At 35.8% G+C, this 72,089-nt stretch overlaps 2 protein-coding genes and 1 non-coding gene across 3 annotated transcripts; 2 read left to right on the top strand and 1 right to left on the bottom strand.

Moving 5' to 3' along the window:
* Positions 1-28,075: 28,075 nt before the first annotated feature.
* LOC127077528 (small nucleolar RNA R71) lies at positions 28,076-28,177 on the top strand. Its single transcript, XR_007787326.1, has one exon. It is a non-coding gene; the product is annotated as a small nucleolar RNA R71 (small nucleolar RNA).
* Positions 28,178-39,352: 11,175 nt separating this feature from the next.
* LOC127073969 (L-type lectin-domain containing receptor kinase S.1) lies at positions 39,353-41,851 on the top strand. Its single transcript, XM_051015218.1, has one exon. It carries the CDS (start codon positions 39,592-39,594, stop codon positions 41,569-41,571), a length of 1,980 nt encoding a protein of 659 aa, XP_050871175.1. The 5' UTR covers positions 39,353-39,591; the 3' UTR covers positions 41,572-41,851.
* Positions 41,852-41,934: 83 nt separating this feature from the next.
* Positions 41,935-43,527, bottom strand: LOC127073970 (ferric reduction oxidase 8, mitochondrial). The gene is made up of 3 exons (XM_051015219.1): positions 43,360-43,527; positions 43,107-43,272; positions 41,935-43,018 (listed from the first exon to the last, which is right to left on the bottom strand). Exons 1-3 carry the CDS (start codon positions 43,385-43,387, stop codon positions 42,781-42,783), a joined length of 432 nt encoding a protein of 143 aa, XP_050871176.1. The 5' UTR covers positions 43,388-43,527; the 3' UTR covers positions 41,935-42,780.
* Positions 43,528-72,089: the final 28,562 nt, after the last annotated feature.

The raw sequence follows: 72,089 nt of genomic DNA, 5'->3' as shown, positions 1-72,089 counted from the left end.
CGCTATGAGAAACACACATGCAAACTTGGACCATATGCCAAACATCTCAACCTTTCTGTTACCGAAGAAGGATCTGAAGAGCGCTTCAAATAAATATGATCCTTCAACCATTGTATGAAACTTTGATTGTGCTCTATAACTATCCAATTTTCATTTCTGTTCGGATTTAACCTTCGGAGTACATCCTTGTGCATTTCAACATATGGCTCAACCTCATTATTATTGTGCAGAACATACAAATGAACTTGATCCCGTTCATCCCTTGATATTGTCACAATTTTATTCCCAATTAATTTTTTACCTTCCATTTTGTCGAAAATCTGAGCTCTAGGGAGTCCAATCGATTGAATGTTAGACAAATATTCAGTACAAAACTCAACAGCTTCTTCAACAATGTATCGTTCAACAATACAACCCTCTGGTCGACTTCGGGATTTCACGTACCCTTTTAATATTTTCATATACCGTTCAGCAGGGTACATCCATCTCATATAAGCTGGTCCACACAACTGTGTCTCTTTCCCATTTTTAACATGTCCTCCCTTGCTTTAAGGCCATCCTTAGACTTGCCTTTTATATTGAGTAATGTACCGATAACACTTTCAAATACGTTTTTTTCAATATGCATAACATCGAGAAAATGTCTCACGTACAAAGACTTCCAATATGGCAATTCAAAAAATATCGACCTTTTCTTCCACCCACCTTTCACAATCTTATGTGCAAAAGGCTTGCCAAACTCAGTACGCACATCTTTCACCTTTTCAAAAACTTGTTCACCTGACAATGCGGGTGGAGCTCTACGATGTTCGGTGTCTCCATTGAATGCTTTTCTCCACCCACGGTAGTGATGTTTAGAATGTAAGAATCTACGATGACCGAGAAACACATTCTTCTGGCAAAGTTCCAATCGAATCGTATCGGTTCCGTCTTCACAAACAGGACACGCACGTTGACCTTTAATGCTATACCCAGATAGATTCCCGTATGCTGGAAAATCATTAATTGTGCCAAACAACATCGCCCTCAAATTGAAACTTTCTTTCCTATATCCATCATAAACCTCCACACCATTCTCCCACAAAATCTTTAAATCTTCGATCAGAGGTGTCAAGTATACGTCTATGTCATTCCCTGGTTGTTTAGGCCCAGAGATTAACATAGATAACATCATGTACTTACGCTTCATACATAGCCACGGAGGTAGGTTATAAATCATAAGAATCACAGGCCATGTGGTATGTGAGATACTTTGAAGACCATGTGGGTTCATTCCATCAGTAGATAATGCCAATCGAAGGTTTCTTGCTTCTGATCCAAACTCAGGATAATCATTATCAATCTTCGACCACTGTGGTGAATCAGCCGGATGCCGATACATTCCATCAATAATTCTTTCATCTGCATGCCAAGTAAGATGTCTTGCATCGGTTTCACTACGAAACATGCGCCTAAATCTCGGAATTATCGGAAAATACCATAAGACTTTTGCGGGAGATAATCTTTTCTTATATCGAGACAAACCGCATTTAGGGCACTCAGTTAACATTGCATATTCGTTACGAAACAAAATGCAATCGTTAGGACAAGCATGTATCTTATCATAGCTCATGCCAATAGAGCACAACATTTTTTTTGCCTCATAGGTTCGATTAGGAAGAACATTATCATCCGGTAGCATTTCTCTCATAAGGGCCAACAACTCTGTGAAACTTTTATCCGACCATCCATTGCCCGCCTTTAAGTTGTACAACTTTAATACCGCAGAAAGTCTTGAGAATTTAGTGCAACCTTTGTACAACGGTTTCTCTGCATCGCTTACCATCCTCTCAAACAATTCAGGACAATCATGAAGATCTTCTTCCAATGCTTCTACAATCTCTTCAACTCGATCACAATCGTATGTTTCCGTGTCTTTGTCGTATGAAGCATAGGTCGTATTACTTTTTCCACTCGATTCAACATTCTCGTTAATTTTCTCACCATGAAATATCCAACACTGATAACTTTGATCAATTCCATGCCTCAGCAAATGCGATTTCAATCCATGTGCGTCGACCTTACCAATATAACAACAACGCAAGCAAGGACAATGCATTCGTCTGGGGTTTTCAGCGTGTTGAACAGCATACTTAACGAATTCCAAAACCCCACTCTCGTGCTCTTTGGTCATTCGATCGGCACAGATCCATGTTTTATCCATGGTTTTCCTACTTATTAAAGTAAACAATTAATCCAGACGAAAATACATAACTAAGGTAGTATCTTTGAATATCCTAACAATTATAAAGTTCAATAACGTATCCGATACGCCAATATACCAACTTTAATTCACCTCATCACTTTCATTTTTTATATTACAAGAATCAAACTTTTTCTATTACAATATACCTATAAGTATACCTATAACTATATTAGAGTTCGTTCAATCATTTTATGGGAGAAATCTTGTTCCTTTAGAATGAAAGTGAGATGAACAACACTTTCACAGTTAAAAAGAAAAAAAACTACCTATTCAATCTTCAAGTATAATCACTAAGGAAACATGAAGTTTGAACAATATTGAACATCTAAATCCAAGCCTAGTCATGACAGCCCCAAGCAAGTATAAAGAAAATCAAATTGCATACACATATACATACACAATTCAATATACATACATACACAAACTAACAACTCCCAAATCACCAACTATCATTAAACATTGCATTTGTAACACCAGCAACTAACCGATTAGCATACCATTTTCAACAAACAGTTAACCATAAGTATCATAATTATAAATTTCAATGAAGAAACATGTACACCAAAGCATTAGTACATAGCATTACATGGCAAACTTCGTGCACATTAACATAACATACTTTTACTTCTATGACAGTTGCAGACCAAATTTACATAACAAGACCAAGCAATACATATTTTTCAACCAGCATACATCAATTCACGTGCAATCCATTAACACCATTTCAAAAGGGGGCATGAATGCATTGCTAACAATCATTTCCTACAGTAACAACCCTATTAATCATCTTAACAATGGCAGTTGTGGTGGATAGTAAAAATTTGATCAAGATTGCAACAGGGCAATGGACAAACCACAAGCATTGAGTGTAGATTCAAACAGGGCAGCCATATGCTAACACCAACCCATACACATACGTTCAGCCATGGATCTAATTGCACACATACAAGGCTATAATAAACAACAACGGGTCCATTCAAGCAGAGCAATTAACATAGGCAAAACATACAAGTGCAACAAGTATAAAAGAAAGAAACTATTGCAGTAACAATCCAAGTTATTTGAACTCATGGCATTACAATCAAACAAGCACATTTTTAACACCAACATTTCAGTTCAAGCCAAAGTCAAACAAGCAGGCGTTGTGGCATTGCATAACTAGTAAGCTAGCTAACTAACAGAATAGCTCAGTTAGCATCATTGACAAATCCAAGAACACTCCAACATTCTAACTTCATTCTATGACAGAAATCCCACTGAGTTCATTAATTTTTCTTACTTCATTGACAAATCCAAGAACACTCCAACATTCTAACTTCATTCAACTTCAAAAGATGGAAGAAGAGGAAGAGCATTAGAGCAGAACGTACCGTATTCAAGTTATCTCCTTGCGCTGCAACCTTCGATTGTTTGGGTGACGGCGGAGGTTCGGAGGTGAGAGGCGAGTGCGGCGGTCGACTTTTTCGGTGACGGCGGAGGGACCCTCGAAGGCGGAAAATAGGGTTTTCGGAAAATAGGGTGATATGGGGATGTCGTGTTTTGGAGTGTCTGCGTGATGTTGTGTGAGTTGAGAAGAAGGTTACGGCTGATGGAGATTGAGGGGAAGAGGAAATGGCGTAAGTTTTTGAGGTGAGTGAAGAAGAGGGAAAACAAAGAACAGAGAACGAAAGCGCTTTTGTGGTCTGAAATTTTATTTTAATAAGACCTTAGACAGCGCTTTTGTGGAAAGCGCTTTCTAAGGTATGCCTAAGACAGCGCTTTCCAAAAGCGCTTTCTAAACCCCCCTTAGACAGCGCTTTTGGTTTTAATTTTTTTTTTAATTTAAAGACTTTAGACAGCGCTTTACCAAAAGCGCTGTCTAAAGTCTATATTTAAAAGCGTTTTCTAAAAGCGCTGTCTAAGGGGGGGTCTTAGACAGCGCTTTTAGAAAGCGCTGTCTAAGACCCCCCCTTAGATAGCGCTTTTATTATTTTCTTGGAACATTTTCCGTGTTTGTTTTTAATTTTAACCTTAGACAGCGCTTTCTTTTAAAAGCGCTGTCTAAGATGCGCTGTTAAAAGTCATTTTTGGCGTAGTGATTGAGTGAGAATCAAAGAGAAGAAAATTTCTAGAAAATACCTTCAATGTTGTGCAGAACTTGCTCTTCCTTGCTTTAATTCTTGTTTGATCTTGCTCTAATGACTTGCAGAGGTGGATTAGGAATGGAAATAAGCTTTTGATCCTGGAGTTTTTGAATCTCCAAACAGTGAGATTCAAACTCAATTTTCAAGTGAAAATTATTAGGTTTTCCTTTGAATTGTGAGGGTTTGAAGAGAGGGGGAAAAGCTGGCGCGCAAGGATCCTTTCAGATGAGCTCAGAGGGTCCATATTTATAGCATTTGGAAGTGTTATTTGCACACTTGAATTTTCTTCCAAATTTGGCAATGTAATGCACAAGCTTTCATGGGCGTGTACAGGCCCATGAAGCAATCCGATTAGGTCCAAATGCATCTGAAATGAGGTTGGAATGAAGCTTGAATGGCAAGGCAATGTTATGTGATCATTTGAACTTTGATTTCCACCAATGATGCAGGCCTGTTAAAACCATGTGCAGCCCTAGCAAACTTGGTCCAAAATGAATGAATTAGGACTCTTTGGAAATCTTAGATCAAGAGGAACAACTCTTATGTTGAACACTTTTCCATTTGGAACTTGGATCGAGGTGAATTTTGAGGTGGAAGTTTGGAAATTTCAACATGTTGAAAAAACTTCTAAGTGTCAAGCCATATACCTCAATGTTCCACCTTACTAAACTTTTTATGTGTGCTCCAAATGAGAAAAGTGTCTTCATCAAAGTTGTAGCTCTTTCAAATACCTTTAAAATGGTCACCAATGTGACATCATTTGGATTTAGAATGAGAGTTATGCATTTTTTGAAGTTGAGGAAAATCACTTGTTCAATGGTATTGGTCCAAAATGACCTATAATGTATACTCATATCACATGCTCATAAAAGTTGATTTAGATTTCACTCCAAACATCAAAGTTGAAGTAGACATCTTGAATTTGATTGTTTAACTTGGAAATCTTTCATCTCATAAATATTTAGCAAGTTACGGCCTTGGGAAGTTGACTTTCAAATTGGGGTTTAGACAAAATGACCTATAATGTTTCAACATAGAAAATAACTTTCCAAGCAAAATTAGCTCTAGACTTTAACACCAAAATTGTTTGGAATGTCATTTAGAGTATGTTGCTCTTAGAGTCATTTTCATATGGGGAAAATTGTAGGAGATAAGGTCTAGGGAGACCTAGTTTTGATCAGATGAATTTATCTAGCCAACCACCATCAACCAACTTGCTAACTTGCAATTCTATTGACTTTTTAGGCTCATGGTAGATCACATATGCATAAGATGATGAATTTTTGAGTTCCCCTTGAGAAATTTGATCAATTGGTGAGGAAGCTTGTTGAAGAAGTTACTCAGGATACCCAGACAAACTAGGGTTTCCAAGGCAAACCAACTCCAAACTCTTGAAGAATGCTTGATCAAAATAACATGTAGAGATGATTGGGACTCAAATATGATGATTAGAGCTCTTGTGGATCATTCCTTGGTTGTGCTCTTAGCAATGAGGGTCTTAAACCCTAGATGTGAACTTGATAGATCAAGGTGATCACGCCCTTCCTACAAAAGATTTAGGAAAATGCAAAGACATATTTTTGGTATTTTGGTTAGTAAAATGATAAATATATAAGTATGATACAATCACATGGTGCTTAGTGGTCTCTCCCAAAACAAACCCAATGAAAGAGGGGTAAGGAGGATGCCAAGGTATGATCCCAATGCTAATGCATATGATGAGATTGCATGAGGGATCTTAGGGTCAAAATTGGGGTCTTACACAGTGTAAAGAGAGTTCATGTGGATTGATGTAGTATAGAATTTGATTAGGTTCAATTTGGTCTACAATGGGAGAATAAGATAGGATGCCTGAAGGCAGAAGCTCTGCTTAAGTGATAGGGAAAATCCCACTTCCAAGGTCATCTTCTAAGAGTTACCCACTATGATGCTAACAATGAGTAAACATAGCTAAAACATATTTGTTGGGGGTTAGTTGTAGTCATTATATTCATGTAGTAAATAGGTCATAGCATTATATGTAATTCTACTAATGCTTTAATACTAATGACTCTTTAATCTTAATGCTTGTTTTAGCTTTGCTACTTAAAACATGTTTTCATGGTGTGACATGACATCGAAAGGTGTTTGTATTTACTAGATCATAGATAACCATCTATTAAATACTAGCGCCTAGAGATAGGGTTATGTTCAATATCTGCAGGTAATGTAGTATGAATCAATGTGGAGCCTTGCTGATTTGTAACACTGGAACTTAATGTTATGTGTTGGTTAATAGTCTTATATATCGACTATTAAGATAATGTAGTGATATCACAATGTTGAAACTGATAGGAGATACGAATAATATCAACGTATGGTAATATAAATAGCTGAGTAGAGGAGCATATTATTGATCTATAGGTGTGCATGATAAATACATAATGACAAAATCTACCACTAGCAAGCATTATTACTGTTAACACATAAATCTGCATATTACTTTCTTTTATTTATTCTTATGTTATTTACTTTCACACATCATAATAAATACACAATCTTTCAATTAGATAAAATATTAAAAATTGTTGAACTGTCTTTGAAACCACCAATCTCTATGGATATGGTAATTGTAAAACTTACTTTTTCTGCAAACATAACTCTCTCTAGTGACATCTCTCTAACTCTATCTCTTTTATTTTCTTTATTGCTTTATTTATTTTATGCTGCTTTTTATCTTTGAATTTTTTAATACTAACACAATTCTATCCTTTAGTATTAAAATATTAAAATTAATTATGAATTTTAAATACCACAACTCACCTCCCCCTTTTATACTTGAATTCACTTGTCCAACATTATCGTTCCTGGTGTGAACCGAATATATTGTCAACTCTGAAAATAACTAAAACTTTGGTGATTAAAGATCCATATAGGAGTTATGTTGTTCGGGTTTGTTTACAATGGATCGTGTGAAGAAGCATCCCTTCAAACCAATTTGTTTGAAATTATTGAGTTTGCAACCACAGAGGGACTACATTTTCCATAATAATGACATCAAGGTTGTGTTACCTTGACATGAGTATCCTCATAATCAGGTAGTGCGCAACACAAATATTTTTTTTCAGATAGCTCGCCTTGATGGGAAGTTTCCAATCCTCCACGGGATTCATATAAAAGGAGATGATGATAGTGGATAGTGTGAACTTCTTAAGCTTTATTGGTCCCTCATAGATATAGGATACCCTACAGAAGGGCAAATCAAATATTCTTATTATAGTGTGATATTTTTATAGGGTCCCGGGGAGGGGTAGCTTATGAGGAAGGCCAATAAGAGGATGAGAGATGAGGCGACAAAAGGCGCTCGAAGAATCCATTGGTCGCCCAAAATGGTCCATGAAGCCGCCCGAGTCTTAGTAACCGCCCATTCGATTGGGCTTAGTCTATCCAAACGCTTTCCCACTTGTCTCGTGGATGTGGAAGATGATGTGTCCCATTATAATGAACTAGGAGAATGGGCCAAAAGGGGGATGATTCCTTCCTCTTTATGATCTAGTAGGGGGGAGGTAACTTGCCTTAACCCTAGGCCTAAGATCATTTATAAATACTCTTTTTACTAAGGGAGAGAGGAAGACTATAATTTATACACATCCTCTACTACCTAAAAGAGCAACACACTTCCTGTAACCATAACACACAGTTACTTTAATCGTCCGACTACAATCAAGCAACGCCGACCACCAATAGGGAATCTCACCTCACGTGAGTTGGTCCCATAAAAAACCTCAAAAACTACCGCACAAAAATTCTCGCCTCCATGAGAAAGCCCTCATCATCAAAACGTGTTATACACCTACTAAGTCCTCTGAGTCTCCCTGCCTTTACATGGGTAACACACACACACCCGTACTTCTTGACCAGTACAATGGCGTCCTCTGTGGGGCCCTAGTAAAACTAACATAGGCCACATCCCTTTTTTAATCATTATCACCTTTCATGCCATACCCTCAACTCCTACACCTAGAAATTTTCGGACATGGTCAATAGGAGAGCTCCCGCTACTACAAATAACATTTCTTATGACAAAGCTTAAACTTCAAACAATAAAAAATCGAGGATATAGGTCTATAGACTCTTTCCCAAATAACGCTTTTTATGACAAAGCTTAATTATTTTTTAGTTTTTATTAGTATTTGCCTCGGTTACATGATCCAACTGAGAGGTAATATATTTTGCATCAACAATTTCAAATTACTATTTTCAAAAGCTCATTTTAATTTTTTATTTTATATATTCAAATCCCTTGATTTTCATCAAAAACCAACGTGATATATATTTTAAGTGAGTTCTCAAAATTTGGCGCTATTGTGTGTTTTATATTTTATATTTTTAATTAACACTTTCACGTCGATTTTTATATGACGTGTCACATATTTTGCATGAAATACTTCAGACTACTATCAAAGATCTAACAACATTTCATCACTCTCATATTTCAACAAAAAAAAACATAGGCGATTGTCATCGTCACTCTCACCAAAACTCTTCCAACAGATATTCTTCAAAACTCGAATATCATTTTTATTCCAAACGAAACTCATTTGAGGTACGTTTGTTCATTTTGTTTTTCACTAAAACGTTAGTTAGAATGTTTCTAAGTGTTGTTTGATTCACTGAAATAGTTTCTCTTGATCATTTTGAGGTTTATTTAGATAGTCATGGTCGATTCGACAAGCACCTCCCATACCACATCTACTATAACCTCTGTTAATACACAATGTAAAAGAAAAACTAGAGGTGCCACAATGTATACCAAGGTGAAAAAATCACCCGAAAGTGGTCTTCGCTACCCAGTTCATTTGATATAAGAATCGACGGGACTTATGGTGAACATGCTGAGGATTTTATGGGTTACATTGTGTTACAAGATAGAAGTAAAGTGACTATTTTGATAGATAGTTGACACAAAGTTGACGAGGACTTGAAAGACGCCATTTGGGATGATGTTAAGGTATTTTATGATTTTTGTACAAGTATATATGATCATTTATTTATTTTTTATTTAATGCTAATAACAATTGTATTGCATAAACATATGAGGTGTTTGATGTTAGTCCATATGATAGTATGGTGAAAAGGAAGTTACTTACATATGCTAGTGACTGTTGGAGGAGATTTAAGACACATCTCACCCATGATTATATTAAACATCCAAAAGATATCACCCTAAATATAAGCCTCCATACTTGATGTATTCATTTATTTATCAGGATATTTGGGAGAAATTTGTAAAGTCTCACACCACTCCTGAATTCTTGACAAAGATACAAAACGGAAAGGAAAATCGAGCTAGAAATATCTATCCACATAGATTCACTACGCCAAAAACTGGAATAGACAGCGCCCCTTAGAGGGCGCTTTATTACAAAAGCGCACTCTAAAGTGAAGAGAAAAAATAAGGAGCGAACAACTGGAATAGACAGCGCACTTTAGAGGGCGCTTTTGTAATAAAGCGCCCTCTAAGGTGAAGCGAAAAAATAAGGAGGAGATAGAGGGACAACAATACAGGGCGCTTTTTAGAAAGCGCCCTCTAAGGTTACCCTTAGAGGGCGCTTTTAAAAAAGCGCTCTATAAGTTCATGTGCATTTCCAGTTTATAAAGCGCTTTTGGAAAGCCTTAGAGAGCGCTTTTAGAAGTGCCCTCTTAGGCCCCCTTTAGAGGGCGCTTTTGTAACAAAGCGCCCTCTAAAGTGAAGCCAAAAAAAAATGGAGGGACAACAATAGAGGGCGCTTTTGTGAAAGCGCCCTCTAAGGTTACCCTTAGAGGGCGCTTTTGAAAAAGCGCTCTCTAAGTCCATGTACATTTCCAGTTTATAAAGCGCTTCTGGAAAGCCTTAGAGAGCGCTTTCATAAGCGCCCTCTTAGGCCCCCTTTAGAGGGCGCTTTTTTTCCACAAGCGCCCTCTAATGTCTCCTTTAGTAAACATTAAAATTATAACATACTGCGCGTTTTGTTATTTCACTATCTGTTATTAGCGTTCTTTTTCACGTTAGGGTTCTGAGGCGTTTTCCTTCCACCTCTGTTAGATCTACATGCGCGTTTCCTCCTTCTACCAATCAAAGGTACACGCTTTTCCCAATTACTGTTTTATGTTATTGCTTTGTTTTAGCTTTGCCCAATTTCTGTTTTACCTTATTACTGCGCGTTTCCTCCTTCTACGTTTGTTTCGACCATGATAGCGGATGCACTAGGAAATTGACGGTTGGTTTTTAGTGACCATGATTGCGGATGCAATGGGTTATACGACCTATGAACATCTGATTTTGTGTCAACACCAGTATCATTAGAAACCTAGGTCCAAATGTGTTTGAACTCTTCTGAAATTGTTTTTTATTTATTCTAATTAGTAATGGATAATACATGGATGTCTTCCAATCGGTTGTCGAGAGAGTACGAGAATGGGGTATCAGAATTCGTTAAGTTTGCCGTTGCGCATGCCGAAGACCCCAGTAGAATGATATGTCCTTGCTTGGGTTGTTGTTATGGGAAACGGGTTGACGCAGTTCAGTTGACATCGTATCTAATGAGGCATGGAATTGATCGAAGTTATACATGTTGGAATTTGCATGGTGAGAAAAGTAACGAGAATGTTGAACCGGGGGATAGTACGACCTATGCCTCAAACTATAGTGGCGCAGATACATACGATTGTGATCGAGTTGAAGAGATTGCAGAAGCACTTGAAGGAGATCTTAAGGATTGTCCCGAAATGTTTGAGAGGTTGGTAAGTGATGCAGAGAAACCTTTGTATGATGGTTGCACTAAATTCACAAGATTGTCTGCGGTATTAAAGTTGTACAACTTAAAGGCGGGCAATGGGTGGTCGGATAAAAGTTTCACAGAGTTATTAGCCCTTTTGAAAGATATGCTTCCTGAGGATAATGTTCTTCCCAATCGAACATATGAGACCAAAAAGATGTTGTGCTCTATTGGCATGAGCTATGATAAGATACATGCATGTCCAAACGATTGCGTTTTGTTTCGAAATGAGTATGCATCGTTAAATGAGTGTCCTAAATGCGGTGTCTCGCGATATAAGAACAAGTTGTCTCCAGCAAAGGTCTTGTGGTATTTTCCTGTTATTCCGAGATTTAGACGCATGTTTCGTAGTGAAACCGATTCAAGACACTTGACCTGGCATGCAGATGAAAGAATTATAGATGGAAAGTATCGACATCCGGCAGATTCACCACAGTGGTTGAAAATTGATAATGATTATCCTGAATTTGGAGAAGAATCAAGAAACCTTCGCTTGGCATTATCTACTGATGGAATGAACCCACACGGTATCCAGAGTATCTCACACAGTACATGGCCTGTGATTATTATGATTTATAACCTACCTCCATGGCTATGTATGAAGCGTAAGTACATGATGTTGTCTATGTTGATTTCTGGACCTAAACAACCAGGGAATGACATAGACGTGTACTTGAAGCCCTTAATCGAAGATTTAAAGATTTTGTGGGAGACCGGTGTGGAGGTTTATGATGGATATAGGAAAGAAAGTTTCAACTTGAGGGCGATGTTGTTTGGCACAATTAATGATTTTCCAGCATACGGAAATCTATCAGGGTATAGCATAAAAGGTCAATGTGCGTGTCCTGTTTGTGAAGATAAAACAGATTGGAAGCGCTTGGAGTTTGGTCAGAAGAATGTCTTTCTCGGTCATCGGAGATTCTTAAATTCAAATCATCACTACCGTGGATGGAGAAAGGCGTTCAATGGAGAGACAGAACAAGGCAGAGCTCCACCTATATTGACGGGTGATCAAATTTTTGAAAAGGTGAAAGATTTGGATACTCAGTTTGGCAAGCCTTTTGCCCACACACTTGTCAAAAGTGGGTGGAAGAAGAGGTCAGTTTTTTTTGAATTGCCGTATTGGAAGTCCTTGTATGTGAGACATTTTCTTGATGTTATGCATATTGAAAAAAATGTATTTGAAAGTGTTATTGGCACGTTACTCAATATACAAGGAAAGTCTAAGGATGGCCTTAAGGCAAGAAAGGACTTGATAGCGATGGGAATAAGAACTGAATTAGGACCCTTGAAGAAAGGAAAACGAACATATCTACCGCCTGCTGCTTATACTCTATCTAGAAAGGAGAAAAAAACATTGTGTAAGTTTCTAAGTGAAGTTAAAGTTCCAGAAGGATACTCTTCAGATATTAGAAGACTTGTGTCTATGAAAGACCTCAAGTTAAAGAGTTTAAAGACCCATGATTGCCATGTTATAATGGAACATTTTCTCCCAATAGGTATACGTTCTATTCTTCCAGAAAAAGTAAGAAGCTCTATAACTAAGTTGTGTTCTTTCTTCAAGTCAATTTGCAGTAAGGTGATCAATCCTGCGATCTTACCAATGTTGCAAAAAGAAATCGTTATTACTTTGTGTGAGCTTGAAATGTTTTTTCCTCCATCATTTTTTGACATAATGGTACATCTAGTTGTTCATCTTGTGAAAGAGACACAATTGTGTGGACCAGCTTATATGAGATGGATGTACCCTGTTGAACGTTATATGAAAATATTAAAAGGGTACGTGAAGAATCGAAGTCGACCAGAAGGTTGTATGGTTGAAAGATACATTGTTGAAGAAGCGATTGAGTTTTGTACTGAATATTTGTCTAATGTTCAGTCAATCGGACTCCCCAAGTCTCAGCTTGTCGAAAAGAAAGAAGGAAAAAATCTAATTGGAAATAAAATCGTGGCAGTATCAAGGGTCGAACGGGATCAAGTGCATTTGTATGTTCTGCACAATGAGAATGAGGTTGAGCCGTATGTTGAAATTCACAAGGATGTTCTCCGAGGTTTAAATCCCAATAGAAATGAAAATTGGATAGTACGAGAGCACAATCGATGTTTTATACCTTGGTTTAAGGATCATATTTATTCAAAGTATTATTCAGATCCCGCTTCAATAACAGAAAGGTTGAGATGCTTAGCATATGGTCCAAGTTTCCATGTTTTTTCTTATAGGGCATACGCGATTAATGGATACACATTTTATACCAAAGAACAAGATGATAAAAGTACTATGCAGAATAGTGGTGTCACCGTGGTAGCTGAAGCAATGCACATATCAAGTGTGAAGGACTTAAACCCCAAATTTGCAAATCTGTCGTATTTTGGTGTTATCGAGCGCATTTGGGTGTTTGATTATGAGAAGTTTCAGATTCCTATATTTGGTTGCAAGTGGGTTGAAAATAATAATGGCATTCGAATGGATAAGTCAGGATTTTTGCAAGTGGATCTTAATAGGGTGGGATACAAAGATGAGTCTTTTATTCTAGCCTCTCAAGCTAGACAAGTGTTCTATGTCAATGATCCGAAAAGTACGAAATGGTCTATAGTTCTTTTTTCCAACAAAGTAATTGATGAAAACACTGGAGATCAAGGTGATATTGATGTTGAGATTGAATCGTTTACCAGAAATGATCAAGATGAGAATATTATATCAAATGATTCATATATTAGAAATGATCATAATGAGGGTATTTGGATCAATCCAACCGTCCGTGTTGTTAAGAGACATGTAGAACATATTCCAACCAAGAAAAGAAAGAGAACTTAGTGAAAAAGGTACAGGTCAAATGATTTTAATTGTTTTCTTTATTACAGGTAAAATGACTTTTATGATTTTAATTGTTTTTACATTTGTCATCTGATTTTAATTGTTTTCTTTTTTACAGGTAAAATGATGATGCTGGATATTTGTTTAGATGGAGATGCTCTATTGTCGTCAAGCCTCATTCGCGTAGATGATGATGCTGGATATTTGAAAGTATCCCTCTACGACAATGGAACATGTCCATCTAAACATATATCAATTCTATCTTCAAAAGATAAGGGTTCAATGTTGGCAAGTTACATTGGTTTCCTTGTTCGACAACATATTCCGATTACATGTGATAATTGGAGAAGTCCGGACTTGAAGGTTGGCAAAGAAAAAATATGGTCGGAGATACAGGTACTTACCATATATTGTTATATGTTTTTTGTTGCATCAACTTTGCAGCCCTGTATTGTAGGCAGAATTTAGGACTTCTCAAAGTTGATTTCTTGTTACTTTGTCGTTCATAAAATACACCACTAAATTCTATGCGTTTAATTTTTAATTTTTTTTCATCAGGTTTGTGTCTCAATAGAGGATGGGTATCTACCTAAAGTTACTTTTGTAGTGGTCCAAAAGAGACATCACACCCGTCTCTTTCCTGTCAACCCCAAAGAGACCGATAGAAGTGGAAATATTATGCCAGGTTTTTTCAATATATTTCTCAACGCAGCTGGTATATATTATCATTTGAATTTATCACTTTTTGCTGATTTTGTTGTTCTAAATTGTCAAAGGAACCGTGGTAGACACCAGCATTTGTCACCCTAGGGAATTTGATTTTTACCTTAACAGCCATGCAGGAATTCAGGTAATATTAGCTATGTCATTTAACTTTATGCCGTTGTTTACTATTTGTTGCTCAATCGCCTTTTGACAGTTCTGTGTTATTTGCATTTGGACGTGTTCTTTTTGCAGGGGACTACTTATGCTGCCATCTGTTGTTTTGGTTGAGCCTTATTTTGTATGGATGTGCGATAGAACTACTAGACAGCTTTTGGATATACAGAACATGTTTGCCACCATGGGTGGATGGGCGTTTTTGTTTAGTATTGGTTAGAACTACTAGACAGCTTTTGGATACAGTGGTCACTGGGTGTTGGTTGCTATGTTTTATTCTCTTAATTGTAGTACTTTGAGAATATGTTGTTGTATATTGTTGATCAAAGAATCATATATTAATGTTGTATATATGGAGGATTAATGTTGTATATAAATGGATTCATGTTGTATATATCAATGGATTAATGGTGTATAACATTGGATTAAAGGATGAAATCAATATGAATTTTACACTTTTGCAGCATGCGAACAGGTTACCAATTAAATATATATCCACTGTTTTTCAAACAAATTTTTTTAAAATAACTAACACTTTAGAGGGCGCTTTGTCCAGAAAGCGCCCTCTAAACACTTTACATTGACAACTTTAGAGGGCGCTTTTTCCTGAAAGCGCCCTCTAAACACTTTACATTGACAACTTTAGAGGGCGCTTTTTCCTGAAAGCGCCCTCTAAACACTTTACATTGTCAACTTTAGAGGGCGCTTCTTCCTGAAAGCGCCCTCTAAACACTTTACATTGACAACTTTAGAGGGCGCTTTTTCCTGAAAGCGCCCTCTAAACACTTTACATTGTCAACTTTAGAGGGCGCTTTTTCCTGAAAGCGCCCTCTAAGGTGTCCCTTTATGGACCACTCCAGAGGGCGCTTTTTTCTTAAAGCGCACTATAATGTGGCCACTTTAGACAGCGCTTTCTCCAGGAGAACAAAGCGCTGTCTTTACCTATGCCAGCGCCAGATTAGAGGGCGCTTAAAAGCGTTGTTATAGGCCAAAATAAGCGCCCTCTTTTCCCTTATTTGGCGTAGTGATTGTCTCATGAAGGATTTCAAAAACTTGAAAATAAGATGATTAAATAAAAAAGAAAACAAAGGTAACTAGAGCAGAGAGACTTTATAAGCCTTGACCGTACTCTATCCCCACCATCATGCCATGAGAAATGGAAGAGGGAACATCGAAGAAAAGACAGTGAATTCACATTAGATGTTACGCGCGAAATGGCTCAAAAGATTGTAAGTAGATACTTTTTTCACAATATTTATTTTGGTTAAATCAATTTGGTAAAAATGAAATTTAATGTGTTGTAGGATGGTCTGGTTGGACAAACCAAAGTCGGTGTTTTTGCTTTATAAAATCGTCGTGACATCTTGGTAGAAGCAATTGGAACCGAGGAGCATCCTGGGTGTGTCTATGATCTTGGAAGAGGCGTTGACTTCAAGTTATATTTTGGACCATATAAATCATCTAGAGAAGAAAACCGTGGGAGAAAGATTGAAGGGATTGCTAATGTTAAGTTGGGGGAGGAAAAAGAGATGTGGAATGAAGAGCGAAGCATGTTGGAGGAGGAGTGGGAGAGGTAGAAAAAGAAACGGGAGAACATCTGGTGGAAGAGAGGGATAGTTTGTTACAGAATATGCGGGAGAGTGTCCAGAAGGAGCAACAAGAGTGAGAGAGTTAGGTCGAGGAGGAGCGAAAGAGGATGGTCGAGGAAGATCTTGAGAAGATGTCTGAGAAGTGTACCTACAACGTGCTTCAGGTATAAGTTGTATGTTGTTGTTATTATTGTGTGCATATTTTAAATTTGAAATATATTTATGTTGTTTTTATGATGCATAAATTAAATTTGTTGGTTCTACTCAACCACACAAATTCAAATTAGTTAGAAATTCAAGAGAATGTAGTTGAGAAAGTTATGGTGGTACAAGCACTAAAGAAAGTTTTTCTGCCAACTAGTGCAGTATTGAAACCAAACCATAAAAACCATATAACATTGAGAGACTATCAATGATATTCGAAAGTATTCCAGACCCATGCTTGGGTATTACATTAAGTCATGATCCAAGTCAGTTATTCGTACTTTCTAAGGATTCTATTTATGAATTTTTGAAGGGAGATGACTACCTAGAATATTCCGTATTACAAATTTGGTGCTCGTAAGTATAGTTTTTATGTTGATTTCTATTTATATTCATACGTTCTTGTACTTTAACATAAAGATTTGACTCTTGCAGGTTCATGAATGAGTTATGTGTTGAAAGGAATATAAATAAGTATTGTTTCTTAGATCCATCGTTGCTTGGTCTTACTCGCGGTTCAACAGGAAACAATATCTTTGTCTACGTACAAGAAAAGTTGAAAGAGAACAAAGAATGTTATTTGACCCCGTTTTAATGCGAGTAAGCATATATTAATTTGTGTTTTCATTTATAAATCAGCTTTATACATATTATTAATTAAACTGAATGTTTATGCAGTGAACAATGACAATTAATTGCTATATGTCTGAGGAAAAATGTTATAGTTGTGTTTTACTCGTTTCGGAGTTGTGGTTTAACGCTTTGAATGAGTAAGTGATATTATTTTTAATACTTAAATTTTAACTTTAGATGTAAATAGTGTTTATTCATGTTTAATTTTAACCGACATGTGTAGAGCGATTGAGGGACATAATACAATCAAACGAATTTTACTTGGTAAAAAGCCAAACTTTTATACCCAAAAGTATATTACTTGTGTTTTTTGAATTATATTATTTGTGTGTATTAGTGATATGAATATATGAAAATTATTTGTAGTGACGAAAACAACCCAACGACTATTCTTGTGGATACTCTGTTATGAGATATATCCTCCATATTTTATTCGTAAGCATTACAAATGGATGGATGGAGCGTCATATATATATATATATATATATATATATATATATATATATATATAAAAGTTAATGTTGTTCTAATTATAGAAATTTAACGACAGAACACTATACTTAAAAGAAGATATAGATGACATCCGATCATGTTGAGCCGGTGCATTCTTATCTTTTTTTGAATCTCGACGACAATAGTTTTTCTTTGTTGTTATAATCTTAATTTGTATATGTACAAAGATTTTGTCATTTTTATGTGTGAATATATAAATGTGTGTATTATGTCTTAATGAGAAGAATGTAAATTTGTACATTTGTTTTCAAAACAATTATAATTTGTTATTCTGTGTTTACAAGATTTAAAATGATATGATATATTCTAATTCTGTCACATATTTTTTAGTTTCTGTTTAAAATAAGATTTAAAACAGTATAAATTTAGTATTCTGTTTTTATAAGATTTATAATTATATGATACATGCTAGTAAAAATAAGATTTAAAATAAATTATATATGAGAATAAATAAGATTTAATCTTTCCGTTATTACTTAAAATTGAGGTAAAAATATACATTATTACCTCGGATTTTAAATAAAATCGAGAGCTATACGGCGCGCGCAACAAAGTTTGAAAAATAAAAATATATTTTTATTAGGGATCAAAACAATAATCATTTATCTTTTAATCTCCATTTTTAAAAACCGGAAGAGAAACTGACTTGTAATCATTCCACCTTTTGTTACCTCGCATATGTAATTGAGTTAAAAGTCATTTTGCATTCCACCTTTTGTTACCTCGCATATGTAATTGAGTTAAAAGTCATTTTGCGAACGTAAGATATATTATTTGTAGTATTTTCATACCCTACACCAGAGGATACCAAAGGTAGCCGTGTTTCCGATACCCTACCATAGATACGTGCCGTCATGGACGAATTCATAATCAAACACTCCTCCCAAAATCTCAAGTTCAATGGAAGAAATTTGCATAATCTTCTGTGAAGTCATGAGGTGCTACTCTTTATTCGGTTGAATATATCCATTTTCAATTGAATTATAATGTGTGTTCATCTTTGATTATATTGGATTAAAGTATATTGGATAGTAGTATATACAGGACAGTGAAATAGCCATACACGTAATACTTTTAATTAGAATGGTAACTCAGAGTACTCGCCGACTCAGGGCGGGTCAAACCAGCTCGCGAGACCAATCATCTCAGTGAGTAAACGTAAGAAATTCACCCCTCTATTCCGGCAGCCAATTTCTGTTTATTCTTAATTATTTAACTCCGTCATAGCTATAACTAATCAATCAGTTCTTTTGCCTTCTATTTTATTCTAAAATACGAGATTTCAGGACCAACTGTTATAACTTTAGAAAGATTTCAGGAAATTTGTTGAAAGCTGTGGGCAATGCTACTATATTTAACTCTTTCAAAATTATTGTATGATGCAAGCAAACACCCCGTGCAATTATACCCACATCCAATGGTCACTGTAATCTTTTGGCATTCATTATTTTTTGGGTTATTTAGAAAAATAAATATATTCTCAATATAACACATGACCGTTGTAAATCATACTTCTTAGCTTGCTAACGCATTCTCCTAGATTATGAATACATGTTATTATTAAGTATCAGTGATGTTTTGAGTAACTAAATTCACATCTTATTTATTATTTCTCATCTTTTGGCGAGCTAACTGGCAAGCGGACTCTGACGAGTTAATTTGGCGGACAAAGTTTATCATATAGTCGCCCATAAAGAGGTGAAATATGTCAACTACATCATGAGTATTAAAATGTGAGTCAGTTAAGATAATCTTGAAAACATGTACTTATATAACGAGATCACCGATAAGACTAACAACTTGGACATATGTAACTCTATCTTTTAGTTAATTACTTTTATTGTTGAATAAGGTGAATTAATATCTCTGTCGTTTGTAACTTCTTTAAAGAACTCTTTAAGACTTACTTTGAATAATGAGCGTCGCTCATTTCCCCTGCGTGGGTAGGAGACGTCCCCTCTCTTTCAAACTTGTAAAAATTATGCATGATATACGCGAAACGCTAGAAGAATATATACGCTATGGAAGAGAATGACTTTCGTTGAAAGATCTCGACCACCATTCGAGGTGATTGCAGATGTTGGACTTCAACAAAAAGATCTTTGTCGCTTATCAAGGCAATACGAATACGATGGACTTCCACGAGAAGATCTTTGCCGCCTCTCAAGGTAATACAAATATGTTGGACTTCCGCAGGAAGATCCTTGTCGTCTCTCAAGATTATACAAATATGTTGGACTTCAAGACGAAGATCCTTGCCACCTCTCAAGAAAATATGAATACGCTAGACTTCCACAGGAAGATTCTTGCGGTCTCTCAAGGTAATATGAATACAAAGGCTGGACTTCCACAAGAAGATCCTTGCCGTCACTTAAGACAATACGAATATACACTACAAGAAAAATGTGTTTAAGTGTCGGGGTAAACTGCTTTGACTTTTTTTGCATACTCCGACTCAGAAACTTCCATTGGCATGTCGGGGATCTCAGTAGCCTTGACCATTAAACATTCGAGTGATTCAACATAATTTGTATCTTTGATTTGCAGAGGGCCAGAATCCACCTAATTGGGGCTTTATCCTTATTATCAAACTTTAGTCTTCCCTCATTCAACGCTCCTTGTACCAAATCCCTGAAAAAGACACAATGAGAAGTCTTATGACCTAGAAAATTATGAAACTTGCAAAATCCTTTTTTTTCATTGCTCAAAAGGTGTCAGTTTTAGTCCCTTATGACTATGATTTAGCCAGCATCAACTAAATAGTAAAAACTCTCGTCGCATTTAGTTACGTTGAAGGTGTACGTTTTGGTGAGAAATTTGTTGTTTTTAGGTTCAACTGGATTCTTTCCGTCGGATGGTTTCAAAAATTTACAAACATAGGGAGGTTGTGGCTTTAGTTCTACCATGTTTACGTCGTTCTCTTCAATCTCCTCATATCCTATGTCAGATTCCTAGTCTCTCACATCTGTCTCTATATAGGCAGCCTTCTCTTTTTTATGGAACTTAGTCTTTCTGGCCTTCTCGACCTTTAGGCGTTCGACCTATCAAACCTATAAGCCAACTGGGTCATATCTCTTAGATATTGGGTATCTAGTTTCTTTTTAATAGAATAGTCTAGACCCCCATCGGTCATTCCGATCAATTCATGTTTAGACACTTGGGTAAAACACCTTGCCTTCAACAACCTGAACCTATTTAGGTAGTCATTAACTGACTCAGGATCTTTGTGCATGACACTAGCCAACTATTCATGGAACACTCTCTCCAACTGATTCTAATTATGTATGGAATGAGGAGGAAATATTGTGAACCATGTAAAGACATTTTTTGTTGGGGAATTTGGGAAAAATATCATTTTTAAATTCTCATTATTTGTTATGTCATCTGCTTCAGTTTGGTATCGAGCAGTATGTTCGAAATTTGACTCACATGTGTCTCCTAGAAACTTGGTGAATTTAGGGACTTTACAGGCCCTAGGGAGTTCAACTTGCATCACATATTTGGACAAAGGAGACACAAAATTTGGCCTATGTAGTCCTACACTAAGGTCATTCTAGGCTAGGATATTTTTTACCACGTGGGCTATATTATTTTCCCCCTTAGGTTATCTTGTTGAACATTCCTAACTACCTCCTCAACATCTTGGTTCCTATCTACCATAACTATTCTTGGGTTAACTTGACCTATATACTCTTCTCCTCCCCCACGCATAAGGGGGGTCGATAGGTCAAAGACCCTCTTGATGTTGCCCTTAATTAACAGGGGTGAACCCATTGTCAAGTATCCCTATTGGCCTGGCTTGCACAATTTGAGGAGTCAGTTGTGCTTGGGCGTGAGAGGTGCTGAAAAAATCGACTATTCAACCCATTTGATTGGCTAGTAATTGGTAACTTTTTTTAGCGTTCTAAATTAGAGGGTTGAACATTGTACCAATTTAATGAGTAAGCATGTTAACCATCTCGTGGTTACTTTCATCCATCGGTTGTCTTATGGACAACAAGGAATTCATTATTAGGGCATACGTATTTGGGAGGGCAAACCCAGTCCCTCCAGATTAAATTATTCGGCCAGGGTTGCTAATGACAGACCTTGACGCCACATATTGATTTAAAGGATATGATATCATTGCATTATTAGATGCATACGTTGACATGTTACTCTATAATCCTATCATCATCATAGTTGGCATACCATAAGTGAGATCCCCATAAACTAGAGGCATTATAAAACTTGGAATATAAGAAGACCTAGGATCCCCTATAGCAGGGTGTGTGGGCCTGAGAGTAGTTGAAATGCTTGTTGCCACAGGCAATGAAACCACCACTCTTGGCATCTATGTTGCACTTGTTACTACGGTAAGGATAGTTTCATTGGTCCCTGTGGGATTTGTATTCTTTGTCATTCCAATTGTCGATGTGGTAGGGTGTTCAGTATCTGGAACATTATTTTGGGGGAGTGACGTATTCTTAGGGAGAACCATTTTGACTAGAGTTCTACCACTCCTCAAGCGCATAAAAGTCTAGATGCAGAAAACATTATTCAGCACGAGAAAACTCTCAATAAACAAACAAAAATACAACACTTTTTTTCAAAGGAGATAATTCAAAAGTTTGAACAAATATGTCCCACTGGGCGTGGCAATTTGTTTATCGATGTTTTTCTGGTAAACAATCACTTAGTTTTAAATTTATTGCTTGAAGGACCAAACTAGTAAATCCTAGGGCATGTTGTGCTAAATTTCTGGAAAAAGGAAGTGTGCATTAATGTTGTCGGATATTTGAGTTGAATGCTGACTACTTTGGAAAAATTATTAAGTTTGAAAGGAAGTGTGTCAATGATTTTGACTAATTCAAAATAGCAACTTGAATGATAATAAAACGAGTAAATGTAGATGAAATGAAAAGAAAATTTTATTTTCATAAGTAAAAGTTGGTAGGCAAGTATATTTTCTTCAGAGACTTATTTCCCTCTTATGTATGGATACTTTGAGTTTGTATTGAAGTTTACAATGATTTTGCGCCCCAAATCCTAACACAAGAATCCCTATTTATAGTACTACGAAACTAATTATCTTTAATGTTCAACTGTCTCACATTTGACACGTCACCTCTACATGCTTTGCCTGCCTTCGATTGATCTTCACGTGTCTTTGGTGTTTAGATGAGACCAAAACACAATTATTTTGTTTGATTTTGAATTTTATTTGGTCAAACCTCCTCTTATTTGTCGAATTTGGTGAATAACAAAACTTTTGGAAATTTTACTAAGTACTAGACCAAATCCTTCATATGTCGAACATCGATGGTTGATTTACAGTAATCAAAAGTAAGTATATTATATTATATCTACTAGGACTGGTGTGATATCAATGTCGTTCAACTTTTGTATGATTTTAAGTAGAAGTTTACAAGATGTTTGATGGTTTCTAGTTACAAAATGTAAATATATAAATGATAGATAACATTTCAGAGATATGAGAGATTTCCGGGATTGGATTTCATCCACCGATTGAATAAGTCTTTTACTGATCAGTTATACAAAATCTAGATATTCATCAATATCATCATGTATCGCTAACAAACAGAGTTTATGTCTAAACTTATTATGAGAGTTCGACCTTATTGTTTAATCTACAATTTCTCCGCCTATTAACCAATAAGGAGCATTAAGAATTGGTACTTGTGATGGATGCTAAACCTAAATCTATGTCTAGCATTTAGAATCTAACAGATGATTATATCATATCAATATTCGAACCGTATTTCTCAATATCAATTCCAATCTATAAACTTAAACATTGAAACAAAGATAACATCGATATTAATTTATAAATAGATTGTATATAACACAATGATCAATAAACATACATACTGTTACTGTGAACTACATCAAATCCCAATAAGAAATGGATTTAGCTACTCATGGTAGCTTGGTATAAAATGGACGACCGGAGATGAACATGCATCAAATGTGATTTCCCGCCAATTGATGTGTATCCAACTTCTGATCTTCAAGAATCACCATTCCCTATTATTTACTTTGTTTCTCTCTCTCTCTCTTCTCTCTCTCTCTCTCTCTCTCTCCCAAATTGTCTCTAATCAATTCCCCCTCTCTGGTTACAACTGATGCCCTTTTACAGTGTTTATATGTTGCTGATCTCGCCTGGCGAGCTAGGTTTCTTCAAGTTGAAGTTCCTGCCATCTCATCCATTAAACTGCCTTGTCTTGCCTGGCGAGCATTTTGCTCTCCCAACGAGCTTCCTCGCTGCTTCCTCGCTGGGCGAGAATAAAAACTTTCCTTTCTGGAAATTTTCTAAGTTATGTCTCTTTCTACTCGCATGGTGACGATGAAGCTTCTTTTCTATGAAATCTTCTCGTCTGGGCCTCGCTTTTGGTTCACTAGGAGAGGCCGCCTTGCTCTAGCTCCTTGCTCTCCTGACGAGCTCAATAAGATGCCTCTTCGTACTTTGTTTCAAATACATTGTTTGAGTTCCATAATCTACACAAAAGTAAACCAAATACGAGTAAACATGCACAAACATAATTCTATTAAGAAAATTGGATTTATATGTTAGAAACTTACAAACCAAGTTAAATAAATGCCTTTTTCATTATGACATATTACCATATTTTGGGCACTTATCAAACTATCCCCAACTTAGAACTTTGTTTGTCCTTAAGTCAAAGCCTTAAAGAACAATTGAAATCAAAAGTTTCTATACCAAGTTCTACCTGATCAACCAAAATTTTAAGAGAGATAACCAAGGTGTATGGTTCAATTCAAAATTGCACATCCATGTTTTTATGCTCGTCACTTTGCTAGGATCAAAATATAATTATGAAACAAGTTTTCAACACAAAATTCATGTCAAACAATCCAAATTGATAACCATGTCAATCATGAATCACACCTAACACGCTTTTTATATATGGGAAAATCATGTGGGATTTAAACTCTCATCTGATAATCTTGCTAACATCTAGATCAAATTATTCATTCCTCTAAACAAATCATTCTAATATGTAGAAACATAGATCACTTAAGTCTTTACATGATTTTAATATGGCTTGGGTACCAAGGAAGGGTCATATATGTGGATAATGAAAAAAAGTGGTTTTTCTTTTTAGAAGCGTATTCACAAGATTTGATACTTTTCAATAAGTTATTCATCCAAAAACCTACTTATACCCTCATTGAACACATTCTTTTTGGTATTATTTCTCTTTCTTCATTCACCTTTTTCCTTTTTCATTAATCATCTTTCTTTTTCTCACATCATTTCAATTTTTTCATTTTTATATTTTTCTGTTTTTGAAGGACTTTTCCCTTTTCTCCCCAACTTGAACAAAACCTTACTCTTGCTTTGAATTCTCTTTAATTATTGGCAAAGGATATCAATCAATGTTTAACTCAAGAAAACTTTTAGAATATATCATGGATGAACTTTATGATTTTGAATAAAAGAGAATAAATTCACTAAGTGGTTTACTTAGTTAATTTTTCAATTCATAGATGATAGATTCATTTCATTTGGCTCAAAAGGGGTTTTCAAATTTTCACTCATTCACAAGGAAAAATAGGGTTGCATTTGGTTAGATGGTTTTTCTCAATTTCAAAGAAGTGCGTTGATCATTTCTATGCTTCCACAAATATCAAAATAAATGCAAGATTAAGCATGAATTAAACGAGTTAAAACATGAAATTACCAGTCTCCTGAGCATATGGTAAATAATGAAAAGCTACCTCACATTTAATGTTGGTTCTAAAGTAATTCATGCATGAGACATGTTCTTGCAAAAGAGTGTATGAACCGGCTTTATGAAAATTACCAGTTTCATATTCACATTATGTCCATAGAAAGCAATAAACATGTACCTTGGCTTTTTCAATTCTTTCAAGTTTGTATCATTACCATTACATTTGTTGTTAATTCATGTCAACTTGGACATTTCCATTCTTTTCCTTCTTTAAACCATTTAGAGGACATGTGTTTGAACACAACCAACAGAGGCTGAATATATGACATTTTCAAAAATCCATATTACTAAAAAAAAACACAAAATACTAAAGGGGATTAAATGACATGAATGTCTCTATTGCTGACTCTACTACTCTCACTAGGTTAGAAAAGGGCTCGCTAGGCGAGCTTAGTAGAATGCAGTGTTCCATAAAAATCTTTGTTGGGCATCCTTCATGCAATTTACCTCACTTGTGACATTTATCAATAAATGACAACTTATATAATTATAAAATTGGGTTGCCTCCCAATAAGCGTTTGTTTAACGTCATTAGCTCGACGCCTTTTTTCAAGTGAACTGAAGGTGGTCTTTGTGATATGATCTAATCATCTCCATCACCATCATGTGGATTTTTCTTGTTCTGTCTCTTTATTGGTGTGGCCCTCTTGACAGCATCATGAATGGCTTTCTTGCAAGTTTTTCCTTTCTCACAAATTCTTCTGATTCCTTTGTTTTTCTTTGGGAATGTGTTTATATCCATTTCCTCTTTTAGTATGAAAGCTTCCAGTTGTGTTTCAGGATATGTTATATAGTCACCAATATTATCCTCTTCCATTGCTTTGTCAAGAGCATCCATTTGACAACATATTACTTTGATGGTTGAATGCTTGCTTTCTTCAAACAAACAAACTTGATTTCTTCATCTTGCACTCTTACTTTCATCACTCCCTCATCCACATCTATCATAATTTTTTCCGTTTTCATGAATGGTCGACCAAAAATTAGATGAACATCATCGTGTGTCTCAATATCCATCACCACAAAATCTATAAGGAATAAAATTTTATCAACTTTAACTAATACATCCTTAGCTATCTCTGATGGTCAGGTAATGGATTTGTCTGCTAGTTGGCGTTTCATCTTTGTGTTTTTTATATCAAGATCGACAATCCGTTTTATCACTAATAATGGTATCTAATTTATGATGGAACCTAGATTAATCAATGTCTTGCCTACATTTACATTTCCTACAGTAATAGGTAATGTAACTTGTCCTGGATCCGTTTCTTTTTGTTGAAGGTTTTTCTGTATGATGGCACTGCAGCTAGCATCTACTTGGATTGTATCTTTATCTGTGCACCTCTGATTTTTCGTAAGAATTTCCTTCATGAATTTGGACTAAGTCAGCATCTGTTCTAAGGCTTTAGAAAATGGCATGTTTATTTGTAGTCTTTTGAAAATATCCAGAAACCTGCCAAACTGCCTCTCATTGACTTTCTTGGTGGGGGCATGAGGGTACGGTAAGTTTTGTACTGGCGGAATCAACATTTTTCCTTTCATTTTCTAATTCTTTGTATTCCGCTCCTTATCCACTTTTTCTTTTTTGTATTTTTGTTCATTTTCAACTAAAACTACCTCATTATTTTTCTTTTCTACTTCTTGCTTAATTTCTTTTCTTCCTTCCCCTTGATCTTCTTTTGATTCAACAACACATCTTTCTTTTTCAGAATTCTCATCAACTCCTGTTTCAATCACTTTCCCACTCCTGATTATGATTGAATTACAGCGCCCCTTTGGATTAGTTTGAGTATTGGCGGTGAATGCTGCCCCTTGTTGGTCAGTCAGTTGTTTTGCAATCTGTCCTATTTGTGTTTTAAGATTTTTGATCGATGCATCCGTATTATTTTGATTTGAAATGGAAACTTGCATAAACTAGTTCAATGTATCTTCCAACTTTGAAGTTATGTCTGGTTGAGGAGGATTCTAAGGATGCTGATTAAAATTTTGATATGGAGTTTGCCTATTTGAGGTCCCACATCCTGGCTCTAACCTTGGCCATAGTCTGCGTTGTTTCCACGTGGATATCCTTGGTTGCCTTGGTATGATGCTTGCCTTTGTTGTTAGTTTCCTAGATAATTTACTTCTTTGTTAACTAGAGGGCAAAAACCGGTTAGATGATCACATGTGCAAAGTTCATAAAAAGCTACATGTTGAGGTTTACTCGATGTTCCATGCATCTTTTTGAGTTGTTGTGGGAGCTTTGATAATTGATTGGTTAAGTCTTCCCCTGTTTGATTGAGAAGCTTGTTTTGCGCTAAGATTACGTCATCTGCTCATAGCTTAAGAATTCCAGGTTTCCTTTGTGTCGTACCTCTGTTATATTAAATCTGGTGATCATTGAGAGTTATACGGTAAATGATAGAGACTACATCCTCTACACTTTGGGGCGATAAGGAACCACCAATAGTTGCATCAAACATAATCTTTGGTTACGGCTGAATTCCATTGCGAAAGATGTGGATTTGTGTGAGATCATCAAAGCCATGATTTGGACACTTATGCAACATGGATTTGTAGCGCTCCCATGCTTCACAGATTATTTCTATTGAAATTTTTGTGAATGCAGAAATAACTGTCTTTTCATCCAAGAATCTATTATGTGGAAAGAATTGGTTCATAAAATTTTCCTGTAAGACATCCCAGTTGGTCATGACTTGAGTTGGTTGGTCCAGATACCAATACTTTCCTTTACCGATCAGGGAATATGGAATAATCTCATGAAAACTGCTTCTTCTTCAGCTTCAGGTGTGCCAAGTGTACCGGAAAGTTCGTAGAACTTAATGAGATTAGTGTAAGGATCTTCATGGTCCAGCTCTGCAAATGAATTTTCATAAATGATATGAAGCAGTCCGGTTTTCATCTTTGCTTGTCGATTGTTGGGAGTGTTGGTGAGTCAAGCTAACCATCTTAGGTTGTTGCGAGTGCCCCTGTGTTGTTAATGAAAAGTAAGTAATCCGAAGTAAGTATATTATATCATATCCACAGAGACTAGTGTGATATCAATTCCGTTCAAAAGTTGATATGATTTTAAGTAGAAGTTTTCAAGATGTTTGATGGTTTATAGTTACAGAATGTAAATATATAAATGATAGATAATGTTTCAAAGATATGAGAGCTTGCCAAGATTGGATTTCATCCATCGATTGAATAAGTAGTTTACTGATAAGGTAACATTAAGAATCAATACTTGCGGTGAATATTAAACCTAAATTTGCGGATAACATTTAGAATCTAACAAATGATTATCTTAGATCAAGATTTGAACCCTATTTCTCAATATCAACTCCAATCTATAAACTTAGACATCAAAACAAAGATAACATCGATATTAATTCATAAATAAATTGTATATAACGCCATGATCAATAAACATACATACTGTTACGGTGAACTACATCAAATCCCAACAAGAAATGGATTTATCTACTCATAATAGCTTGGTACAAAATAGAAGCTTGAAGATGAACGTGCATCACATCTGTTTCCCGCCGACTGATGCGTATCCAACTTATGATCTTCAAGAATCACACTTTCCTGTTGTTTACCGTGTTTCTCTATGTCCCAAAATGTCTCTAATCTAGTCCCCCTTTCTAGTTACAACTAATGCCCTTTTATAGTGTTTATGTGTTGTTGATCTCGCACGGCGAGTAACAACCTCGGTTGGCAAGCCAGGTTTCTTCAAGTTGAAGTTTTTGCTAGCTCATCCATTAAACTGCCTTGTCTCCAGATGAGCATTTTTCTCGCCCATCGAGCTTCCTCGTTGGGCGAGAATGAAGACTTTCCTTTATGGAATTTTTCAGAGTTGTGTCGCCTGTTCCTCATTGGGCGACCATGAAGCTTTTTCTCTATGGAATCTTCTCGCATGGCCTGACTTTTGGTTCGCTGGGCGAGCTCACCCTTCTCTCGCTCCGTGCTCACCCGACAAGCTTAGTAGGATGCCTTTTTATACTTTTTTTCCAATCCATTGTTTGAGTGCCACAATCTACACAAAAGTAAACCAAATATGAGTAAACATGCACAAACATCATTCTATTAAGGAAATGAGATTTTTATGTTAGAAACTTATAAACCAAGTTAAATAAATTCCTTTTTCACTATGAGATATTACCATATTTTGGGAATTTATCAATGGTTTTCTCCAATGTCTTTGGTCGAAAAGCATGTAACATTGCCTTGTCTTTTTGCAAAAATTCTAACTAATTCCATTATCGAATTAGTACATTAAAATTTCTTCGCTAAATGCTAGTTATGTCCCTATTGAATGTCTGATATTATGGTATGTTTTAGGAGCTGCTGATCTGGTGTAACAGTTGGTGATGGAGTTTGACTATTTTCTTGTTTTTTATTGGAGGAATTTCATGGATCCTTGTTGAATTTTAGAAGGTAGTCGGTTATTTGGAGTTGAGTTCATAAGGAATTTCTCTTTGTGCTAGTTTTTTTCTATGTGATCTTGTAGGTTTACAGGCTCTTGTCGTCTGGTGTTTGTGTATTGTATTTGCACTGTGATTAAGCATGATGCATGACTAGGTGGTTGGTTGTTGGTGCATCTCAGTATCACACATCAATGGAACTACAACTCTTTACAACTTGGATTTTCTTTGCAACACATCCATCTTATGTTCACTTCATACTGCTGGTTGTTGTAATTTATGAACAATAAATGCCCATGGGTATGTTCTAAAATGGCAAAAAAATAAATGTGACAAAATGCCAATAAATATTTGGGAAATAGTCCTACATAGAAAGTGACACTCACATTAAAAACCTTTATAAAGACTTATGTTCATTAACTAAACAAAAGGACAAAAGCGGATAAAGTGCCACATATACTAGTGTGGTTGTCCCAATCATTATGCTCCTTGTCTCCTTCATACACCTCCTCTTCGGTGTCGCCATCGACGACACTGGCTCCAGGGGTCTGAGGGCATGGGTTAGAGACGCTAGTGGCCGCTTGTAGGCGGCACTTGAGCACGACACATCTGAGCAAGCAGGATACTCACGATGTTATACGGCGGCTAGCCTTCAACCAACATGTGGTAAATGGTTTTTGCTCTTGTTTTTTTATTGTTGCTTAAGTTTGAATTTTGAATTTGTAAATAGGTAAGACTTCGTGAATTGTTGCTGAATAAAGACATGTAACTCTTGGAAAACATTGTTGTAGGCGAATCAACACATCTTTTGGTAAAAGTGTTATTGAAAGGATGTTTCATCAAGGGTCGAAACCTTGTGAAACAATACAAACATGTCCTATAAATAAATCATTCTGAATTCAGAAATCACATCATAAAACGCATATCCTCTTCAGATAAATTGTAGAATCTCTTCCCTACATTTGAGTTTTCATTCGTCTTATGCAAACTCGAGTATAGGCTGAATTATCTTGGATATTCCTTCATAGAAACTCTAAGATATTTGAGATTGCTTGAAATATTATAAGGAAGGTGATATGTTCACAATTCCAGCCCGGATCCATTCAATCTAGAAGCTTTATCTAACAATCTTATAATATCTCAAATCATGGTCACCGACGCTTCAGTTTCATGAAACAAAGTGATGAATCGGGACCTTGTTAAGTTAGATAATTTCAATGGAACAAAATTCACCCGTTGGCAAGATAATATGACGTTTCTATTGATTGCCTTGAAGATTCACTATGTCGTAGATCCTAATTTGACATTAATTCCAGAACCAATAGAAGATGATACTGATGAAGTCAATAAGGAACGAAAGAAACAAAAGGAAGGTGAATTTGTATGTCTTGGACATATTCTGGATGCATTATCTTATCATCTATATGATATATATACTGATACCCAATCTGCAACAGAGATCTGGAAGGAACTCGAATTCAAATTCAAGACTGAAGAGAAAGGTACGAAAAAGTTCTTAATATCTAAATACTTTGATTTTAAAATGTTGTACTCCAAGCCGATTCTTGCACAAGTACACGAGTTACAGGTTCTCATGAATAAAATAAAAGTTATAAAAATAGACATTCAATAAGCTTTACAAGTTGGTGTATAATCATTGCAAAATTGCCACCTTTGTGGAAAATTTACTGGAAGAAATTGTTGCTTAGTTATGAGGATTTCTCGTTGGAGAAACTTTAGAAACACCTTCGAAATCAAGGAGGAGACGAAGGATAGAGAAAATTTTGAGTCTACTGGATACTCTAAAGCCAATGTTGTGATTGCAAAAGGAAAGAGGAAACATGATGGCATGAAAAACCATCTTAACCCTAAGAAGGAACATAAAAAGTTCAAGAACTCTAGCTGACCAACAGGACGAAAAGGCGGATGTTATATGTGCGGCAAACCAGACCATTTTTCTCGAGATTGTAGGCATAACAAGTCCAAAAATAAAGTTAACGTTGTTCATGCTAATTACGACATGATTTCTACGGTGACCGAGATATGTCAATCAAAGGAAAAGTGCAAGGATGGTGGTATGATACATGTGCTATCATGCATGTTTCTTATGACAAATCAACATTTAAAACCTATTCTGAAGTAAATGATGGACAAGAAGTGCAGATGGGAAATGAAGTACGATTTAGAGTCGTTAGAACAAGATCCGTCGAACTAAATTTCACTTCCGAAAAAAAAGTCACTCTTTTCATTATACTTCATGAAATGTTGCTGAATGAAGACATACAACTCTTGGAAAACGTTGTTGTAGGCGAAACAACACATCTTTTGGTAAAAGTGTTGCTGAAAGAATGTTGTTTCATCAAAGATCTCAACTTTATGAAACAACACAAACATGACTTACAAATAAATCATTCTGAATTCAGAAATCACATCAAAAAACACATTTCCTCTTCAGATAAATGCTAGAATCTCTTCCATACGTTCAAGTTTTTATCCGTCTTATGCAAACTCGAGTATATGCTGAATTATTTTTAATATTACTGCATAGAAACAATAAGACATTCAAAAATATTTGAAATACTATAAAAAAAAGTGATTCGTTCACGATTTCGACCTAAATATATTCTATCTAAAAACTTTATTTAACATTGATGTCAGTTCAACATTCTCTCAATAGCTTCTTGGACAACCTTATCGAGCAGCTGGTTTCTGTGTGGAGGATAAGTTGCTTAATTAATTTCTGATGTGTGGTTATAATTCTTACATTTTGAAGTAGAATATGTAGTTAGACCACCAGACCATCTCCATCGGAATGTTCCAAGCCTATCTTTTAAACAACGAACCCAATTTATAATAAAGCTACGCTAGGTGGAACTACCGTTCTCTTGTACAAATGCTTTAATAAAAAAATGTGTAATTCAACATTATTTTGATTTTGCAATACATTGAATAGCACTTGAGGTAATGAGGCAATGCTAGTAGCAATTTGACATTATATATTTCATACAATTTTATTTATTTTAAAATAATTTTATTTATTTTAAAATTATTTTATTTATAAATTATATTTATTTAAAAATATTATATTTAAAATTCTTTCTTACAACTTTTAATTTTTTTCACAATTTTTTTTCTTTTATTTTAATTTTAAAATTTATTTTATATTAATATTAGTTTAAATAACTTAATTAATATTTTAAATTAAAATAAAATTTAATTTGAATAAAATATAAGTAAAATGTGAGATCTCATAAGTTTTTTAGAGTTGTATTATTAAGATTCAAATGAATAAGTTGCTTCAAGATGATTTGTTTGTTTTAAAGAGTTTCATACAAACTTAAAAATGATAGCACTATTGGAGATACTCTTAGGTTTATTGGAATTTGTGTTTGTTTTAAGTGTTTTTATCTGGTTTAGAATATGCGAGTCTAGTTGACATGTGTAAACTCACTTGCTTGACATTTCTTATATCTAATCTTGTTTTAGATGTTTTTATCTGATTTAAAATTGACTGAGTCTAGTTGACATGTGTAATTTTAAAAACGTCCATTTTATTCCTATAATTCTTCAAATTAACTCACATTTGTCCTTTTCTTCTAATCTATTAGTTAAAGTCAATTAAAACATCCATTTGCAGCTGATGTGGAAACATTAATGTTGGAAAAGATATTTAGTTTATGTATTCTTTTATTGTTTATTGAGTCTGAGTTGTCTAAAAACCAAGAATCATCTTCAATTAGGTTCATTAAATTCTTCATCTTCTTCCAAAAATTAATGTGAGTGGTGTACAGATAAACCCATTTTAATTCTTTTATCCTACACACAACTTGTGAGTTAATAGGAATATTTTATGGTGCAAAGAGTGCAAATTTTTCAGCACCGAGTTATCAATTTTATAGCAACAATCAGATCTAGTCGAGTCTTCCACATACGATTTTCTACCATGTATGTACTAAGATTCCTCCTATGATTGAAAACTGCAACAAGTTGTATTATGCAAAAGTTCAAAGAAATAAAAATGATAACAAATGCAGAACACAAGTTCAAACATAGAAAAAAGACAACATAGATCCAAGCATATACAGTCAATAATAGATTTATAATAACATTGGTTGCTCGATTGTATATCATGTTATAAGATGTCAAAGAAATAAAAGTCGTTGGTCGAAGTCACATGCGTTGGATGCATCGGCGGCGGGGTTATACTTAGCAGGCGACAATGGATTTCAAAGGGAAGGATTTGATAAAACAACATCATGCATATGATGTTTAGAGAAATAGAACTTGAATTCGGTAAAGAACCTAATGTGAAAATGGAATTTATTTTCTTTGATATAATTAGAAACTTTCCCCTTATAAAAGAGATAATTATTTTTTCTAAAAGAAAAACTTATTTAATTCATTGTTGTGTTAGGTATGAGAAAAAACCTTGCCTATTATTCAATAGATATTAGGCAGTTATATAGTCAATAGTCTGTTACAGAAACAACCAAAGCTAAAAAATAGCCACTACTAACATAAACTAAAAGATTTGTTCAATGTAAACCAACTAACCTATAAAGTAGGACCTTATTCCTACGTAGCATATCTGACCCTAAATTCTAGGAAAAACAAACTAACTGATCTTTTCATACTCTCCCTTAAGCTAATATTATGAAATACATTAGCTTACTACTGCAATGTCACACATTCCTAGTGAAGTTCTAAGCTTTTGAAATGCATTTGCTTTCAACGGCTTGGTCATGATATCTGCAACTTGATCAACACTTGCACAATGGATTAAAGAGATAACTCCTTCTTCGAACAAGTTTCTTAAGAAGTGAAACCGAACATCAATGTGTTTGCTGCGTCCATGCATAACTGGGTTTTTGGACAGCTTGATGGTGGAACTATTATCACAATTTATGCTTATGCAATCTCTTTCTTCATGATCGAGAACCACAAGTATCCTCTTCATCCAAACAGCTTGACAAACACAAACAGTTGATGCTACAAATTCTGCTTTTGTAGTAGAAAGTGTGACTATAGGCTGTTTCTTTGAGCTCCACGCAACAGCTCCTGAACTGAGTAGAAAAGTGTACCCACTTGTACTCTTTCTATCTTCTGCATCACCAGCATAATCATTGTCCGTGTAGGCCTTCAGCTCCTTACCTTGACTGCTCATTTTGTAAAATATTCCCAGATTCATAGTTCCTTTCAAATATCTTAGAACTCTTTTGGCAACTTGTAAATGAAGTTCTGTAGACTTTGCCATATATTTGCTCAACAAACTAGTTGCATACATCAAAATAGGCCTGGTGGATGTAAGGTGCATGAGACTTCCTACAATCTGCTTGTAGTAAGTTTCATCTACTGGCTCACCCTCTGCATCACTATTAATTTGCATGCCTGGTACAGTAGGATTGTTGACAGAATTGCTGTCTAGCATTCCAAATCTTCCTAAAACCTCTTCTGCATAACGTCTCTGACATATGAAAATTCCTTCCTTCTTTTGCAAGACTTCAATTCCTAAGAAGTAGCTCATACATCCCAAGTCTGACATATCAAACTCCCTTATCATGGAGGCCTTGAATTCCAACATTAAGTTCTCATCATCACCAGTGAATATTAAGTCATCAACATAGACACTGACAATAATGATTTTACCTTCTTTGCTTCTCTTGGTGAAGAGAGTTTGTTCATAGTCACAATCTTGCAAACCTTCCTTGATAAAATGAGCTTTGATGCGACTAAACCAAGATCTTGGAGCTTGTTTTAATCCATACAACGCTTTGTGTAGCTGGTACACTAAATGCTCATTCCCTTTTTTTTCATAGCCTCTTGGTTGATCAACAAAAACTTGTTTACTCAACTGACCGTGTAAGAAAGCAGACTTTACATCTAATTGGAAGATCTTCCATCCTTTCTGAGCTGCTGTAGCTATCACTATTCTCACCGTGTCAAGCCGAGCTACTGGAGCAAACACTTCAGAGTAGTCTATTCCCTGCTTCTGAGAGTATCATTTCTCCACTAAACGAGCTTTATGCTTTATGATCTTGCCATTTTCATCTCGCTTAGTCTTGAAAACCCACTTGACTCCAATCTTCTTGACGCCTTTTGGTAGTTCAGATAGTGTCCATGCGTTGTTCTTCTCAATGGAATTTATTTCATTATCCATGGCTTGCCTCCATTTTTGTTCTTTCACTGCATCTTCAAAATGAATTGGATCTTCGGTTCCCGCGTCTTGGACCATTTTAACTTCATCATCATCAGATAAAGAATCTCCACTTACAAAATCATTCAGATATATAGGAGCTCTTCTTACTCTAGGAGCTCTTCTTTCTCTCCCTTGAATTATATCCCTCTCAATTTGGTCTCCTGAAAACTCTATTTCTTCTCCATTTTTACTTTCTGTGACTACCTCCCCATTGCCAAGACTTACTTCTCCATCTTCCTCATTTTCATCTCTCACTTCTCCACTTCCCTCAGCTTCTGTTTTCTCTCCCCATTTTAAATCTATACCAACTTGTGTTTCATATTTTTTTCCAATCCCATTTCTTATCTTCTTGAAAGACCACATCTCGACTTATTATAATTTTGTTTCTAACGACATTGAAAAGTCTATATCCCTTAGTATTTTCACTCACCCCTAAGAAAATGCAAACTGAACTTTTGTTGTCTAGTTTACCTCGTTTGGTGTATGGAATATGAGCATGAGCAAGGCAGCCTCAAACTCTAAAATGATCCACATGTGGTTTGATTCCGCTCCATGCTTCTTGAGGCGTTACATCTTTAACTGCCAAGGTGGGGCAATGGTTGAGAACATGGAAAGTCCAATTTACTGCTTCGGGCCATAATGATTTTGGAATTCCTTTTGCTGATAGTAATGCTCGCACCATACTCATGACTGTTCTGTTTTTTCTCTCCGCAATGCCATTTTGTTGGGGTGTGTAGGCATTTGTAAGTTGCCTTCGAATTCCGTTCTCTTCGCAGAAGTGGACAAAGTTTGTTGAAGTATATTCACCCCCTCTGTCTGTACGAAGACACTTGAGCATCATACCTGCTTCTTTCTTAGCCATACTCTTGAATATTTTGAAACCATTCAGAGTATCCGATTTTTCAGCTAGCAAATAAGCCCATGCTTTTCGACTATAGTCATCAATGAAACTTAAGAAGTACCTCTTCCCACTGTTGGAGATGGGAGATATGGGACCACAAATGTCGGAATGAACGAGCTCCAGGGGCTGTGTTGATCTCCATGAACACTGCTTTGGAAAGGAGTTTCTTGTTTTCTTTCCATTCAAGCAATCCACACATGTGACAGTTGAGGCTGGGAACTTTGGAAGACCATGAACCATGTCTTTGTTCTGCAGCGTGCGTAAGCTCTTATAACTGAGACGACCATAGCGTTCATGCCAGAGTTTTGAAAGATCAACTCCATTTGTATTGAGACAAGTCACCTCCGTATTCTTTCCTTCTCGTGTTCCACGTGTTTCTAGTGGTTCAGACAGGATAGTGAACATTCTGTTTGCACTCATGATAGATTTCACAATCAATCCTCTTTGAGGATGATATATACTGCATGCTTCTTCTTGAAACAACACTGCCAAACCTTTTTCCTGGAGATGACCGACGCTCAATAAGTTGTTCTTAAGTTCAGGTACAAAATAAACATCCCCAACGATGTACAAGATTCCTCATAGCATTAGTTTGACAACACCTTTTCCAGCTACTTCCATTTTATTATTGTTTCCAAGTTTGACAGAATGAGAGAAAGTCATATCCAAACTTGAAAACATACCTTTGTTATTACACATATGATTCGAGCATCCTGAATCAACAAACCATATATCTTTCCTCTTTGTCTCACCCACATATGCCATGAGCAGGAGATCATCTTCTTCCAGCTCTACATAATTTGCTTCTCTGTTCCACATAGGACATTCATATTGGAAATGTCCTAACTTATGGCAATTGAAGCATTCGACAGTTGCTTTGTTGACGCTGAATCTTCCTCTACCTCGACCATGCCCTCGAGGTGAACCTCTGCCTCTGCCTCTTGCAAAAATTATTCTTTCTTCCACTTTAAGAGCATGGTCTTCATCTTCTCTGTTGACTTTGGGTCGGTTGAACTTTTGTTCATGCATCACTAATGAACTTTGTAGTTCATCAATGGAGATGTCATCTGTGTCCTTTGATTCTTCAATAGACACCACCACATAAGTAAATTGGTCTATTAGAGTCCGCAAGATCTTCTCCACGGTCTTTGAATTCGGCTTATCTTCTCCATTGCTGCGTAATTTGTTTGATACCACCATTACGCTTGCAAAGTAGTCAGTGATAGTCTCTCCTTTCTTCATTTCAAGGATTTCAAATTCTCTTCGCAAAGCATTTCGCAGAGATTTCTTCACTTTCTCATTTCCTCTGAACTTCTTTTTCAATGATTCCCACACGATTTTGGATGTGCTTCGATCCAAAATCTGCTCAAACACATTTCTGTCTATTGCTTGGTAGAGGTAATGTTTTACCTGATGATCTTTGATTAGCACAAATTCCTCAACTGGTTTTTCAAAACCAGTTTCCACCAGATTCTAGAGACCCTTTGCCCTCAATAGATTTTCCATTAGTTCGCTCCAATGATCATAATGACCATCAAAATGGGGAATTTTGGTAAGTGTTTTATCGTCACTCATTCTCTCGATTTTAATTCTCACATGTTGCTGCAGCAGTTTAGTTCGCTCGTTCTGATACCAGATGTTAGGTATGAGAAAAAACCTTGCGTATTATTCAATAGATACTAGGCTGTTATATAGTCAATAGTCGGTTACAGAAACAACCAAAGCTAAAAAATAGCCACTACTAACATAAACTAAAAGACTTATTCAATGTAAACCAACTAACCTATAAACTAGGACCTTATTCTTACGTAGCATATCTGGCTTTAAATACTAGGAAAAACAAACTAACTGATCTTTTCATGTTGAAGTATTAATTTTGAAAGTTTTATTTGGTTAATTTTTCAAAAGAAAAAACTTATTTGATTAATTTGTTCTTCAATAATTTATACAAGTTTCCATTAAAGAAGAAGATGAACTTCAGGTCTTAAATTGGTGAAAATGCATGTTTAAATGGTGAATATTATGAGATGGACGCAAACTAAGATATGACATAGACAAAATGTATCTCTATTTGAGTGAAATAGAAGAAAAGAACATGTGACTTCTTTTAAAGGACCAATGTAACATTTTTAAATTTAAAGAATTAAAATAAATTCTGAATAAAAGATATGGACATAAAAATGGATTAAAACATTAATCTATTGACTTAAAAGAAACACATAATAGTACATAACTTAAAAAATCAAACTTGACAATTTTAAAGTTAAGGAAATCGCTTGAAGGACAAGAAAAAAACACATTTAAGCGAGAAATAAAGGCTAAAATCAGAAAGTTCACAATAATCAAGCTTTCCATAGGATAAATCAAGCTTCCTATCTGACAGTGACGCACTCTCATTGAATATTCAACGAACCCTTTCAAACCCAGCCATTTCTTTGTTGACTTATTCCAAAACAAACCTTTAAACTATCCACACCAAGCCATGTAACTTATCCTGCTACTCACACTCCGGCTAACTAATTCCGGCATGGATACCCCACCGTTCCACTTCCTCTACTTTCTCCTCCTTATCCCCTCCACTCTCGCCCTCGATTTCATCTTCAACTCCTTCAACACAACCACCAACCTCACTCTCATCAACGACGCTCGGGTCGAATCTCCCATCATCCGCATGACCAACGACACCAACAAATTCTCTCTCGGAAGAGTTTTCTACCACACTAAACTCCCCATGAAACCTTCTTCCAATTCCTCAAACATCACTTCCTTCTCCACTTCCTTCATCTTCTCCATCTTACCAGATGTCCCCAATAGCCCCGGCTTCGGTCTCGCTTTCGTCCTATGCAACACAACCTCCCCTCCCGCCGCATTATCTAGCCAATACTTCGGCTTATTCTCAAGCGCTAAAACCGCTACCGTTTTCCCTCTTCTCGTCGTCGAATTTGATACCGGGCAAAACCCTGAATTCAACGACGAAAACAACAACCACATCGGAATTGATCTCAATAACATCTTATCCAAAAAACAAACACCTGCCGGTTATTTCAATTCCACCGGAAGCTTCGTATCTGTTCAAATGAACAGCGGTGAAAACATCCGAGCTTGGATCGATTTCGACGGCAAGAATTTGGAGATAAACGTTACTGTTGCTCCCGTCGGTGTTTCACAACCTTCAAAACCAACGCTTTCGTATAGAGATCCTGAAATGGCTAATTATGTTTCTCCTGAAATGTTTGTTGGATTTTCAGCTTCCAAAACGAATTGGATTGAAGCACAGAGAGTTCTCGCATGGAGCTTCAGCGACTCAGGGACTTCGAGGGAGTTAAACACGGCGAATTTACCAGTGTTCAAGCGAAAATCGGCGTCTTCACTTTCTGGCAAAGCGATTGCAGGGATTGCAGTTGGTTGTTTTGTTTTTGCTTTGAGTTGTGCGAGTGTGTTTATATTATTATATCTTCGATGGCGAAAAAACAAAAGAAAAGAAGAAGAAGATGACGTTGAAGATTGGGAAATGGAGTATTGGCCGCATAGATTCTCTTACGATGAACTAAGCATAGCCACAAAGGGTTTTCAAACTGTTATAGGCTATGGAGGGTTTGGAAGTGTTTACAAAGGGACTCTCATGAACAAAACATTGGTTGCGGTTAAACGTGTAAAACATGATTCTAAACAAGGGTTAAAAGAATTCATGGCGGAAATTTCAAGTATGGGAAGGCTTCAGCATAAGAATTTAGTACAAATGCGTGGATGGTGTAGAAAGGGTAATGAACTCATGTTGGTTTATGATTACATGCCTAATGGAAGCTTAAACAAATGGGTTTTTGATAAATCCGCACAAATTCTGGGATGGGATCAGCGTCGTAGGATTCTTGTTGATGTTGCAGAGGGTCTTAACTATCTTCATCATGGTTGGGACCAAGTTGTTATCCATAGGGATGTTAAATCTGGTAACATTTTGTTGGATGCTGATATGAGGGGAAGATTGGGAGATTTTGGTTTGGCTAAGCTTTACCAACATGGACAAGTTCCAAATACTACACGTGTGGTGGGAACGTTGGGGTATTTGGCGCCGGAAGCTGCAACGGCTGCGGCCCCAACTTCTGCGAGTGATGTGTATAGTTTCGGGGTGGTGCTGTTGGAGGTGGCTTGTGGGAGGAGGCCGTTGGAGACGGATGTGGTGGTGGAGGAGATTGTGCTTGTTGATTGGGTGAGGGATTTGTATGCAGGAGGGCATGTGGTTGAAGCTGCTGATTCTAGGATTAAGGGTGAGTTTGATGTGGATGATATGGAGATGGTGTTGAAGCTTGGGTTGGCCTGTTGTCATCCTGAGCCGGATAGGAGACCTACCATGAAGGAAGTTGTTGCGTTTCTTCTTGGGGAGGATGCAACAGAGGCGCCGGGGAAAGTTTTGTCCGATTTGGCTCATGGTGATGACAATGGTGGTGGTGGCGGCGGGGGCAGGGAATCGAATGAAGAGGCCCCTTTGCATTCCTCTATTCCTATATGACGAGTGACTTCACTGCATCATATGGTTGGAATTTTGTGATTGGATTTTTATGGATTGTCTTTGATAATTGGCAAGTTTCCTGTATAGGGTTAGATTATTTCCACTTTCAATAAAGTCCTTAGATACACTAATTATGTTAGGAAATTTGGTGCTTGTATAAGAGAGTGTGATTTAGTTGCTTTCCATTATCGTTCATTATCCTTATTTGGATGGATGAACATGTATAATGTATGTATATATGAATAATGACAAATGGATAGATCATTATTCTTCCTGTATAGATGACTGTTTTCTAAAGTGAACATATTTGTTAGTGATACTTTTTTAAATCACATTCAAGAATAAAAAAGGGAAGCTGTTGATTACAGAAAATTTGTGAGATGTGAGATATCACAACTACTTTTTTGAAAAAGGGTGCTCTGGTTAGTGATGACTGATGACTACATGTAAAATATATATGATTCTACAAGTGAGATACTCAGAAAGCTTATTGAACTACATAACTATAGGAATCTGAAAACTTGAGAATGAAGCCAATTTTTAGAGTACTAAAGAGTGAAGTTGAGAGAATGCAAAGTGAAGCATGGTTCTGTTCTCTTTACACCTAACTTGAAACACTCAGATTCCTGCTGACACGCGGCTGCCACAGATTCCTTCATGCTCTCAGTTCCACAAACCAAACCTCCAACATTAGATCCACACGATTCATTCTTGAACTTGACTAATATATCTGTTCAACTCAAATGTAATTTACTCAAGATGTCAATTTTTCAGTCAATATAATATTTTTAGAAATGCAAGGAAAGAAACAAATTAGATAACTTCAAGATCATTTTTAATTTCAGCTAAGCATAGATCAAAGGGGCTTATTTCCTTCTGCGACATCGGCGGAATCCCTTTCTTCAACCTTCTCCATCTCAACACAAATGCTATCAATGCGCTGCAAGATAAAGCTACGACAAAAGCAGCTATCAGAAGTAAATCCACAATCCAAGAGGGAATTTTTCTTTGGACTTTCTTCTGAATGAAATTATAGTATGGTTGAAACAAATTAGAAAAGTAAGGAAAGTGATGGAACAACATCCACGATAGCAGCAATCCAAACTGGACTTTCAAGTCCATATGCTGCATAATATTTTGAGCTCACACTGTCCAATTTCAGGGTTTTCACTTTCACAAACTCATTTAGCAGCTCCGTAATTCCCATTTCTAGTTGTGTTTCATGACAAACAACTTTACTTTCAAATGAAACTTTCGGCTTGCTTGGTTGAGTAGCAGATGCGTGATTGAATGCAACAAACAAACATCTTGTGCCCTCTTTATGACATGTACACGTTGTATCCTTGATGGAAACTTACTTCTGTTGATGGACGAATCAATCTCGGCCAAAATGCTCAGAAATGATGTTATCGCATTTCCTCTGACAACCATATGTACACTGTCATGTCTGCAGACAAATTTTTCTGTTATTTCAAATAATCTTATAAAAAAGTCTATTAGAAATTTCAAAGCACCTTGTGTAATGTTATGTTTACTTTAAAAAGTCTAATGAAGCAGGTCCATAGGGTTCTTCCATTGCAACAGGTATACCCTTTCTTTTGTTAGCACCTTTGTTTAGCTCGGTTTGTATCAAATCATAAAGAGTATTGGTCCACCACCCTTGGCATTTAATCACAACACTTGTAAGGTTATACTTTAGCCCTGCAAATAGTCGGAAAAAAATCGTTGACATAGAAATATGTCTCCAACTATAATTCAATTTCAGATCTTTGTAAGGAAATTAAATACTTGGATCTTTCAGCAGAATTAACTCCATAGCTTCACAGGGAAAACTCTAGCTGAAACTATGCATGTTTTCGATCTTGATTGAATTATAGGGAGTAGTTTGTCGAGGCTAAAAAAAAAAACCTCCTGGGAAGACCGTATAGAAGTGCTTATCTCCTACATGAAACAAGAAAAATACTAGAAAGAATATATGTGGGGAATAGAAAACTTCAAACTTTCTTCTTCTAATTTGAGAAAGTGAATTAAGAAGGAAAATTTTACACTATGTTTCATCCATTATTTTATTTAATATTTTAACTAATTATTTTCATCCATTTTTTTATTTAATATTTATTTTTATAAAATTAAAATTTTCTTTTATACAATACTCTTTTTTATTAAATAATTTTTTTTATAAAATAAAAAATATATATTTTATTTAATTTTATTATAATAAATTTTAAATAAACATAAATATTTTAACTATCTACGTTCATATTTGATATGTCGAATGGATATTATCTATATTTTATATTTAATGTTATAATATAAAATTGCGATTGTACTCTTAAGAAATTAAAATGCAAATATTAAATAATATTCTTAACTTATATATTTTAAAATAATGATAAAATAAAATAAAATATATATTTAGTTAATTTAAAATTTTAAAATAGGTATAAAAGTTCTAAGTGAAAATAATTAAGACAAATATATAGAGATGAAACAAATTAATCTAATGTAATTATATATTATTTTAAAACTAAGTGAAAAAAATTTCAACTAAGTTTTAGTAATTTATTAATCTACTGTAATTATACACGATATATTAAAGATATGATGAAACAAATTAACATGAATGGTCTGTGGTGCAATGGGTATGTTTGACTCCTGATCAGAATGTTGTGTGTTTGATTATTGTTGGCTGCAAAATTAACTTTTCTTTTCACAAAAAAACACACTCAGGTGCCAGATGCATTGGCGCCTCTTCATGAGGCACACTCAGGCGCCATGAGGCCCAATGCATATGCGCCAATGCATCTGATGCCTCCTCTCCAAAGTTGGTTATTTTGGTTTTTTTTTTGAAAATATGGTTATTTTCATATTTTTTTTGAAAAAGTTGGTTATTTTAAAAAAAAAATCAGATAACTAGACCGATAACAAGTATAATCTCTCCCGCTAGTACATACGTCCCGTCTTTTGCCACTTCCAAATCTGTTTTCAAAAATATGATTTCAGAATATTTTATAAGCTCTCTAAAATAGCTTATGAAGAAAATTTTCGAAAAGACTTCACCTTGTGTTGGATACGGTGGCTTACACCCCAACACAAGGTATAAGGTATGCTACTCAATAGCATCATGAGATGATGAATACCCATTTCGGACAATGGGATGTTCTTGCGCGACATGATTTTTAACTAGGATCCGTACAGGTTGAGGTTGAGCAGGATTGCTTACTTGAGGTGGAATGACATTCTCAGTGACTGCAGTCCGTTGAATGTTGTCCTCTCTCTTTGCCAAAGCTATCATGACCTCCATAAGTTGGTGTATCTTATTTTTCATCAAGTTAACATCATCTCTTAGTGCAACATGGCTTTGCTCTAATACATCATGATCCTTCGAGAGCCGTTTCAAGTCCGATAATGGTGTCAGAAAATCAGCTGTGGGTTATGGATAAAATATGGGATGAGTTTTTTTTTTGTTTTGAAAATGATGATGAAATGCAAATGCATGATATTTTTTGTTCTTGATATGTAAAAATGCAATGCCATGTAATTCATGCTTTCAATGTAATGTCAAATATGGACTCAGGAGGTTATGAGTAACAGAACCACTGAATAACCTATCTAGGAATGCTCATAACAACCAGATATCACTAAGCTTTTCTACCCAACCTCTCACAAGGGGTAGCTTTAGGGTTGCGTTAACAAGGAAATGATTTAGAGTCACGAATCATGTTCAAAATTTTCTCGCAATAGTGGGGAGGCCACATCGTGATGAAAACTCCAAACATATCTAATTTAAGTGGGATATTCGTATTACCTTAGTGAGGTGTAGACCCCCTAGATTAATACTACACAATCGCAAATCATGAGAACGAGTTTCTGGTTCAAGAGGTTCCTAGAGTCATGAACCTTATTTATAATTTCAGCGCAATAGTGGGCTAGCCACATCGAAGTGAAAGTTCCAAACAGATCTAGTCTAGGTGGAGTTTTCGTATTGTTCCAACGAGGTTTAAACCCCTCGATTCAATATTACACAACTTCTGATTCTAAGGTTTTTCTCAAAGCCCGGGTACGAAGCTTATCTCACAATATGTATCAAACACAAAGATCACCCATCACAGTATTAGAGAATCAAGTCATAAATAGCAAATATAAAAAAGGTGGAAGAAAGCAAATATATAATTTTAACATTTATCGCAAATTGAAATAAATTAGGCTTGACTCTCTCTAGCTTGGAGCATAGTCCCCAACTATCGTACCTCGAAAAATACAATCCTTCACGAAGCGTATTGCACACTCGCGGAAAATGATTCAAACCGAGTCGCCACCGAACTTTATTTATTCCAAAAGAGGAAAGGGAAAATATTAATAAAATCCTTTAAAGAAAAAGAAAATGGTCATCACAACCAAATTCGGGTTCGATAATCGATAACATAAGGGGAAAGTATTAACACCCATCACGTCCGTTGTACTCAACGGGAACCTTTTAGTTAAATTTGCAATTGAATGTTAACTTATATTAATTGTTTTCTTCAAGTGATCAAAAGATATAAAAGGAGAATAAAAAGGGGTCGCAAAAATATTTTTATTCAGGTGCTTGATAAGATTGTGAGTCTTGCTCCTACGTATCCTCGAGTGCGATGAGGAATTCAAAGTGACGTAGTTCTGGACAAGACAAAGGATATTTTTGGTGTTTTTTTATCATAGTGCTTGACGAGACGTGAATCTCGCTCCAAAAAGAAAAGTGTACATAAAACATTTTCTACTTTAAATATATTCAAAAAAAGTTCACCCTAACTTTTTTATTAAAATAATTAATAGTTACAAATATCTATAATATTATCAAAAGGATTATATAATAATGTAAAAATTAACTATCTCCAAGAATAAAATTTACTATTTAAAAATAAGAAATTGGTTTTATTATAAAAAAACTTAATTAATTATATTCGGGTGAATAATTATATTGGTATATAATTAATATCACATTATTACTTAGTTTATTTATAATATATAATAGAATAATATAAAGTATATGATTTTTTATGTAATGCCATTATCTCTACGTATCGCATCATCTTTAATGTAAGTGTACAAGTTTACATTATCATCTTGCATCATATAATATATTTTAATGAAAACATTTATAAATATCATATATTTTTATGAAAACACTTATAAACAATATAGAAGTCGTGAATAACTGAATATAGTTTAACTCACACCCAGTAGGTATGGACTAATCATTTCTCACTAGATGCTTTAGTAGGTGGAGAAACATGCATTGTCATTAGATATCCCCTCATCTTGAATAAAACTTACCTTCCAGTAGCTAAAGTTTTATTTATACAATATGTATACAATACTTTATAGTTGGAATGTGCATGGCCATAATAGCATAAAATGTCTGAGTTTTGTGTTTCGGTAACTTAAAGTTAGTCTTGGAATGATAAGTCTAGCTTTTCATACTCATCTATATAAACTAAATGAGACAAATATATTAAGTTATTGGTTTGAGACACTATCAAATGTTTTATTGGCAGATAATGTCTTTTTATAAGTGAAATCAGTTTCAATTTTTTATTGTAATGATTTAAATTGACTCATATGTGCTATCTGTTCTGGGACAATGTTTAGTTCTTGGACAATGTTGTGGGGTATGATATAAATTAATTTATATGTATATTTATACGACTTTCTATTTTTTTATTAGTTATTTTTTGTATTTAACTTTGTTTTGTATTAGCTCTTATTTTTATAGTATAAGTGTATCTTGACATTCTTAATAATAACATTATTGAGGTTGATTTGCCAATTCATTTGAAATGATGTAAATTATTATTGTTTTGCTTCTTAAAATTGAGATACACCATCTGTAAATTAGGTTCCTTTAACAAGTGATTAGTATGCTCCTTAGAATTAATTTTATCGATATAAAAAATATTGGTTTGAAGGAAATATGATGTAAATGAAATTAAATATAATATAATTATCAAATATTTTACACTCATGATAATTAAAATAGAGTGTAATATATCATATTTTTACATCCTATTTAAAAGAATAAGGTGTAAATTTGTTGACATTCATAGTAACTATTATTTATTTTATACCCAAATTTTATCAAATGGGGTGTAAATTTGTTTGATTTAAATGTATATATGTAACAATTTACACCCGTTTTTCTTAAAAAGGATGTAATATACCATCTATTTATACTCGTTTTAAAACGGGTGTAAATTCACCATACATTTCTCACCATTTGAATTCACACCCTTTAATAACGGGTGCAAAAATATATAAAAATTCATCTTTCTGCACTAGTGGTTGGATCGAGTGTTTATGTTGGTTCTTTTTTTAGAATGATTAATTTTAATCTTGAGTTAAAAGTTAACTAAGATAACAATGCAATCAAAAGGAAAGTGATACAATTATTATACTTCATGGAAATGAGGATACATTTTGTCGAATGGGGATATAATAAAGCGATTGAAATGCAAGTCTATTAAACAAGTATAAAAAAAGAAGTTCGTTGTAAGAAGGTCCGAGAGAAAGCCACGGGACCGGAAACCGAAATTGAGAGCACCGAATTTAGCTCTAAATTAAGCTAACTTAAAACAGATTCATGTAGGAATCACTCTATAAGAAACTGAGAAAAAAATATATGCGTCCAAATGTGTTCGGACGCAAAATCAAATGTATGCTCTGAATTTACAACGCAATAATAAACCAGACAACGACAAAGTATCGTTTGCTCACATATCAAAGATTAACATATAGAAATGAAAATGGCAGCACAAAATTAAATACAAGCTCATATGGGAGATGCAAAAATAATATGGTCAGGATACAAGTATCAAGTTGACTTGGGCCCAACCATATAAGACACTAAAAATACCTTAGTTTAATAAAATAAATAAATAAAATAAAATGACTAAATAAAAAAAACACACATTCTAAAATAATATAAAAATAAAATAAAATGACTATATAGATAACTCTTTTTATTTTTTACGAACATGTTGACAAAAAAAATAAAAATAAAAGGATAAAAAATGAAAAAAAATCAGGCGCGAAAATGAAAGAAAAATTCAAATGATTGCACCACAATGATAAGCGCGAAATAAACTTCTCAGAAACATACAAGTTTTGATCAAATTTTGAAGTAAAAAATGACTGGTTAAAAGACTCTGGCGGATCAAAATGTGACCTGAAAAGTACTCGAAAAAATCAAACGAGCACACCAGGTTAAACTACGCAAACTGTAGATTAAAAAAACTAATGTCTGCAAGTTTGATTTTGAAATTTTTTGCCCGCTAATTTGATACATATTTGAAAAATGATTTGACCGATCTATCTGTAGATCTAAGAAAAAATTTTGACTGACATTTTATGCATTAAGAGGAATGAAATGCATGCTATGATATGTAGAGATGCAAAAGTTATGATGTATGTATCGACTCGGTGATTTAGGGTCAAAATTAGGGTGTGACAGTTGACTTGGGTTGTCATTTGAAGATTAACAAGTTTTGAAGTCAAGAGGAGTCTAAAGAAGTGAATGGAGATGTATTTGATAATTGTGAAAGGCTTATCATCAAAGGTTTATAAGACGCAACGTTAGATGTAAAATATTTAGATGATGTCAAAATTACAGGTGGATGTTCTTATATGCCTAGGGTGTGGAGTTTTCTTAGCAATATATTTGAAGTATAAGAAATCTATAACGATATAAATCCTTTGGACGTAGTTGTTTCCAGTGCAACAGTGGTAAGAGCTATTACTCCAGGTGTCCTTATTGAAAATCTTCACTTTTCAAATATTCAACTTACTCCTCTTTCTCTTAGAGTTCAACTTACTCCTCAAACTCTGAACCTAGTGCACTCCGATTCGAAGAAGTAAAACGATGTGTGTTCTATAAAGATAATCAATCTTCGGATTAATCTTCTCAAGGCTTCTAATCATCGGTCCTCCATAAAGCTTTGGTTTATTACTCTGATACGAGAAGCCTCTGACGTTATCAAGGTTTGAAGTCTTTCACTTAACAACTCTATAGAATTGTGTCACTAGTCTTTGGATCAAGGGTCTGAACACCAGGTTCTGAAGACTCTCTCATACAGACTTTGATTCTTCTATGCATGCTTCATCAACTCTCTTTCTAAAGCCTATGAAGATTAGAATATAATATCAATAAGTTTTACGTGAGAAAATAGTACACAATACAAGAATAATATTCTTTCCATTACACTGATTTCATGGGAAAAGGATTATACTATTATAACATTTTGTCTCCCATTTTTACAAGTTGTTATGTAAGACTACTTGTGGAATTCTTGCTTCCCTCTAATGGATCTTTCTATTGCATATATAAAGGAGTCTTGGAATAATAGAACGGTAACCAACAACTTCTACGTGAACATTTCATTACTATGAAAATTTTGAGTGAAAGAAAAGCATACACGTAAGGATTTTTGTTCATATACTTTCATAGAAAACATTTTTTGTGTGTAAATCTTTATAATACATTTCTGTAATCTAATTTCGTAGAACCATCTATGTAACACACTTTTTTCTCAACATTTGAGTTGTCTTTGTTGTTGTAATCGAGTTTTGTAATAGTGAATTAAGTCCTTGTGATAAGGAGAAATCACCTTGGCAGATGGATTGTGTTAGGACAAGATTTAGTTCTGCATCTATACCTTGAGTTTTGATGATAACAATGTTGTATTTATGTGAGAATAATTTTGGTACCCTAATGGTTTGTTATTGTGTAGCTTTAACAACCAGTTCTGATTCTGAATATATGACGTGCAATGCCATCAGTTTCTGAACAATGAGTTCCAATTCTGCTTCTACGCTAGTCATAAGAAGTCCTGAAAGATGTTCAATGTTGATGTTGTAGTGATCTTTCTGCTTCTATGTAGAAGCTTCTGAGGAGGTGCTATGTTGCTACTGCAACATTTTCTCAGTTCGTACTTTTGGACGTGACTTTGATCACCAAACTTCTGAAGAATGGCAAACTTCTGAAGTTGTATTATATAGCTGAAGATTCTAAAGATCTCAAGCCAGACGATTGAGGTTATCAAGGTTTTGACTGTAGATACTGAAGACTATGAATATTATGAAGATATTAAAGATGTTAAGCCAGACTACTGACGCTATCAAGGTTATGACCAAAGATTATGAAGTTTCTGAATCCATCTTTATGTTTCTTCATTTCATGCTTCATCAACTTTTATCAGAAGCCAATGAACTTGAAGGTAAGATCAAATGGGTACGTGATCAAATAGTACATAGTACAAATCAAATATCCTCTCCACTACCTGATATCATGGGCATAGGACAATACTATACATCACACCTGTCACTGGTTTTGTGGGCGCAGGATAATATGCAATATCACTCCTTTCACCATCCAACAATGGACAACCGCTCTATGAGCTTTCCCTATTTTCCCTCCAACGGTCTTCTTCTTATTCTATATAAGTGAGACTTAGAGACTTGAAGAAATACGCCGATGCTACAACATTTTGACAAGTTTGTTCTTTGTGAAAAACTATCAACTTTTGTACACATTTTTTCTTTAAGTAATTGTTTATCTTTTTGTGTAAAATATGCTTGTATAGAAATAACTTGTAACATACAAAATATTATTCATACTATTTGTTTGAGTCCTTAAGGAGACTAGGGTATAGTCGGATCCTTGAGAAGACAAAGAAGGTTATTCTTTGTGATTCCTTAAGGAGACTAGGGTATAGTCGGATCCTTGAGAAGAAAAAGAACATTATTCTTTGTCTTTATTGTAATTTGTTGATTATAGTGGATTAAGTCCTTGTATATAAGGCAAAATCACCTTGGCGGATGGACTGGAGTAGCTTTGAGTTTCAAGCGAACCAGGATAAAAATACTTGTGTTTTTATATCCTTGTTATTAACCTTTTAAGTGGTGTTCTTGTTTTGGTAAAAAAAATTGTTTTGTAAAACCCAATTCAAACCCCCCTTTCTTGTGTTTTTGACACCTTCAATTGGTATCAGAGCTCCGATTCTGATTGTGATAAAAGTTCTATCAACACTTCAACATGTTTAGTATCGATCCAGTTTATGTGAGAAACAATGGCTGCTGCTAACGTTGTTAACAACAATGAGAGAGATCACTAAAGTGAAAAACCACCAATCTTTGATGGTGAGAAATTTTATTATTGGAAAGATAGAATAGAAAGTTTCTTTCTTGGTTACGATGTTGATCTCTAGGATCTTGTAGTCGATGGCTACGTTCACCCAATTAATGCTGAAGGGAATAATATAACAATAAATGCTATGACTGATCAATAGACGAAATATTTCAAAAATAATCATAAGGCCATAACTATATTGCTAAATGTTATCTCTTATACTGAGTATGAGAAGATAACAAACAGAGATTCTTCCAAATCTATTTTCGACTCTCTAAGGATGACTCATGAGGGGAATGCTCAAGTAAAGGAGACAAAGGTCTTGGCCTTAATCTATATGTACGAGGCATTCAAAATGGAATATGATGAAATAGTTGAGACTATATGTAGCGGTAAATTCATGACCATCAAGCTATGGATAAGCTAGACGTCAATAAAACCAGAGTCACCACCGCACTTTTATTGTTTCCAAGGGAAAAGGGAAAAGTATGAACAAAACCCAAAAAGATAAGAAGTTTTCAAATAAAAACTAATAAAATGCCATAGATTTTAGGTAAGGGGGTTGGTTACACAGAGGGAAGGTGTTAGCACCCAAAGTGTCCTAGGTACTCCTAGGGAGCCCTTTCTTGTACACATATGTGTTTTTGTACAAATTATGTTTGCAAATAAAAAGAGTGTGGGGATGAGAAAAGAATTCATTAATTATATTTTTGTGTTTGACAAGACCTTCGGACTTGTGCCTATGTACCAACATAAAAATGAGGGATCAAAACCTCTTAGTTCGTGGTATCAATTTCAAAGTGAGTACATTGCTTTTAACAAAAACTTAAGTTTAAAAGGCACATAAGCCTAAAAATGGTTTGAATGAGTGTTAGTTCTTTTTGACTTTTGAAATTTTAAGTCAAGTATAGTTAAGTTTATTCATAAGTTTGATTAAGAAAAGGAGTTTGAAAATGCAATGGCATCAGGCCAAAGTTTTTAATTTACAAAATGGTCAAAGTTTAGAAATCAACAAACACAAGCAAAGAAGATTTTAAAAGGAGGGAGAAATTTTGAAATTAAATAAATGAGGAGGAGATGAAGAGACTAATCCTAAGCACAAAATTAAAAGTTGAGAGTTGAAAAGATCTGACTGATGGGTTGCAATCCAATAGACAAGAATGTCATATAGAAACCCAAATTCCCCTTTGGACTTTTGAATAAAGCAACAAACAATATACAAATAGCAAGTTGAAGAGCAAGACATCAAATAAAGATAGCCACATCCAAGCTTAGCAACTCCAAGATCTGCTTCAAAGTTTCCCATGTGTTAGATGAATTCAAAGATGGCATAAGTCACATGTTTAAAATAATAGCTTCACAATGATCATGTTGCATATGAACTCAAATGGATCTTCAAAGTTGTATCAGATGAATGTTCTTCACAAGTACTTGGTTATATGAAAATTGGCATTGGCCAAGTCCTTTGCATAGGGAGTGTTGCCTAGATTCTAAGTCCAATAGTCTCAGATCAAACCAACAGTCCACACAAGATATTTTTTAGGGTTTTTGTTCTTATTATGTACATTAAGGTCAAAAGACCACACAAACAAACAAATATATACAAACACAAAATATCACAAAATATGGTCCAAGTGGACAAAGTAAAAATGACATAGAAGTAAACAATTTGAATGGTATGAATAATGGCAAATGAATAAGGCTTAAAAATTAAACTGCATTAAAAATAAATGACTTGAAATAAAATGTTAGTTGTTAGTAAATTAGGGGGTTAGTGTTGCTTTTGCTTTTCTTTTGTTTAAGTCATTCTTTGGAGAACACTCAACCCACTTATCACAAGCATGGATCCTTGAACCAAGACATCTTCCAAAGGAAGGAAAAAAGGCCAAGTTTCTACACAATACCATGAAAGAGGGGAGACTTACAATCTCACTAACTAGAATGATATGCCTTTTGTGTCAAAATTTAGCGCTATGTTAAGCAATCGTAATTGGACTTATGTAGAAGTCACAACTATTTGAGGTCGGGCAATAGAATTTAGGTGTTAATGCATGTTAGAGACATATTATAATGGACTATGCTCATGAAACATACCACACACAAAAAGAATATGCAACGTGAGGGACCTAATCCCATCCATACTTATGTTGATTTTGCAATCAACTAGCCTTAGGATATAGAGATATCATAGGTCCATGACATGAATGGATAAAGAAGGGGAATGAGATGAAGAGGGAGGGGGAATGGATCAAACACAAATTGGTGAAAGGAGGACTTTTACCAAATTAAGATCATTCATTCATTTTGGGAGATGGAATGTACATTCCATCAATCCCCTAAATCCAATGATCTTAACCTAGAAAAGTCAAATCAACCTTGACCAAGGCCCAACAACACAAGTCAAACTCACAAAGTCAAATAAAATGGCTCTACACAATTAATTTGGCATTTAAACAATTAAAAATAATAAAAATATGCATTAAATTAAATTATGGTTGGTCAATTTCCTAAAAGCTCATCAAAACACCAAAGAAATCGCCATGAGATTTATCATAGGTCAAACAAGGTCAAAGGACCTTGGAGAAAATTTTTCAGAATTTTTGGAAACTTAAAAGTATTTTTAAACAATTAAAAATATTCACAAAATCAATTAAATCATGAAAAATATTAATAATGATCCAAAAAATAATTTTAATTCAGAAAATGAAAGAGGATTTTATTTAAATTTTTTTTGGTGAAACTCTCATATTTTTTGGATCAATATTAAATTTAATATGAATTAATGAAAATAAAAGAAATAAAATGAAAATCAATTAAATCAGAAAAACGTGGACCACTTGATCTCCCTCATTAATTGAAGAGGCATATCAAGTGGATGAAAACACGCGTTCTATGGTGCGCGCTACTCAGCGCACCACACAACTGGTAATAAAAAAACGCTCAAGATTAAAACGTCTTGGCTTGATCATGTGGCTCAAAACTCATCCAGCACATCACCGAAGCAAACCATCGGTCATCTTCTCCGATGACCCTGGCCGAACTGGTTCTCTCATCACCATCACATAAATGATAAAAGAGGACATGATCTTAAAGAAAAAATGGCGTAGATCGCGAATATGACCTCAATTCAACCTAACTCCAGGTATATTGAGAGATACATTGAGTTGAAATTTGAGGTTCATGAACTGAGTTGCTTCGACTTGACCTCAAAGCAACTCAATCTTCTTGCCTACATTGGTAGGACTTTATACAAGCAAGGATCCAAGAGAATTGATGAGAATTGAGAGAGAGTCGAAGAGAAGAAAAATCTGGAAAAATACCTTCAATGTTGTGTAGAACTTGATCTCTCTTGCTTCAATTTATGTTTGATCTTGCTTATGGAGCTTGTAGAATTAGATTACGAATGGTACAAGGCTTTGGATCCTGGAGTTTTTGAATCTCCAAACAGTGAGATTCAAACTCAAATTTCAAGTGAAATTTCTCAGGTTTTCCTTTCAATGGTGAGGGTTTCAAATGTGGGAGGCAAAGCTGGCGCACAAGGATCCTCAAAACTAATGCAATGGACCTCTATTTATAGCAAATGCAAGTGATATTTGCACCTTTGAAAATTCTTCCAAATTTGGCAATATGGAGTGCACGTTTGCATCGGCATCTACAAGCCCACGAAGAAACTTAATTAGGTCCAAATACAAGTGAGATTGAGTCTGAATATGGATTGTGATGCAGAGCAAAAGTGTATTAATGTTTGAAGAATGATTCTTGCCAACTGATACAGCCATGTTCAGGCCATGCGTAGACCTCTTAAACCTTGTCCAAAATGAATGAATTTGGACTCTTTGGAAAGGTTAGAACAAGAGGAACAACTCTTATGTTGAATACTTTTCCATTTGGAGCTTGTATTATGATGAATTTTGAGGTGGAAGTTTGGAAATTTCAACATGTCAAGATATTTTCTAAGTGTTAAGCCATATGTTCAAGTATTCCACCTTGGCTCACTTTTTATGTGAGCTTCAAATGAGAAAAGTGTCTTCATAAAATTTATATCTATTTAAAAAACTTTCAAAATGGTCACAAATTTGACCTCATTTGGATTTGGGATGAATGCGTTATGCATTTTTGAAGTTGAGGAAAATCACTTGTTCAATGGTATTTGTCCAAAATGACCTATAATGTATCCTCATATCACATGCTCATAAAAGTTAAATTAGATCTTCATCCAAAAATAAAAGTTGAAGTAGACACCTTTAATTTAATTTTTCAATTTGGAAATTTTTCATCTCATAAAAATTGAGCAAGTTATGGCCTTGGGAAGTTGACTTTCAAATTAGGGTTTAGACAAAATGACCTATAATCTTTCAACATAAAACATGATTTTCCAAGCAAAACTAGCTCTAGAACTCAACATGAAAGTTGTTTGGAATGTCATTTAGAGTTACTTTGTTCTTGGAATCATTTTTATATGATGAAAATTGTAGGGTATAGGGTCTAGGAACCTCAATTTTGATTAGTTGAATTCCTCTGGTCAACCACCATAAAGCACCTTGCTAAATTGCAATTCTCTTGACTTTTGGGACTCATGGGAGATCATATATTCATAAGATGACTAATTTTGAAGTGTACCTTGAAATATTTGATCAATTGGTGAAGAAGCTTATTGAAGAAGTTACACAAGATACCCATATGAACTAGGGTTTCCAAGGCAAACCAACTCTAAACTCTTGATGATTTGATGATAAAAATAACATATGAAGCTCATGGGGACTCATATATGATGTATAAAGCTATTGTGGATCATTACTTGGTTGATCTCTTAGCAATGAGGGTCTTAAACCCTAGATGTGAACTTGATGGATCAAAGGTGATCATGTGCCCTCCCTACAAAAGAGTTAGACAAATACAAAAACATATTTTTGATATTTTTGTTAGTAAATGATAAAATACAAAGTATGATATAATCACATGGTGCTTGGTGATCTCTCCCAAAACAAACCCAATGAATAAAAGGGGTAAGGAGAATTCCAAGATATGATCCCAATGCCAATGCATATGATGAGGATAGCCTAAGGGATCTTAGGGTCAAAATTAGGGTCTTACAGCTGCCCCTATTTAAGGACATTCTAACTGAGGAGGTGAAGGTTAAAATCTTCAAATCGACTCAGTAGAATGGGCTTAAATAGCAACATATAGAAACAAATTTTGGTCCCTAAGAGACCTCATGATGCCTATGATATGAATGCTAAAATAAACTCTTTGTGGGGAAATATTGCCACAAAGGAAAAGAAATTAGAGAGACCGAAAGTTTGTAGGAGGGTAACGCATTCCATAAGGAAAAACTCACTAGGGAGACAGAGACTCTGGGGGGATAAAAGGGTTGCATGTAGGCCAGGCTACGACTTAAAAACTGTTGGGGGACTAGAGGAATTCCATGAAAATGGAAAAACTCAATCGGGGAAACAAAGGAACGTCTACAGGGGAACAGGTAAATCAGAATAAAATTGAAATACTCGAACCATGCAAGAAAAGCGATTTCACTAAGGAAAAAACGCACTCAACTCAACTGGGGAAGAAATAAACTTCAACATAGGAGGAACAGAAATATATTATCCACTACTTGTTACTGGGTAAGGAGATAATAAAATATGACAGAGAGGACATCCGTTACCGGTTAGGGTAAACATATCAAGGATGACTCACTGAGGGCCTCCAGGAGATGTATTCATTACCGGGGTTATTGGGTAAGAATAGACTTGCTGGGGAAAACTGAAAATAGAACTTAAAACTACCGGCTACTGGGCAGAAGACCAAAAGGAGAGAATATTCGTCACTGGTTAAAGTGATCATATAAAGGATAAACTCAAAGGAAAGAAAATTCGTCACCAGTTAAGGTGAACATATCAAGGATAGACTTGCCTGGGGATGTTAAGGAGGATACCCGTCATCGGTTAAGATGAACATATCAAGGATAAACCACCTGGCCAAAAAGTAGGAATTACATCTATCGAATGCTGGATAGAATACCATCAAAGAGAAATATTCGTCACTGGTTAAGATGAACATATCAAGGGTAGACTCCGAGGGGAAGAATAGGAATTACATCTATTAGTTACTGGATAGAATACCATCAAAGAGAAATATATGTCACTGATTAAGATGAACATACCAAGGATAAACTTTGCAAAAGGGAAAAAATGCAGGACTTACAACTACCAGTTACTGGGCAGAAGACCTCAAAGAAAAGAAAACTCGTCATCGGTTAGGATGAACATATCAAGGGTTAACCCTCTAGAAACAAAATAGGGATTACAACTACCTTTTTACTGAGTAGAATACCAAAGATGAGAATATCCGTCACCGGTTAGGATGAACATATCAAGGATAAACTCAAAGTAGGGGAAGAAAATATCCGTCACCGGTTAGGATGAACATATCAAGGATATACTTCCTAGGGAAACATGAAAATGAATCCGCTAGGGAGAAAAGGAGTTACTTTTCTCGGGTATTGGGCAAGAAGTAACAAACTGCCAACTAAGAAGAATATCACCAGTTACTGGGTAATAAACTTTCAGGGGACCAAAAGCATCTATCTAGGTAAGATCTAGAAAGAAATGGTCAATTAAGACTCAACCTGATAAGGATATAACTCAAGGGGATGGTTCCATCCAAATAATCAATTGGGAGGAAACTAAAATAATCAGCATCCATGAGGAAATAACTCAGTGGGGAAAGGAGAAAGGTTAAAGTCTTTCTGCTTATGGGGCTGCCGCTCTACAATTGAAAAGAGGATAGACTCACCAAACCTGTATGGGGATAAAGTACCACCATAACAGAGAATAAGAATCACAAGAATGAGTCAACAGGTGCAATGATGCGATAATGAAACTATATTAGTGTATATGTATATGAATATGTGTATATGATGATTATGCTGACAATACGATCTCAAAGGATACACGGATGTCGCAGATTTGAATTGTCGATACAATTCTCGGCCAATCCCCCAAAGAGGGAAACGACTGTTGGATAACAGAGATATCAATATCCCAAAGGCTCATCCCTGGTTGGGGAAGGAGGAGATTTGTTGAGGAAAGTGTTACGAATTCTGCGGGGAATTTTAGGTCAACACCATATCAAATGGGAGACAACCCTGCAGGGGATAAACACAAATAATTGCTCGGAAACCAGGAGGAAACTCTGACTGGGAGCGAATCTGATTGCGACTAGAGAGGAAACCAAAGTCCTGTCGGAACCATGCGAACTATTGCATTCCATTGGAGAACAAGTATAAACTCGGCTAGGGAATAAATGAAGGTGAGAAAAACAAGAAAGGGGGGGTTTGAATTGTTTGAAAAATAAGCGCTTTTCCAAAAAAAAAAATCACACAATGATTTTATACTGGTTCGCTTATAACACAAAGCTACTCCAGTCCACCCGGCCAAGGTGATTTCGCCTTCAACAAGGACTTAATCCACTAATCTTGAAAGATTACAAACAACACCTAAGAGAGAAGAAAATCTCTTAGTCTTCTCAAGTCTACAGACTACACAGAGTCACTTGAGGAAATCAAACAAATAAAAGATACAAGATATGTAATCTAGAGTGCTTCTAAGAAAGCAAGTATTACAAACTTAAGAACAGATTTTTCACTTAATAAGCAAAAGCTTAGTGAAATTCTTTGAGAGCAAAGATGATTTTCTTGAGCGTGAAATAATTCAGTATAGTTTTGGCTAGTTGATTTCTTATTACTGAATGTTGATTGCATCTCTATTTATATATGAGTTGGAGTAGAGTTGAATCTGGTGGATATTAAACTGAGTTTACTCCATCACTTAAATAGCTTCTGCAGTTTAACTTTTCATCTTTGAAGTGACTACTTACCACAAGTAGTATCTTTTCTCTTGGAAGCGGAGATTAATGTCTCTTTCTTAATCAGGAAATCCAATTGAAAATCTTTACTTGTCTTCAACGTTACTCTTTCATGATTAGCAAATCCATAATCAGAGTATTTGTGTTTCTGGAGAATCTTGGAATCTTGCTTCTGATGTTGATCTCTTGAGAGTTCAGATGGTGCTGATAACGTTTCTCCAGAATCAGAGCTTCTAGACTTTACTTCATGTTCAGATGCTTCTGATACTTTGCAGTTTTGTCCAGAGTCAGACTCTCTTGAACGAGATTCCACTTCAGATGCTTCTGATACTTGAGAATTTGTATCTGATCTTGTTGTGCATCTGATGACATCATCAGATTTATTTCTTCTTTCTTTAGAACCCTGCACACTTAGAAACTTTTCGTTAGGATGCCATTTTTGGTTTCATCCTTTGTTATCATCAAAATCAAGGAATCTGTTGTAGAACAATTTTTGTTCTTACAATCTCCCCCTTTTTGATGATGACAAAACAACTTAAAATAGCAGATGAAACATGAATGAAATAAGATCAGATAGACAGAAGCTCCCCCTGAGTTAGTGCTAGGGAGTTCAGAAGTTCTTACCAGAGCTTTTCAAGTAATGAGATTTCTGAAACTTTCTGCAAATTCTTAAATTTAATGTTAGAGTTATTTAATCAGAGCTATTTAATCAGAGCTATTTAATCAGAGCTGTTTTTATCAGAGCTATTTCTACAATTGTTGCAGAGTGCTTAAGGTTTTTAGACAATTTTCATCAGAGCTATTTAATGATTTCTCCCCCTTTTTGTCAGAATCAAAAAGACATAGTAATAAAAATTGAATTAAAGAGAAAAACACTTCATTAAAAGAGAAACATAAAACATCAGATTCAAAAAGATCAAGAGCAAAACATTAGATCCAAAAAGAAGGCAGAAGCAAAAAAGAAAGCAAAAAGGCAAGCAAAACATAAAATCCTAAGTGCCTAAGGGTTCTGAGGCAATTTCTGCAAGATCATGGCAAGCATCTTCTGGATATTCTCATTGACCGTATCTTGCTTGTCCATTCTGTCTCGGAGGATATTCTGATCTTCCTTAAGGTCCTTCAGAGTCTGAAGGATCATGGGAACAGCAGTTGAAGACTCCCCCTGAGTCAGAGCCTGCTGGGCTTCAGCTTCTGCAGCAGCTTGAGCTTCTGCATCTGCCAGAGCCTTAGCTTCAGCTTCTTGTTGTCTTAGGATTTCTGCTTCTTTTGCCAGTCTTTCTTCCTCTAGTCTCTTTGCTTCTTCTTCAGCTTCCTTAGCCAACCTTTCTTCCTCAAGCCTTCTGGCTTCAGCCTCTCTAGCTAATCTCTCCTGGAGTCTTTCCTCAGCATCTCTGATGTAGCCATTTCTGACTTGTTCAGAGACACTCTTCAGCCTATAAGACTCAGAGGTCATCCAACCAATGACTCTGTTCCAGTGTGTCCTAACAAATTTAGGATCATCACTGACTTCAGAGTTGTTAGCCAGAGACTTGATCTTCTGGATTGAAGCTTCTGCTACCTGCCTGATGGCTTCCTCAAGGGTAGGTATGGTAAGTTCAGGTTCAGGTTCAGGTGAATGAGGTGGAGAGTTTGGAGGGCTAAGATTTAGAGTTTGAGGTTCAGATTCTACTTCTGGTTGAAGTTCAGAATCTGCTTCTGGTTGAAGACTGGGGGATGAAGCATAGAGTGGGTTTAGGTCTAATGGGTCAGAGTCTGATCCAGGTACAGCGGGAATAATTGGTGGAGTGATATTAGAGGTGAAGGGATCAGATGGTTGAGTTTCAGAGGGGAGAGTTGTTGTTTGTTGTGGTGGAAGTGAAGTTTGGAGTGGTGAGGTTACTTCAGATTGTGTTAGAGTTTGTTGTTGAGAGGCAAGTCTGTTGGCATAGAGAGTGGCTATGGTTGGGGACTCAGGATCAGAAAAATCAGGGTCAGAGGAGAGAGAAACATAAGGAGGTGTTTCAGGTTCTGAGGATGATGAAGAGGAAGTGGTTTGTGTAGGTTCAGATGGAGGGATGGAAGTACGGGCAATTTTTAGTATTGGTAAAGGTTGGGAGGTTCTGATGGTTGTAGGTGGGATTTCAGAGGTAGTAAATATGGGAGATGTTGTGAGAGGATGAGAAGAAGCCATCATAGGTACAGAAGTAACAAGAGGAATAGACTTACTAGTTGAGATTTGCAGAGGAGCTGAAGATCCGCTTCCAGAAGCTCCTTCAGTTCTGGCTTTCTTTGCTTTCCTTGCCTCAGCAGCTATCTGTTTCTCAGAGACACCTCTCTTGTATCTGACTAGATCTTCTTCTGAATCCAGACAGTCATCGATGCTGAAATCAGAGACATCAACACCTTCTTCCAGCAGACGATGAAGATAGAGGGCAACAGCGTCTCTGGGCTCATTCTTGAAGAATCTGGCCAGGCCATGAGGCATCTTCCTCTGATCTTTTAGAGATTCCCAGGATACATCCAGAGTGGGCTTGACTCTAATCTCTTTGATGATTCCCATGCTCTTGAGGTCTCTGGCATTCAGAGGCTTTCCCACATCAATTGCCAGATCATCCATACATCTGGTCTTTTCCAGAGCGTCTACCAGTCCATGCTCAATGAAGATGTCAGAGAGCAATCTACCCAGAGGAATGTAGGATCTGGGCTTCATGTTATTCCTGGTTTCTCTGACTGAATCCCTCAGATATCTGAACAGGAGAGTAGGGAGGTTGATCTTGATACCCTTCTGAATGCAGTACAGAATGCATTTCTGGTCTGCATTGATATAATCTGAAGAGTTAGAGGCTGGACGGTGATGGATTGTTCCCAGAATTATCTTCAGCCACACTCGGAGGTTCTGATGTAGCTCCTTGTTCTTAGAGGGGTTTCCTTCAACATTAGGTTTGAAGATAGTTGGGTTGATAACTTCAGTGATGCGCTTAGACCTGGGAGGAATGTTGTAAATCCTTTTTCCTCCACTTTCCTCCATATTCAGCAAGGAGGCTATTGACGCTTCAGTGATGACAATTTTTACCCCTAGAACAAAAGAGACAATGAATTGGTCATCTGCATCAGCATGTCTCCAGAATTCCTTGACCAGAAGAGGGTAGATTGGACCATAAAGCCTGTTGAAGTAGGTTTCCCATCCTTGTTGACGAAGTTCCTTGGTAAGATCAACGCCATTTCTTCTTAGGTTGTCAAAATCAACCAAAGATTCATACAAAACATCCAAACCTTCAAAGGGAGTTGAAAGGTTTATGTGGCTTTCTCGGTCAAGAATGTGGGGTTCTTGATAAACAGGGGTTATGGTGACGCCTGTAACAGTTGGTGTTTGAGTGTTTGAGGTTTGGGGATTAGAACTGGATTCCATCTGTTGGGAGAAGTTAAAAACTTCTTGCTGTTGAGCATCCATGAAGAAGATTGATGAAGAAGGTGAAGAACTTGCAGAGAACTTGCAGAGAAGGGTTTAGGGTTTTAGAGTGAGTGAGAGTGATAAGTGTGTGAAATGTGAGAAAAGTGTTTATATACCCTAAGTAAAACACATGCAAAACGACACCTCAGAATGCGTTAAACACAATACTCAAAATAGCACGCTTGGGGGGAAAAATGATTACAGCTAATAAATGAATGTCTAATCCCACAGTTTGCACACTGCTCGAGGAAAACTCAAACGTCTGCCTTTTGAATTTCTTGACAGCTGTCTAGAAGTTCTAAGGTTTGACGCTCAGAGCTCCACGTGTTTAATGTATCTGATCTTCAGGAATACCAAGAGATTGGTTTCTGAAGATTTCTGATTCAGATATCTTCTAAACTTGTAGAAGTATCAGAGTCAGAGGCAGAAGTGTATTTGTTTTTTATCAGAGTCTCATTTTACATGTTCAGAGCCAAATTTTACTCAGGACAATTTTTAATGTTCAGATTCTCTAATATAAAAAGAAATCTATCTTCAGCTAGAGGCTTAGTAAAGATATCTGCCCATTGATGTTCTGTATCAATGAACTTCAATGTTACTATCCCTTTCTGAACATAGTCTCTGATAAAATGATGTTTTATTTCTATGTGTTTGGCTCTGGAATGTAGAATGGGATTCTTACTTAAACAAATAGCAGCAGTATTATCACAAAAGATAGGAATGTTACTCTCAAATATCTGAAGATCTTCTAGCTGATGCTTCATCCAGAGCATCTGAGTTGTGCACAGTGATGCTGAGATATATTCTGCTTCTGCAGTTGATAGAGCGATAGTTGACTGTCTTTTGCTAGCCCAGGAGATTAGATTGTTTCCCAGAAGCTGGCAATTTCCAGAAGTACTTTTTCGTTCTATTCTATCTCCTGCATAATCTGCATCACAATAACCAGAAAGCCTATACTCTGATGTTTTCTCATACATCAGGCCCAGGTTAGGAGTTCCTTTCAGATACTTAAGAATTCTCTTAACAGCTGTTAAATGAGATTCTCTAGGATCTGATTGGAATCTGGCACAAAGACAGACGCTAAAGAGAATATCAGGACGAGTAGCAGTCAGATAGAGAAGAGAGCCTATCATACCTCGATAGAGCTTCTGACAAACCTTGTTGCTTACCTCTTCCTTTTCCAGAATGCAAGTTGGGTGCATAGGAGTTTTTGCAGAGTTGCATTCAGTCATGTCAAACTTCTTCAGAACATCTTTAATGTACTTGCTTTGATGAATGTACGTGACTTCTGGAGTTTGATTGATTTGAATTCCCAGAAAGAACTTTAGTTCTTGCATTAAACTCATTTCAAATTCTGCCTGCATTAACTTAGAAAATTCTTGGCAAACAGAGATATTAGCAGAACCAAAAATAATATCATCAACATAAATTTGGCATATCATGAGATCATTATTAAGGTTTTTACAGAAGAGTGTAGAATCAACTTTCCCTCTGATAAAATTTTGTTCCAGAAGAAAATTGCTTAAGCGTTCATACCAAGCTCTGGGAGCTTGTTTAAGTCCATATAAGGATTTCTTAAGTTTAAAGACATGTTCTGGAAAATTTGAGTTTTCAAAGCCTGGAGCTTGATTGACATACACTTCTTCTGAAATATAACCATTAAGAAATGCACTCTTGACATCCATTTGGTATAATTTGATAGAATGATTAATAGCAAAAGATACAAGAAGACGAATAGATTCTAACCTCGCGACTGGAGCAAAAGTTTCATTATAATCAATACCTTCTTGTTGACTATAACCTTGAGCTACCAGTCGTGCCTTGTTTCTGACAACTTCTCCTTTTTCGTTCAACTTGTTTCTGAAAACCCATCTGGTTCCAATGACATGAGTGCCTCTGGGTTTAGGAACGAGATCCCAGACATCATTCTTGGAGAATTGATCTAACTCTTCTTGCATAGCTGCCACCCAATCGTTATCTTGAAGAGCTTCATCACAGGACGTAGGCTCAATCAGAGACACTAGTCCCAGAGGAATATCTTCAGAAGCTCTGAAGGTAGATCTGGTTCTAACAGGTTCATCTTTGTTTCCCAAAATCAAATCTTCAGATACGTTAATACGACTTTTAACTTTCCTTGGAATTTCTGGAGATTTAATTTCTTCAGAGTCTGGAGTGACAGTTGCTTCTGGAGTTTTCTCAGATTCTACAAGAGTGATTTCCAAATCTGCAAACTTTTCAACTAGCTTTGACTTTTCAGGGTCAAGCTTATCATCAAATCTGATATGAATTGATTCCTCCACAAATTTGGTTTCTGTGTTGTATACTCTATAGCCTTTAGAGCGTTCTGAGTATCCTAACATAATACCTTTCTGTGCTTTGGAATCAAACTTGTTCAGATGTTCTTTAGTATTTAATATAAAACAAATGCATCCAAAAGGATGAAAATATGAGATGTTGGGTTTTCTTCCCTTACACAGTTCATAGGGAGTCTTTTCCAGAATAGGTCTAATAGAGATTCTATTCTGAATGTAACACGCTGTATTTACAGCTTCTGCCCAAAAGTGCTTTGCTACATTGGTTTCATTGATCATGGTTCTGGCCATCTCTTGGAGTGTCCTATTCTTCCTCTCTACAACTCCATTTTGTTGTGGAGTTCTAGGGCAGGAGAAATCATGGGATATTCCATTAGAATCAAATAATTCTTCAAAATCTTTATTTTCAAATTCTCCACCATGATCACTTCTGACTCTAACAATTTTAGAGTCAAATTCTTTTTGCACTTTAGAACAGAAACTGGTGAATACAGAGTGAGACTCACTCTTGTGCTTTAGGAATTTTACCCATGTCCAGCGGCTGTAATCATCAACGATTACTAGTCCATACTTCTTTCCATTGACTGATGCTGTTTTCACAGGACCAAATAAGTCAATGTGAAGAAGCTCCAGAGGCTTAGAGGTAGAAACAACATTTTTCCTTTTAAAAGATGTTTTTGAAAACTTTCCTTTCTGGCAAGCTTCACACAGAGCATCTGAAGAAAACTTCAGTTTAGGCAGGCCTCTGACTAACTCAAGTTTAGTTAGCTGAGAAAGTTTTCTCATGCTAATGTGGCCTAAGCGTCTATGCCATACCCATTGCTCTTCGTGAACTGACATTAAACATTTAACATTTTGATCTTTTAAATCAGAAAGATTTATTTTATAAATGTTGTTTTTCCTCTTGCCTGTGAAAAGGACAGAGCCATCGTTCTGACTAATGGCTTTACACGTTTTTTGATTAAAGATTACATCATAACCGTTATCACTTAATTGACTTATGGATAACAAGTTATGCATTAATCCTTCTACATAAAGAACATCAGATATAGAGGGAAGAGTACCATTACCAATAGTTCCGGAGCCTCTGATCCTTCCTTTCTGATCTCCTCCGAAGCCTACAAATCCAGCGTCTTTAAGTTCCAGGCTTTGGAACATAGACTTTCTTCCCGTCATATGTCGCGAGCATCCAGAGTCCAGGTACCATGACTGGTGTCTGAACTTTGCTGCATAGGATATCTGCAACATAGATAATCTTATCTTTCGGTACCCAGAATCTCTTGGGTCCTTTCAGATTAGTTTTCCCAGAGTTTCTTACAACTTTGGGTCTTCTAGCATTTTTAAATTTGTGTTCTTGTGTGTGTGTAATGATATGAAAAAGGCGATTTAATTTGGTTACTGGTAGAGGTTTTATGTTCCTCAGAATCATACCCAATTCCCCTTTTATTATTCTGACTTACTCCATAAATCATGGATGCCATAATACTCCTATCTATCCCATTCTTCAGAAATTGTTGAAAGGCTTCTTCATATTTAAAAATAATTTCATTTGAAGTTTGTGGTGCTTGAGACAACGTTTCTTCTAATTCTAAGCTTTTTGTTTTAGCTCCATCTCTTTCTATCGTTAGAGATCTGATAGTATCATCTCGTGCTAGAATTGTTGTCTCAAGTCTACTACATACTTCAGATTTTGCTTTAAGAAGGCCTTTAATGTCTTTAACTTTTTGTTTTAATTTCTGAAGAGAGGTAAGAGTTTCTGATAAACATGATTCTAAGTCAGATCTAGAAAGTTCAGAAAATACCTCTTCAGATTCTTCATCTGAGCTGCTGGATGTGGTAGCCATAAGAGCTACGTTGGCCTGTTCATCAGAGTCAGATTCTGATGATTCGGATTCACTATCGTCCCAGGTGGCCATTAATCCCTTCTTTGTTCTGAAGGTATTTTTCTTGAAGATTTCTTTCTTAGAGTTATCTTTCTTCAGCTTGGGGCATTCATTTCTGTAATGACCTGTTTCTTTACATTCAAAACAGGTAATATCTTTGATAGGTTTACCTTTTGAAGTTGACTCTGATCGATCCCCTCTGGGTCTTGATCTTCTGAAGTTATTGTTGTTCCTCTTTTTCCAGAGTTGCTTAACTCTTCTGGTTAGTAGGGACAGTTCTTCTTCATCATCAGAGTCTTCAGGTTCAGAATCATCAGTGTCTGCAGTTTCTGCTTGAAGGGCTTTGGTTCTATCTGACTTCCGTCTTTCAGGTCTGGACTTCAGCGCCACTGACTTGTTCCTTTTCTGAGGCTCATCCTCCTCTAGTTCTATCTCATGGCTTCTGAGAGAACTAACAAGTTCTTCAAGGCTGATATTGTTCAGATCCTTTGATAACTTCAGAGCAGTAACCATTGGTCTCCATTTCTTTGGCAGACTTCTGACAATCTTCTTAACATGATCTGCAGTCGTGTATCCTTTGTCTAGCACTTTAAGACCTGCAATAAGAGTTTGGAATCTGGAAAACATAGCTTCTATAGCTTCGTCATCTTCCATCTTGAAGGCTTCATATTTCTGGATCAGCGCCAGAGCCTTTGTCTCCTTGACTTGGGAGTTTCCTTCATGGGTCATCTTCAGAGAGTCAAGTATATCTTTAGCCATCTCTCTGTTGGTGATCTTTTCGTATTCGTTGTATGATATAGCATTTAGAAGTATTGTTCTGGCCTTGTGGTGATTCTTGAAAATCCGCTTCTGATCTTCTGTCATTTTATTTCTGGGAACTTCAGCTCCATTTAAGACTGGAGGAGTATATCCATCTGTGACAATGTCCCAGAGGTCAGCATCATAACCCAGAAAGAAACTTTCGATTCTGTCTTTCCAGTAATCAAACTTTTCTCCATCAAAAACAGGAGGTTTAGCATTGTAAGAATCTCTTTCATTTGAGTGAGCCATTTGTTTTTCTCGCACTGGATCTCTCTACACGGTTAAGTGTTTGATTTGAAAATCAATAACAGAGCCGGAGCTCTGATACCAATTGAAGGTGAGAAAAACAAGAAAGGGGGGGTTTGAATTGTTTGAAAAATAAGCGCTTTTCCAAAAAAAAAAATCACACAATGATTTTATACTGGTTCGCTTATAACACAAAGCTACTCCAGTCCACCCGGCCAAGGTGATTTCGCCTTCAACAAGGACTTAATCCACTAATCTTGAAAGATTACAAACAACACCTAAGAGAGAAGAAAATCTCTTAGTCTTCTCAAGTCTACAGACTACACAGAGTCACTTGAGGAAATCAAACAAATAAAAGATACAAGATATGTAATCTAGAGTGCTTCTAAGAAAGCAAGTATTACAAACTTAAGAACAGATTTTTCACTTAATAAGCAAAAGCTTAGTGAAATTCTTTGAGAGCAAAGATGATTTTCTTGAGCGTGAAATAATTCAGTATAGTTTTGGCTAGTTGATTTCTTATTACTGAATGTTGATTGCATCTCTATTTATATATGAGTTGGAGTAGAGTTGAATCTGGTGGATATTAAACTGAGTTTACTCCATCACTTAAATAGCTTCTGCAGTTTAACTTTTCATCTTTGAAGTGACTACTTACCACAAGTAGTATCTTTTCTCTTAGAAGCGGAGATTAACGTCTCTTTCTTAATCAGGAAATCCAATTGAAAATCTTTACTTGTCTTCAACGTTACTCTTTCATGATTAGCAAATCCATAATCAGAGTATTTGTGTTTCTGGAGAATCTTGGAATCTTGCTCCTGATGTTGATCTCTTGAGAGTTCAGATGGTGCTGATAACGTTTCTCCAGAATCAGAGCTTCTAGACTTTACTTCATGTTCAGATGCTTCTGATACTTTGCAGTTTTGTCCAGAGTCAGACTCTCTTGAACGAGATTCCACTTCAGATGCTTCTGATACTTGAGAATTTGTATCTGATCTTGTTGTGCATCTGATGACATCATCAGATTTATTTCTTCTTTCTTTAGAACCCTGCACACTTAGAAACTTTTCGTTAGGGTGCCATTTTTGGTTTCATCCTTTGTTATCATCAAAATCAAGGAATCTGTTGTAGAACAATTTTTGTTCTTACAATAAACACCAAGCCAGTTGGGGACAACAGAGAATTAACTGCATGGAGAAATCAACAAACACCGGGTGCTGAACTCTACTGCCGGGGATGAGGGAGAAATCGCGCCTATTGCTTGGGGAGAACCAATGATGTTCCACACTTAGGGCTTACTGTTTTCGAACCACTGTTGATATTCCCTTTTGAAATCGATTGCTTAAAATTAATGATTTTATATGTTTAAGAAAATATGATTTTGATTAAAATTTTAATTTTCAAAATGATCATAATAAAAATTTAAAACTATTTGGCTGAATTAAACAAGAGTAGAAGCAATTGGATAAAAGCTCAACTTTATTTAATAGAATGGTAGTATGTAAATCACAAGACTCCATAGATCTTTACAAAGTTGAAAATGGTAATTTACATGGAAAAGGTTTACATTGAATACAATGATCACTAATCCTTCTACCACCTTTTGATATCCGTTGTGTTCTTGACCGCTACTGGGGACGAGAAATCAAAACCGACCGTTGTGCTCAAGAACGTCTTCAAATTTGAAGATCAGCAGAATGCAGTTACTTGCCATAATCCCTAATTTTTGCATAAATTTCCCCAAGGTGGGGTACTTAATTTATCTGGATAATCTTTTATGTTTTATGTCTCTAATTTTTTCCTGGAACACCCCTTCGGGTTTCAATCCATCGAGACGCTCATTCTTGCCTAAGCCGCCCTTTCGGGTTTTCAACTTAGCGAGTTATTCTTTTCTTTTTAGGCGAAGTATTTCTTGACTGCATCGGCATTCACAAGATGAGTGAACTCTTCACCATCCATAGTTGTAAGTATCAAAGCGCCACCTAGAAAGGCTCTCTTAACAACATATGGGCCTTCATAATTAGGAGTCCATTTGCCCATGGAATATGGTTTGAAGGATAATATCTTATTGAGCACAAGGTCACCTTCTCTGAACACATGAGGTCTAACCTTCTTGTCAAAAGATTTCTTCATTCTCTACTGACATAACTGACCAGGACACATGACAGTTAATCTCTTCTCTTCAATCAAATTCAACTAATCATACCTGGTATGACACCATTCAGCCTCAGTCAACTTGGCTTCCATCAGCATACACAATGATGGGATCTCAACCTCTACCGGGAGCACAACTTCCATGCCATATACAAGAGAGAAAGGGGTTGCCCCTGTTGAAGTGCGGATGGATGTACGATACCCGTCCCAAGAAAATGAGAGCATCTCATGCCAATCCTTATACGTTACAACCATCTTTTGAATGATCTTCTTGATGTTCTTATTTGCAGCTTCAACAGTCCCATTCATCTTAGGTCTGTAGGGAGAAGAATTATGATGTGCAATCTTGAAGTCCTTGCAAAGTGCTTCCACCATATTGTTATTCAAGTTCGATCCATTATCAATAATGGTCTTACTTGGCACACCATAACGACATATAATCTGGTTCTTGATAAACCTCACAACAACCTTCTTGGTTACATTTGCACACGATGCCGCTTCAACCCACTTTGTGAAGTAATTAATAGCCACCAAAATGAAACGATGTCCATTCGACACTTTGGGATCAATCATACCAATCATATCAATTCCCCACATGGAGAAGGGCCATGGGGAGGAAATGACGTTCAACAATGTTGGAGGAACATGAATCTTGTCTGCATATATTTGACACTTATGGCATTTCTTCACAAACTTACAACAGTTAGATTCCATTGTCAGCCAATAGTAACTTGCTGACATCATCTTCTTTTCCATTGCATATCCATTGGAATGAGTACCAAAGGAACCTTCATGGACTTCAGTCATCAACAGGTCTTGTAGCGGGAAATTCATGATCATCAAGCTATTGACAAGCTAGAGATCAATTAACAAGAGTCGCCACCGCGCTTTTATTGTTTCCAAGGGAAAAGGAAAAAAGTATGAACAAAACCCAATAAGTAAGAAGTTTTCAAATAAAAACTAATAAAAGTTAGAGGTCACAGGTAAGGGGGTTGGTTACACAGAGGGAAGGTGTTAGCACCCAAAGTGTCCTAGGTACTCCTAGGGAGCCCTTTTTGTGTGCATATGTATTTTGTACAAAATGATGTTTACAAACAAATAGAATAAGGGGATGAGAAAAGAATTCATTAATTATATTTTTGTGTTTGACAAGACCTTCAGACTTGTGCCTACGTACCAACATAAAAATGAGGGATCAAAACCTCATAGTTCGTGCTAGAAATTTCAAAATGAGTGTGTTGGTTTTAACAATATTTAAGTTAGAAAGGCACAAAGGCCTAAAATGGTTTGAATGAGTTAGTTCTTTTTGGCGTTTTTTGAAAGTTTTAAGTCAAGTATGATTAAGTTTATTTACAAATTTTATTAAAGAAAAGAAGTTTGAAAATGCAATGGCATAAGGCCAAAGTTTCTATCTTTTGCAAAGTGGTCAAAGTTTAGAACAAATAGAGTTCACACAACGAAGATTTTTAAAATGGAGGGAGAGATTTTTAAATTAAAGAAATGGGGAGAATATGAAGATACTATCTTATATACAAAAATTAAAAGTTTAACGTTGAAAAGATCTGACCAAGTGGGTAGTAATCCAATAGACAAGTATGACAATAGAAACCCAGAATTCCCTTGGACTTTTAGAATCAATCAACATACAAATTCACAATTATATCAATCTT

Source organism: Lathyrus oleraceus, chromosome 4 (genome assembly GCF_024323335.1).
Source record: "Lathyrus oleraceus cultivar Zhongwan6 chromosome 4, CAAS_Psat_ZW6_1.0, whole genome shotgun sequence".
Taxonomy (NCBI): Eukaryota; Viridiplantae; Streptophyta; class Magnoliopsida; order Fabales; family Fabaceae; genus Lathyrus; species Lathyrus oleraceus.
This window is presented reverse-complemented; position numbering and strand designations above follow the sequence as displayed.

Coding starts and splice junctions, on each gene's coding strand:
- LOC127073969 (XM_051015218.1), top strand. CDS start 39,592: ATGGATACCCCACCGTTCCACTTCCTCTACTTTCTCCTCCTTATCCCC.
- LOC127073970 (XM_051015219.1), bottom strand. CDS start 43,387: ATGGAGTTAATTCTGCTGAAAGATCCAA. Junction 43,273..43,359: donor AATTCTGCTGAAAGATCCAA/GTATTTAATTTC, acceptor GACTATTTGCAG/GGCTAAAGTATAACCTTACA. Junction 43,019..43,106: donor GCTTCATTAGACTTTTTAAA/GTAAACATAACA, acceptor ATTTGTCTGCAG/ACATGACAGTGTACATATGG.